The sequence below is a fragment of the Convolutriloba macropyga genome, chromosome 10 (assembly GCF_964194025.1).
Source record: "Convolutriloba macropyga chromosome 10, txConMacr16.3, whole genome shotgun sequence".
Lineage (NCBI taxonomy): Eukaryota > Metazoa > Xenacoelomorpha > Acoela > Convolutidae > Convolutriloba > Convolutriloba macropyga.
The window spans coordinates 28,646,153-28,708,682 of NC_134477.1; the positions used below are offsets into that span (position 1 = coordinate 28,646,153).

The 62,530-nt window shown below is 34.7% G+C and overlaps 1 protein-coding gene across 3 annotated transcripts; it reads left to right on the forward strand.

Annotated features, from left to right (window-relative positions):
• The first annotated feature begins 22,655 nt into the window (after nt 1-22,655).
• Nucleotides 22,656-60,747, forward strand: LOC142348409 (uncharacterized). 3 transcript variants are annotated; one of them, XM_075399763.1, is made up of 3 exons: nt 22,656-22,836; nt 47,640-48,005; nt 60,587-60,747. In XM_075399763.1, exons 1-2 carry the CDS (start codon nt 22,688-22,690, stop codon nt 47,992-47,994), a joined length of 504 nt encoding a protein of 167 aa, XP_075255878.1. In that variant the 5' UTR covers nt 22,656-22,687; the 3' UTR covers nt 47,995-48,005; nt 60,587-60,747. The 3 variants fall into 3 exon arrangements, with proteins under 3 accessions (XP_075255878.1, XP_075255879.1, XP_075255877.1); XM_075399764.1 differs by lacking the exon at nt 60,587-60,747 and adding an exon at nt 22,929-23,131 and having other exon boundaries at nt 47,640-48,039; XM_075399762.1 differs by lacking the exon at nt 60,587-60,747 and having other exon boundaries at nt 47,640-48,039.
• The last annotated feature ends 1,783 nt before the right edge of the window (nt 60,748-62,530 follow it).

Genomic DNA, 62,530 nt, shown 5'->3' on the forward strand with positions numbered 1-62,530 from the left:
CCCCTATTTTTTTGGCCCTTCTGCAAACGAGCGATTACGATCGTCATTTTGGTGCAGTTTTTTGGCGACTGTGGACTTTGTCATGGAACCATAATTTGTTCAACCTTCGTTCTTTTCTTACGCTTATGTCGCCTTCTAACAGGTCTAGATCAATTTTAATTTCCCATCATTGATCCCGTTAGGCAATTAGTATTGCATATACAATATTGAGGTGGACTGGGTGAAAAAACAGCATGTCTTTTTTGTGAAAAACACTGTTTTAATACATTTTTTTCACTCAGAAACAAGAATTTTTGATTTTTTTAAATTTCACAAGCGCAATTTCTTGCCCGAGAGACTTTATATGAGACAAGTTTACAACCTTAACCCAAATTCCATCTTTTTGGGAGCTTTTTAGAACATTCGAAAGATATGATGGTGATAATGGGTTTAGTCCGCTCACTATTCGAATATAGACTCAACATTTTTTTTTGTTGGGTGGGGTTTAGGGGGCCACTTTGAGCCTGAGGCACAAGCTTCGGGCTCAAAGTGGCCCCCTATTTTTTTGGCCCTTCTGCAAACGAGCGATAACGATCGTCATTTTGGTGCAGTTTTTTGGCGACTGTGGACTTTGTCATGGAACCAAAATTTGTTCAACCTTCGTTCTTTTCTTACGCTTATGTCGCCTTCTAACAGATCTAGATCAATTTTAATTTCCCATCATTGATCCCGTTAGGCAATTAGTATTGCATATACAATATTGAGGTGGACTGGGTGAAAAAACAGCATGTCTTTCTTGTGAAAAACACTGTTTTAATACATTTTTTTCACTCAGAAACAAGAATTTTTGATTTTTTTAAATTTCACAAGCGCAATTTCTTGCCCGAGAGACTTTATATGAGACAAGTTTACAACCTTAACCCAAATTCCATCTTTTTGGGAGCTTTTTAGAACATTCGAAAGATATGATGGTGATAATGGCTTTAGTCCGCTCACTATTCGAATATAGACTCAACATTTTTTTTTGTTGGGTGGGGTTTAGGGGGCCACTTTGAGCCTGAGGCACAAGCTTCGGGCTCAAAGTGTCCCCCTATTTTTTTTGGCCCTTCTGCAAACGAGCGATTACGATCGTCATTTTGGTGCAGTTTTTTGGCGACTGTGGACTTTGTCATGGAACCAAATTTTGTTCAACCTTCGTTCTTTTCTTACGCTTATGTCGCCTTCTAACAGGTCTAGATCAATTTTAATTTCCCATCATTGATCCCGTTAGGCAATTAGTAATGCATTTACACTATTGAGGTGGACTGGGTGAAAAAACAGCATGTCTTTTTTGTGAAAAGCACTGTTTTAATACATTTTTTTCACTCAGAAACAAGAATTTTTGATTTTTTTAAATTTCACAAGCGCAATTTCTTGCCCGAGAGACTTTATATGAGACAAGTTTACAACCTTAACCCAAATTCAATCTTTTTGGGAGCTTTTTAGAACATTCGAAAGATATGATGGTGATAATGGCTTTAGTCCGCTCACTATTCGAATATAGACTCAACATTTTTTTTTGTTGGGTGGGGTTTAGGGGGCCACTTTGAGCCTGAGGCACAAGCTTCGGGCTCAAAGTGGCCCCCTATTTTTTTTTGGCCCTTCTGCAAACGAGCGATTACGATCGTCATTTTGGTGCAGTTTTTTGGCGACTGTGGACTTTGTCATGGAACCAAAATTTGTTCAACCTTCGTTCTTTTCTTACGCCTATGTCGCCTTCTAACAGATCTAGATCAATTTTAATTTCCCATCATTGATCCCGTTAGGCAATTAGTATTGCATATACAATATTGAGGTGGACTGGGTGAAAAAACAGCATGTCTTTCTTGTGAAAAACACTGTTTTAATACATTTTTTTCACTCAGAAACAAGAATTTTTGATTTTTTTAAATTTCACAAGCGCAATTTCTTGCCCGAGAGACTTTATATGAGACAAGTTTACAACCTTAACCCAAATTCCATCTTTTTGTGAGCTTTTTAGAACATTCGAAAGATATGATGGTGATAATGGCTTTAGTCCGCTCACTATTCGAATATAGACTCAACATTTTTTTTGTTGGGTGGGGTTTAGGGGGCCACTTTGAGCCTGAGGCACAAGCTTCGGGCTCAAAGTGTCCCCCTATTTTTTTTTGGCCCTTCTGCAAACGAGCGATTACGATCGTCATTTTGGTGCAGTTTTTTGGCGACTGTGGACTTTGTCATGGAACCAAAATTTGTTCAACCTTCGTTCTTTTCTTAGGCTTATGTCGCCTTCTAACAGGTCTAGATCAATTTTAATTTCCCATCATTGATCCCGTTAGGCAATTAGTATTGCATATACAATATTGAGGTGGACTGGGTGAAAAAACAGCATGTCTTTTTTGTGAAAAACACTGTTTTAATACATTTTTTTCACTCAGAAACAAGAATTTTTGATTTTTTTAAATTTCACAAGCGCAATTTCTTGCCCGAGAGACTTTATATGAGACAAGTTTACAACCTTAACCCAAATTCCATCTTTTTGGGAGCTTTTTAGAACATTCGAAAGATATGATGGTGATAATGGCTTTAGTCCGCTCACTATTCGAATATAGACTCAACATTTTTTTTTTGTTGGGTGGGGTTTAGGGGGCCACTTTGAGCCTGAGGCACAAGCTTCGGGCTCAAAGTGGCCCCCTGTTTTTTTTGGCCCTTCTGCAAACGAGCGATTACGATCGTCATTTTGGTGCAGTTTTTTGGCGACTGTGGACTTTGTCATGGAACCAAATTTTGTTCAACCTTCGTTCTTTTCTTACGCTTATGTCGCCTTCTAACAGGTCTAGATCAATTTTAATTTCCCATCATTGATCCCGTTAGGCAATTAGTAATGCATTTACACTATTGAGGTGGACTGGGTGAAAAAACAGCATGTCTTTTTTGTGAAAAACACTGTTTTAATACAATTTTTTCACTCAGAAACAAGAATTTTTGATTTTTTTTAAATTTCACATGCGCAATTTCTTGCCCCAGAGACTTTATATGAGACAAGTTTACAACCTTAACCCAAATTCCATCTTTTTGGGAGCTTTTTAGAACATTCGAAAGATATGATGGTGATAATGGGTTTAGTCCGCTCACTATTCGAATATAGACTCAACATTTTTTTTTTGTTGGGTGGGGTTTAGGGGGCCACTTTGAGCCTGAGGCACAAGCTTCGCGCTCAAAGTGGCCCCCTATTTTTTTTGGCCCTTCTGCAAACGAGCGATTACGATCGTCATTTTGGTGCAGTTTTTTGGCGACTGTGGACTTTGTCATGGAACCAAAATTTGTTCAACCTTCGTTCTTTTCTTACGCTTATGTCGCCTTCTAACAGGTCTAGATCAATTTTAATTTCCCATCATTGATCCCGTTAGGCAATTAGTATTGCATATACAATATTGAGGTGGACTGGGTGAAAAAACAGCATGTCTTTTTTGTGAAAAACACTGTTTTAATACATTTTTCTCACTCAGAAACAAGAATTTTTGATTTTTTTAAATTTCACAAGCGCAATTTCTTGCCCGAGAGACTTTATATGAGACAAGTTTACAACCTTAACCCAAATTCAATCTTTTTGGGAGCTTTTTAGAACATTCGAAAGATATGATGGTGATAATGGCTTTAGTCCGCTCACTATTCGAATATAGACTCAACATTTTTTTTTGTTGGGTGGGGTTTAGGGGGCCACTTTGAGCCTGAGGCACAAGCTTCGGGCTCAAAGTGGCCCCCTATTTTTTTTGGCCCTTCTGCAAACGAGCGATTACGATCGTCATTTTGGTGCAGTTTTTTGGCGACTGTGGACTTTGTCATGGAACCAAAATTTGTTCAACCTTCGTTCTTTTCTTAGGCTTATGTCGCCTTCTAACAGGTCTAGATCAATTTTAATTTCCCATCATTGATCCCGTTAGGCAATTAGTAATGCATTTACACTATTGAGGTGGACTGGGTGAAAAAACAGCATGTCTTTTTTGTGAAAAACACTGTTTTAATACATTTTTTTCACTCAGAAACAAGAATTTTTGATTTTTTTTTAAATTTCACAAGCGCAATTTCTTGCCCGAGAGACTTTATATGAGACAAGTTTACAACCTTAACCCAAATTCCATCTTTTTGGGAGCTTTTTAGAACATTCGAAAGATATGATGGTGATAATGGGTTTAGTCCGCTCACTATTCGAATATAGACTCAACATTTTTTTTTGTTGGGTGGGGTTTAGGGGGCCACTTTGAGCCTGAGGCACAAGCTTCGGGCTCAAAGTGGCCCCCTATTTTTTTTTGGCCCTTCTGCAAACGAGCGACTACGATCGTCATTTTGGTGCAGTTTTTTGGCGACTGTGGACTTTGTCATGGAACCAAAATTTGTTCAACCTTCGTTCTTTTCTTACGCTTATGTCGCCTTCTAACAGGTCTAGATCAATTTTAATTTCCCATCATTGATCCCGTTAGGCAATTAGTATTGCATATACAATATTGAGGTGGACTGGGTGAAAAAACAGCATGTCTTTTTTGTGAAAAACACTGTTTTAATACATTTTTCTCACTCAGAAACAAGAATTTTTGATTTTTTTAAATTTCACAAGCGCAATTTCTTGCCCGAGAGACTTTATATGAGACAAGTTTACAACCTTAACCCAAATTCCATCTTTTTGGGAGCTTTTTAGAACATTCGAAAGATATGATGGTGATAATGGGTTTAGTCCGCTCACTATTCGAATATAGACTCAACATTTTTTTTTTGTTGGGTGGGGTTTAGGGGGCCACTTTGAGCCTGAGGCACAAGCTTCGCGCTCAAAGTGGCCCCCTATTTTTTTTGGCCCTTCTGCAAACGAGCGATTACGATCGTCATTTTGGTGCAGTTTTTTGGCGACTGTGGACTTTGTCATGGAACCAAAATTTGTTCAACCTTCGTTCTTTTCTTACGCTTATGTCGCCTTCTAACAGGTCTAGATCAATTTTAATTTCCCATCATTGATCCCGTTAGGCAATTAGTATTGCATATACAATATTGAGGTGGACTGGGTGAAAAAACAGCATGTCTTTTTTGTGAAAAACACTGTTTTAATACATTTTTCTCACTCAGAAACAAGAATTTTTGATTTTTTTAAATTTCACAAGCGCAATTTCTTGCCCGAGAGACTTTATATGAGACAAGTTTACAACCTTAACCCAAATTCCATCTTTTTGGGAGCTTTTTAGAACATTCGAAAGATATGATGGTGATAATGGCTTTAGTCCGCTCACTATTCGAATATAGACTCAACATTTTTTTTTGTTGGGTGGGGTTTAGGGGGCCACTTTGAGCCTGAGGCACAAGCTTCGGGCTCAAAGTGGCCCCCTATTTTTTTTGGCCCTTCTGCAAACGAGCGATTACGATCGTCATTTTGGTGCAGTTTTTTGGCGACTGTGGACTTTGTCATGGAACCAAAATTTGTTCAACCTTCGTTCTTTTCTTAGGCTTATGTCGCCTTCTAACAGGTCTAGATCAATTTTAATTTCCCATCATTGATCCCGTTAGGCAATTAGTAATGCATTTACACTATTGAGGTGGACTGGGTGAAAAAACAGCATGTCTTTTTTGTGAAAAACACTGTTTTAATACATTTTTTTCACTCAGAAACAAGAATTTTTGATTTTTTTTTAAATTTCACAAGCGCAATTTCTTGCCCGAGAGACTTTATATGAGACAAGTTTACAACCTTAACCCAAATTCCATCTTTTTGGGAGCTTTTTAGAACATTCGAAAGATATGATGGTGATAATGGGTTTAGTCCGCTCACTATTCGAATATAGACTCAACATTTTTTTTTGTTGGGTGGGGTTTAGGGGGCCACTTTGAGCCTGAGGCACAAGCTTCGGGCTCAAAGTGGCCCCCTATTTTTTTTTGGCCCTTCTGCAAACGAGCGACTACGATCGTCATTTTGGTGCAGTTTTTTGGCGACTGTGGACTTTGTCATGGAACCAAAATTTGTTCAACCTTCGTTCTTTTCTTACGCTTATGTCGCCTTCTAACAGGTCTAGATCAATTTTAATTTCCCATCATTGATCCCGTTAGGCAATTAGTATTGCATATACAATATTGAGGTGGACTGGGTGAAAAAACAGCATGTCTTTTTTGTGAAAAACACTGTTTTAATACATTTTTCTCACTCAGAAACAAGAATTTTTGATTTTTTTAAATTTCACAAGCGCAATTTCTTGCCCGAGAGACTTTATATGAGACAAGTTTACAACCTTAACCCAAATTCCATCTTTTTGGGAGCTTTTTAGAACATTCGAAAGATATGATGGTGATAATGGCTTTAGTCCGCTCACTATTCGAATATAGACTCAACATTTTTTTTTGTTGGGTGGGGTTTAGGGGGCCACTTTGAGCCTGAGGCACAAGCTTCGGGCTCAAAGTGGCCCCCTATTTTTTTTTGGCCCTTCTGCAAACGAGCGATTACGATCGTCATTTTGGTGCAGTTTTTTGGCGACTGTGGACTTTGTCATGGAACCAAAATTTGTTCAACCTTCGTTCTTTTCTTACGCTTATGTCGCCTTCTAACAGGTCTAGATCAATTTTAATTTCCCATCATTGATCCCGTTAGGCAATTAGTATTGCATATACAATATTGAGGTGGACTGGGTGAAAAAACAGCATGTCTTTTTTGTGAAAAACACTGTTTTAATACATTTTTTTCACTCAGAAACAAGAATTTTTGATTTTTTTAAATTTCACAAGCGCAATTTCTTGCCCGAGAGACTTTATATGAGACAAATTTACAACCTTATCCCAAATTCCATCTTTTTGGGAGCTTTTTAGAACATTCGAAAGATATGATGGTGATAATGGCTTTAGTCCGCTCACTATTCGAATATAGACTCAACATTTTTTTTTGTTGGGTGGGGTTTAGGGGGCCACTTTGAGCCTGAGGCACAAGCTTCGGGCTCAAAGTGGCCCCCTATTTTTTTTTGGCCCTTCTGCAAACGAGCGATTACGATCGTCATTTTGGTGCAGTTTTTTGGCGACTGTGGACTTTGTCATGGAACCAAAATTTGTTCAACCTTCGTTCCTTTCTTACGCTTATGTCGCCTTCTAACAGGTCTAGATCAATTTTAATTTCCCATCATTGATCCCGTTAGGCAATTAGTATTGCATATACAATATTGAGGTGGACTGGGTGAAAAAACAGCATGTCTTTTTTGTGAAAAACACTGTTTTAATACATTTTTTTCACTCAGAAACAAGAATTTTTGATTTTTTTAAATTTCACAAGCGCAATTTCTTGCCCGAGAGACTTTATATGAGACAAGTTTACAACCTTAACCCAAATTCCATCTTTTTGGGAGCTTCTGAGAACATTCGAAAGATATGATGGTGATAATGGCTTTAGTCCGCTCACTATTCGAATATAGACTCAACATTTTTTTTTGTTGGGTGGGGTTTAGGGGGCCACTTTGAGCCTGAGGCACAAGCTTCGGGCTCAAAGTGGCCCCCTATTTTTTTTGGCCCTTCTGCAAACGAGCGATTACGATCGTCATTTTGGTGCAGTTTTTTGGCGACTGTGGACTTTGTCATGGAACCAAAATTTGTTCAACCTTCGTTCTTTTCTTACGCTTATGTCGCCTTCTAACAGGTCTAGATCAATTTTAATTTCCCATCATTGATCCCGTTAGGCAATTAGTATTGCATATACAATATTGAGGTGGACTGGGTGAAAAAACAGCATGTCTTTTTTGTGAAAAACACTGTTTTAATACATTTTTTTCACTCAGAAACAAGAATTTTTGATTTTTTTAAATTTCACAAGCGCAATTTCTTGCCCGAGAGACTTTATATGAGACAAGTTTACAACCTTAACCCAAATTCCATCTTTTTGGGAGCTTTTTAGAACATTCGAAAGATATGATGGTGATAATGGCTTTAGTCCGCTCACTATTCGAATATAGACTCAACATTTTTTTTTTGTTGGGTGGGGTTTAGGGGGCCACTTTGAGCCTAAGGCACAAGCTTCGGGCTCAAAGTGGCCCCCTATTTTTTTTTGGCCCTTCTGCAAACGAGCGATTACGATCGTCATTTTGGTGCAGTTTTTTGGCGACTGTGGACTTTGTCATGGAACCAAAATTTGTTCAACCTTCGTTCTTTTCTTACGCTTATGTCGCCTTCTAACAGGTCTAGATCAATTTTAATTTCCCATCATTGATCCCGTTAGGCAATTAGTATTGCATATACAATATTGAGGTGGACTGGGTGAAAAAACAGCATGTCTTTTTTGTGAAAAACACTGTTTTAATACATTTTTTCACTCAGGAACAAGAATTTTTGATTTTTTTAAATTTCACAAGCGCAATTTCTTGCCCGAGAGACTTTATATGAGACAAGTGTACAACCTTAAACCAAATTCCATCTTTTTGGGAGCTTTTTAGAACATTCGAAAGATATGATGGTGATAATGGGTTTAGTCCGCTCACTATTCGAATATAGACTCAACATTTTTTTTTGTTGGGTGGGGTTTAGGGGGCCACTTTGAGCCTGAGGCACAAGCTTCGGGCTCAAAGTGGCCCCCTATTTTTTTTTGGCCCTTCTGCAAACGAGCGATTACGATCGTCATTTTGGTGCAGTTTTTTGGCGACTGTGGACTTTGTCATGGAACCAAAATTTGTTCAACCTTCGTTCTTTTCTTACGCTTATGTCGCCTTCTAACAGGTCTAGATCAATTTTAATTTCCCATCATTGATATCCCGTTAGGCAATAAGTATTGCATATACAATATTGAGGTGGACTGGGTGAAAAAACAGCATGTCTTTTTTGTGAAAAACACTGTTTTAATACATTTTTTTCACTCAGAAACAAGAATTTTTGATTTTTTTTAAATTTCACAAGCGCAATTTCTTGCCCGAGAGACTTTATATGAGACAAGTTTACAACCTTAACCCAAATTCAATCTTTTTGGGAGCTTTTTAGAACATTCGAAAGATATGATGGTGATAATGGCTTTAGTCCGCTCACTATTCGAATATAGACTCAACATTTTTTTTTGTTGGGTGGGGTTTAGGGGGCCACTTTGAGCCTGAGGCACAAGCTTCGGGCTCAAAGTGGCCCCCTATTTTTTTTGGCCCTTCTGCAAACGAGCGATTACGATCGTCATTTTGGTGCAGTTTTTTGGCGACTGTGGACTTTGTCATGGAACCAAAATTTGTTCAACCTTCGTTCTTTTCTTACGCTTATGTCGCCTTCTAACAGGTCTAGATCAATTTTAATTTCCCATCATTGATCCCGTTAGGCAATTAGTATTGCATATACAATATTGAGGTGGACTGGGTGAAAAAACAGCATGTCTTTTTTGTGAAAAACACTGTTTTAATACATTTTTTTCACTCAGAAACAAGAATTTTTGATTTTTTTAAATTTCACAAGCGCAATTTCTTGCCCGAGAGACTTTATATGAGACAAGTTTACAACCTTAACCCAAATTCAATCTTTTTGGGAGCTTTTTAGAACATTCGAAAGATATGATGGTGATAATGGCTTTAGTCCGCTCACTATTCGAATATAGACTCAACATTTTTTTTTGTTGGGTGGGGTTTAGGGGGCCACTTTGAGCCTGAGGCACAAGCTTCGGGCTCAAAGTGGCCCCCTATTTTTTTGGCCCTTCTGCAAACGAGCGATTACGATCGTCATTTTGGTGCAGTTTTTTGGCGACTGTGGACTTTGTCATGGAACCAAAATTTGTTCAACCTTCGTTCTTTTCTTACGCTTATGTCGCCTTCTAACAGGTCTAGATCAATTTTAATTTCCCATCATTGATCCCGTTAGGCAATTAGTATTGTATATACAATATTGAGGTGGACTGGGTGAAAAAACAGCATGTCTTTTTTGTGAAAAACACTGTTTTAATACATTTTTTTCACTCAGAAACAAGAATTTTTGATTTTTTTAAATTTCACAAGCGCAATTTCTTGCCCGAGAGACTTTATATGAGACAAGTTTACAACCTTAACCCAAATTCAATCTTTTTGGGAGCTTTTTAGAACATTCGAAAGATATGATGGTGATAATGGCTTTAGTCCGCTCACTATTCGAATATAGACTCAACATTTTTTTTTGTTGGGTGGGGTTTAGGGGGCCACTTTGAGCCTGAGGCACAAGCTTCGGGCTCAAAGTGGCCCCCTATTTTTTTTTGGCCCTTCTGCAAACGAGCGATTACGATCGTCATTTTGGTGCAGTTTTTTGGCGACTGTGGACTTTGTCATGGAACCAAAATTTGTTCAACCTTCGTTCTTTTCTTACGCTTATGTCGCCTTCTAACAGGTCTAGATCAATTTTAATTTCCCATCATTGATCCCGTTAGGCAATTAGTATTGCATATACAATATTGAGGTGGACTGGGTGAAGAAACAGCATGTCTTTTTTGTGAAAAACACTGTTTTAATACATTTTTTTCACTCAGAAACAAGAATTTTTGATTTTTTTAAATTTCACAAGCGCAATTTCTTGCCCGAGAGACTTTATATGAGACAAATTTACAACCTTATCCCAAATTCCATCTTTTTGGGAGCTTTTTAGAACATTCGAAAGATATGATGGTGATAATGGCTTTAGTCCGCTCACTATTCGAATATAGACTCAACATTTTTTTTGTTGGGTGGGGTTTAGGGGGCCACTTTGAGCCTGAGGCACAAGCTTCGGGCTCAAAGTGGCCCCCTATTTTTTTGGCCCTTCTGCAAACGAGCGATTACGATCGTCATTTTGGTGCAGTTTTTTGGCGACTGTGGACTTTGTCATGGAACCAAAATTTGTTCAACCTTCGTTCTTTTCTTACGCTTATGTCGCCTTCTAACAGGTCTAGATCAATTTTAATTTCCCATCATTGATCCCGTTAGGCAATTAGTATTGCATATACAATATTGAGGTGGACTGGGTGAAAAAACAGCATGTCTTTTTTGTGAAAAACACTGTTTTAATACATTTTTTTCACTCAGAAACAAAAAATTTTGATTTCTTTAAATTTCACAAGCGCAATTTCTTGCCCGAGAGACTTTATATGTGACAAGCTCACAATCTTAGTCCGAATTCCGTTTATTTGGGAGCTTGTTAGAGCACTGGAAAGATATGATCGTGATAATGTGTTTAGTCCGCTCACTATTCGAATATAGACTCAACATTTTTTAGTGGGTGGGGTTCAGGGGGCCACTTTGAGCCTGAGGCACAAGCTTCGGGCTCAAAGTGGCCCCCTATTTTTTTGGCCCTTTTGCAAAAGAGCAATTACGATCGTCATTTTGGTGCAGTTTTTCGGCGACTGTGGACTTTGTCATGGAACCAAAACTCGTTCAAAGTTGTTTTTTTTCTTACGCTTATGTCGCTTTCTAACAGGTCTAAATCAAATTTTATTGCCCATCATTGATCCAGTTAGGCAAAAGGTAATGCGTTTAAACTACTCAAGTAGACTGCGTGAAAACCAGCTCGTCTTTTTTTGAAAAACACACTTTTAGTACTTTCTTTTTACTCAGATACAAAAAATTTTGACTTCTTTAAATTTCACAAGCGCAATTTCTTGCCCGAGAGACTTTATATGTTACAAGTTCACAACCGTAGCCCTAACACAGTCAAATAGGCAGCATTGTAGAACACTCTAACGGCATATTGGTGATATCGCTTCAATTTTTTTGATTAACAATTCAAAAGGACTTTATTTGATTTCAGTTTACGTTTTCCTTTCCCAATTTCCATTTTTTGCCGAAAAACAAAACTTGATAATTTTTGCGATCAAAAACTCCTGCCGTGGTTCTTCTCAGGGCTTTGAGTTCCACTTTGACAACTTTTGAACCTACTGGTAAAAGAAAAGTGGTTCAAAAGTTTTCACAACAGTGACAATATATCAGCAATTTTGAGGAAAATATGAGTGACAACTCGTAATGAATGCAAAAAAAACCATTTAAATTTTTAAATTTGAAATTTTTTGATTATATATGCTGGTGTATATTTATTATGGATTGATTGCTTTTAAAATTTGGCTCTAAATTGTTGCAGAAATTGTTTTTTGTTAGTTTCTTTTAATTGTCTCAAGTACCTTTTTCGTGGAATTAGGTTTTTGTATGAAATTTTTCATTTTCAGGTTACTTTGGCGATGGCCAACTAGCCGCGGCGTGATTTCACAAAAACCAGGACCTAAAAATGCATCAATTGTAGTTTAGTATTGTTGGCAACTAAAAAAATAATGAATTGGCCAAATGTAAGTCAAATTCACTTGCCCAATTTCCAAAATTTAAAAAAAGTATTTGAAACGTCTGTTTGAAGGATATTCTTGAAATTCTGTTAAATTGCTCTTAAACTACGTAATTCATAGCATTAGGACAACTATTAAAATGAGCGTAAACGCAGTTGGATTGTGCCAAAGTATTTGGCTGAAAAAGTCAGACCTTTTTTGTTCCAGTCTCATAAAGAATTTCAACGCATTTATGTTAACCCAGAAATCTACATACCTTTCTAGGAAGATGCATTGCACAGATAATTTATTGAACTTAAAAATTGCCACCATTTTTAAACTTTTGGGACTCTTTTTGAATCAATTAAAACCCATTAGAAACCTGAAAGTGCAGAATTTGACTACAAAGCCAATTTTTCTGCCCAATTTCCATTTTTACGCACAAATTTTTTTGAAACCAAAAAATTTAAGTTTTGTAAAACTGAGGAGATCAAAAAATTGAAAAATGGTTACCAAAAACGTTCTCAGGCCTCAATAACTAAGCTGAAAGACAAACAAACGTTTGCTGAAGTTTCTATGCGACAATGAAATTTAGCTTGATTCCGGAAAATTTTCACATTCACCCAAACATTTTTCATTCTCCTCGTCCTTAATTGGACACCAAAACACCGAGATCTCCCCATTATTATATAAGTTTTTGGAAACTGTTTTTTTTTTACTCTGGGTTAAGCCAAAACAAAATGGCCAATGTTTTCTTCTTTCCTGACTTTTTTCAGCTTTTGTTACATTTTTTCGGACTTTAAGAAAAATGTTCAATTGCTCAATAAAGTAATGGCCCTATTGCCTCTCTCCCGGAACTTGATTTCGGGGATCCGAAAAACTAAAAAAAGTAACAAAATGTTAAAAAACAAAAAAGTTATGATTAATTGGCCAAAAATTATTTAAAAAGCATGCCCAATTTCCATAGAGCATTTTCAGAGACCGTTTTTTCTCCGTTTTTTTCAACTATCCTGACCTTAAATTTTGTGAGCTGCCTTGTATGACTATTTTGTAGCCGCATGCAAAAAATTAGGGTTGTAGGTTCATTTTTAGAATTTGACCTCATCTTGAACATCAGGAGGTCCAGACGCACTCGATGAGGTCAACATCATTTACTGAATCAAAATTTTGATGGGTGATATTTATGTCTGCGATTGTTTTCATACAGCCAGAAACGTCAAAGATTAGTCATACAGCGACGAATCAAAAAAAAATTAAAAAAAGTTAATTTTTCGAAGAGATTTTCATATTTCAATTTTACGTGCACCTTGGCCAAAAAAAGCGTCCAATTCCGCTCGGACAATAACTCAACAAATTTTGCCCTTAGAGCAACAAAAAAAATTGTTCCACAAACTAGAGGTTAAACCCTATCTGCTCGTGTAAAAAACAAGGGTTTTTTGCCATTAAAAAACAGAAAAAAATAAAGTTTTTTGCAAAAATTCTCATTTTTTTTGAATTAGAATATCTCTGTCAATTTTTATTTTTTTTGTGGCCATTTTGACTGTTCGGTAGAAAAACATTTTTTCTTACCTTCCATAATCTCACTTTTCATTTAAAATGAAAAATGAGCGGGAGCGGACAATTCCCGGAAACCGCGGACGCCCTACCCCAATTTCCATATGGCCGCAGTAGTAGTAGTAGTAGTAGTAGTGGTAGTAGTAGTAGTGGTAGTAGTAGTAGTAGTAGTAGTAGTAGTAGTAGTAGTAGTAGTAGTAGTAGTAGTAGTAGTAGTAGTAGTAGTAGTAAGAGTAGTAGTGCTCATTTATTTGCAAAAATTTGAAAAAAACTCTCAAATTACTGAAAAAAAAATCGAACTCCATTAAAAACGTTCGTTAATAAATTTTTGAAAAAGACGAGTTAGAAAATTCATGCTACCTCATCTCAGTGCTGTGGTAAATTACATTCGAATTGTTTTAGAAATAACTGCCAAGGGGGTCATTTATATACAAAAATTTTATAAAACTCTTAAACTGCTGATAAAAAAAATTGAATTCCATGAAAAACGTTTGTTAATAACGTTTTGAAATAGAACAGTTAGAAAGTGAATGATAGCTCATTTTAAAGCTCAAAGAATTTATTTTTTGAATTTTGGTAAAAAAACTGCCATTATGCTCATTTTTATACAAAAAATTGCTATATAATAATTATATATAATAATTGCATTTATATACAAAATTTTTATACGATATGGCAGAGATGCAATAATTCAATTTTAGGATAAAATATGTCACTTCAGGCAGAAAGTTCGAGGGATACCCACAAACACCTAACCCCCATCCTACTAATACTCTTCGTCTTACCAAACTAACACCCCCAACCCTAATCACAGATGATAAACGCCTGATAAACACAGATGATTGATTTTCTTGAAAGGTATTACAAATGGTTGTCGGTCTAGTGTAACAGGTACTTTGTTATAAAACATATACATTTTTCGTAAATGAGCCAAACGCCAAACAATATTTTAAGGGGTTGCCCAAATTGCATCTATATAGGACTGAGCGAGGGGGACGTGAGCATAAAAGACGCCACATTGTTTGTCGCAATTTGACAAACTTGTGTTTAAAATGTAAGCGGTTTCCAAATAAGCGGCAAATTTGGAATAAGCAACAAAATGCTAATCTGTATTTTATTTGCGTGATTTTGGATAATTGTAATCGAAAAATCCCATTTTTACTGAGAAACAATACCTTTAGTATTCTGAGGACCAAGAACTTTTTAAAATTAACTATATCAAGCGTTTTATCAGTTCAGAATGGTCGCAGTTTTAGTCTATAGCACAGTGGTTGATGTGCGCTCTTTTCTGTATTCCCGGATCAAAGTAACATTGTAAATCAGCAATGAATGATAGCGTTTGTCAGTCTAATTTTTACTATGGCCGAATTATGACTTGTCATTTTTATCACTGCCCAGACAAAAATCAGTCTCAAATGATCTCAAATGCTTTCCGGATATAAATTTTCAAATTTTATGGGTTGAGTTGAGCATACAAAAAACGGAATAAGTACTAAGTTTATCATATTGTCCCGAAAAAACTTGTAAAGATGTTTTTGGAAAGATTGATCCTGGGAATGGATCTTGCTATGGCTGAAAGAAAATCTGTCAAACTTTCTGGAGACTACAACTTAAACTATTTTGCAAAGTGCGACAAAAGTCTGCTGCAATCTGTAATTTCTCCATATTATCGTAAACCATCGAATATTGATACAGCTACAAGAGTGACTAACCCTTCTTCAAATTATATCGATCACATCATAACTGGCGATTACGAAACAGGCACAGTAGCGGATACAATTTTGAATGCTGATTATTTTGCAACAATCACAGTTCCTAAATCTAAAAACAACATTGCCTCTTTTACCATTCTTAAACAACTTAAACAACTTAAACTATTTTGCAAACCGCAACAAAAGTCTGCTGCAATCTCTAATTTCTCCATATGATCTTAAACCATCGAATATTGATACAGCTACAAGAGTGACTAACGCTTCTTCAACTTAAAGGGATTACATCATACCAGGCGATTACGAAACAGGCATAATAGCGGATACAATTTTGAAAGCTGACCATTTTGCAACAATCACAGTTCCTAAATCTAAAAACAACATTTCCTCTTTTACCTTTCGCATTTTATTCCTATATTGATCAGAGGAGATTAACAATGTTCTTTTTTATTGTTTTTCCCGGAAGGTATTACAAATATGGTTGTCGGTCTAGTGTAACAGGGACTTTGTTATAAAATATATAACTTTTCGTAAATGAGTCAAAAGCAAAACAATAATTTTAGGGGTTGCCTAATTTGCATCAATATAGGACTGGGGGAGGATGACGTAAACATTAAAGACACCACATATTTGTTGCAATTTGCCAAACTTGTGGTTAAAATGTAAGCGTTCTCCATAGAAGTGGCAAATTTGGAATAAGCAAAAAAATGCTGCTCTGTATCTTATTTACGTCATTTTAGCTAATTGTAATAGAAAAATCAAATTTTTATTGAGAAATAAGAACTTTATTATTTTGAGGACATAGATCTTTTCAAAATTAACTGTATCAGGAGTTTTTTACTTCAGAATGGTCTTAGTTTTAGTCTAAAGCAGTGTTTGACGTACGGTCTTTTTTGTATGCCTGGATCAAAGTAACATTGTAAATCAGCGCTGACTCATAGTAAATCAACGCTGGGTCAAAGTAACATTGTAAATCAGCGCTGACTCATAATCAGCGGTGACTCAAATGATCTCAAATGCTTTCCGGATACAAATTTTCAAAGGTTATGGGTTGAGTTGAGCATACAAAAAAGGAAATAAGTACTAAGTTTATCATATTGTCCCGAAAAGAACTTGTGAAGATTTTTTTTGGAAAAATTAATCCTGGGAATGGATCTTGCTATGGCTGAAAGAAAATCTGTCAAACTTTCTGGAGACTACAACCTAAACTTTTTGCAAACCGCAACAAAAGTCTGCTGCAATCTCTAATTTCTCCATATGATCGTAAACTATCGAATATTGATACAGCTACAAGAGTGACTAACGCTTCTTCAACTTATAGGGATTACATCATACCAGGCGATTACGAAACAGGCATAATAGCGGATACAATTTTGAAAGCTGACCATTTTGCAACAATCACAGTTCCTAAATCTAAAAACAACATTTCCTCTTTTACCTTTCGCATTTTATTCCTATATTGATCAGAGGAGATTAACAATGTTCTTTTTTATTGTTTTTCCCGGAAGGTATTACAAATATGGTTGTCGGTCTAGTGTAACAGGGACTTTGTTATAAAATATATAACTTTTCGTAAATGAGTCAAAAGCAAAACAATAATTTTAGGGGTTGCCTAATTTGCATCAATATAGCACTGGGGGAGGATGACGTAAACATTAAAGACACCACATTTTTGTTGCAATTTGCCAAACTTGTGGTTAAAATGTAAGCGTTCTCCATAGAAGTGGCAAATTTGGAATAAGCAACAAAATGCTGCTCTGTATCTTATTTACGTCATTTTAGCTAATTGTAATAGAAAAATCAAATTTTTATTGAGAAATAAGAACTTTATTATTTTGAGGACATAGATCTTTTCAAAATTAACTGTATCAGGAGTTTTTTACTTCAGAATGGTCTTAGTTTTAGTCTAAAGCAGTGTTTGACGTACGGTCTTTTTTGTATGCCTGGATCAAAGTAACATTGTAAATCAGCGCTGACTCATAGTAAATCAACGCTGGGTCAAAGTAACATTGTAAATCAGCGCTGACTCATAATCAGCGGTGACTCAAATGATCTCAAATGCTTTCCGGATACAAATTTTCAAAGGTTATGGGTTGAGTTGAGCATACAAAAAAGGAAATAAGTACTAAGTTTATCATATTGTCCCGAAAAGAACTTGTGAAGATTTTTTTTGGAAAAATTGATCCTGGGAATGGATCTTGCTATGGCTGAAAGAAAATCTGTCAAACTTTCTGGAGACTACAACCTAAACTTTTTGCAAAGCGCGACAAAAGTCTGCTGCAATCTGTAAATTCTCCATATGATCGTAAACTATCGAATATTGATACAGCTGACCCTTCTTCAAATTATATCGATCACATCATAACAGGCAATTACGAAACAGGCATACTAGCGGATACAATTTTGAAAGCCGATCATTTTGCAACAATCACAGTTCCTAAATCTAAAAACAACATTGCCTCTTTTACCATTCGCATTTTAATCCTATATGGATTAGAGGAGATTAACAATATTCTTTTTTATTAATTTTCCCGAAAGGTATTACAAATATGGTTGTCGGTCAATTGTAACAAGGACTTTGTTATAAAATATATAATTTTTCGTAAATGAGTCAAAGGCCAAACAATAATTTTAGGGTTGCCTAAATTGCACCAAAATAAGACTGGGGGAGGATTTCGTTAGCATAAATGACACCACTTTTTCTGTTGCATTTTGACAAACTTGTGGTTAAAATGTAAGTGGTTTCCATAGAAGTGGCAAATTTGGAATAAGCAACAAAATGCTGCTCTGTATCTTATTTACGACATTTTAGCTAATTGTAATAGAAAGATCAAATTTTTATTTCGAAATAAGGACTTTATTATTTTGAGGACAGATATCTTTTCAAAATGAACTGTATCAGGAGTTTTTTTACTTCAGAATGGTCGTAGTTTTAGTCTAAAGCAGTGTTTGACGTACGGTCTTTTTTGTATGCCTGGATCAAAGTAACATTGTAAATCAGCGCTGACTCATAGTAAATCAACGCTGGATCAAAGTAACATTGTAAATCAGCGCTGACTCATAATCAGCGCTGACTCAAATGATCTCAGATGCTTTCCGGATACAAATTTTCAAAGGTTTTGGGTTGAGTTGAGCATACAAAAAAGAAATAAGTACTAAGTTTATCATATTGTCCCGAAAAAAACTTGTGAAGATTTTTTTTTGGAAAAATTGATCCTGGGAATGGATCTTGCTATGGCTGAAAGAAAATCTGTCAAACTTTCTGGAGACTACAACTTAAAATATTTTGCAAAGAGCGACAAAAGTCTGCTGCAATCTGTAATTTCTCCATATAATCTTAAACCATCGAATATTGATACAGCTACAAGAGTGACTAACGCTTCTTCAACTTATATGGATTACATCATACCAGGCGATTACGAAACAGGCATAATAGCGGATACAATTTTGAAAGCTGATCGTTTTGCAACAATCACAGTTCCTAAATCTAAAAACAACATTCCCTCTTTTACCATTCGCATTTTATTCCTATATGGATCAGAGGAGATTAACAATGTTCTTTTTTATTGATTTTCCCGGAAGGTATTACAAATATGGTTGTCGGTCTAGTGTAACAGGGACTTTGTTATAAAATATATAACTTTTCGTAAATGAGTCAAAAGCAAAACAATAATTTTAGGGGTTGCCTAATTTGCATCAATATAGGACTGGGGGAGGATGACGTAAGCATTAAAGACACCACATTTTTTTGTTGCAATTTGACAAACTTGTGGTTAAAATGTAAGCGGTTTCCATAGAAGTGGCAAATTTGGAATAAGCAACAAAATGCTGCTCTGTATCTTATTTACGTCATTTTAGCTAATAGTAATAGAAAAATCCAATTTTTAATTGAGAAATAAGAATTTTAATATTTTGAGGACAGAGATCTTTTTCAAAATTAACTGTATCAGGAGTTTTTTACTTCAGAATGGTCGTAGTTTTAGTCTAAAGCACAATGTTTGATGTAGGGTCTTTTTTGTATGCCTGGATCAAAGTAACATTGTAAATCAGCGCTGACTCATAGTATTTCTCAGTAATTTTTACTATGGCCGTACTATGATCATGTCGTTTTTAACACTGCCCAGACGAAAAATCCGACTAAAATTTATCTCTTTCTGAAAAGAACTATGAGCAGTGTTACTACCAATTCTATGGTTTTCATTAGTATAATCTTTAACCCGCTATAAATATCAACCCGCTGATTGATCAAATTTGTCGAATTGTAATCACTTCTATACGCCCATCGATCCAGTCCAGCTCCTCCAAACCGGTCCCACTTCAGTCTCTTCCTCATATTCTGACATGGCGCTTGGACCCGCTTATAACCTCCAATAGCAAGAAGGGGGTTCAGAGGAGGTGCAAAATTTGGATTTAAATTCATTGACTGGGGCTGCAATTTAATTCCAGTTGTGGTCTGGTGGGGGTTAACAAAATATTTGAAATTAAGGGGGTCTGAGGAGGTGCTATAGAGTGTCGCTGAACTGACCGGAGGTGCAGTTTGTTTGACAGGTGGTAGTGATCTAGCAATCTAACAATTTTTATTTGATTTTATTGCAATTATTGCGTACCATATCGTACTCGTACCTGAAAGAAAAAAAAACAAAAGACACAATCGGTTGCCAAAAATTATCAGATTAGGGTTTTCAGCTGGTTTACTGATTAGTATACTGGTTTTACATTGTGTTTGGCGGGTAATTTGCTGGTTTACTATTTTACCCTGAAAAGTGGAAAACGGTCAACATTTTTGGCGCATCGCTCGAAATTTTCAAAAATTCTTCTGTTTCTGTTATGATCAGAGGAGAGAACCAAATTATCAAACAAATTTTTTGAAAAAACCTGCACTGTTTTTACGCTGTTCACAATGGAAAGAAACAAATCCTGAGGATACTATGTTCCAGTACTGATATGCTTTTCTTCTATTGGATTATCACGAATCGGTACTGATGTACTATGGCACTAGGGCCCGGGTAAATATTAAATCAATTTAAAAAACTAACGGAGTTCAAACCAATATATTCCTTCTTTTAAAGTACAGTTTTTATGACAGACCTTTCTCGCTCATTCGGTTTCGGTAAAATCATTACATTACAAGATTTGATTGTTTTCAACAGATTAATTAAGACGCAAAAATTAAGTCTTTTGATGAGAAATTTGAACATTTTGAATCTTTTAATTGTTTTGTGGTTTCTACGGATTTGTTCCTTTAACTCTCCATCCATTTCTAAATTTATGGTCAATCCTCCCAAATTTGGGTACCTGTTTTAAGTAAACATTAAAATTGAATAAGTGATAACGCTATGGAAACTAGCAATCTAAGCAACTGCAGGTTAACAATTTTTTCTCAAAATTTAAATAAAAGTGACTGTTAAACATATACTTACGTATTAGGCTTCAATTTCTAATATATCGGTCTCCATTATTTGACAATGTCATAGCTTCATGGACTCTCGTGTCATAGCCTTTCAGATCTGAAACATCAAACCCCCATAGTAGCTGGAATCTTTGTAATAGTACCCGGGTCGAGGTTTTTGGGTAAATTTTTGTAAGAAATGCGGTGAATGCGGTGAATTTTTGTAAGAAATGCGGTGATTGCGGTGAATGCGGTGAAAATAAATAATTCACCACATTTCATCGCATTTCTTACAAAAATTCACCGCAAAATTCACCGCATTTCTTACAAAATTTCACCGCATCAAGTTTTGTGGCAAAATAATGTAAGAAATGCGGTGAAAGCGGTGAATGCGGTGAAAAAAAAATAATTCACCACATTTCACCGCATTTCTTACAAAAATTCACCGCAACATTCACCGCATTTCTTACAAAAATTCACCGCATATGATTTCCAAAGTTTACTCAATCTGATCTAAATTCACATGAAAGTTTGAAGATGTACGTGACAGTCGGCGGAGTGGACTAAGCAGTGGATGGCATGCAATAGGTCATAGGTTCGAACCCGTGTGGGGATGATTCTTTTTTGTAAGAATACTGAGGACGCGGTGAAAATAAATAACTCACCGCGATTCATCACATTCACCGCAAAAAGATGTAAGAAATACGCGGTGAAAATTATTTCTTTCACCACATTTCACCGCATTTCTTACGAAAATTCACCGCCAAACCTCGACCCGGGTAGTTTTTAACTATAAAGACGAGTTCAATTTTTTCAGTGTTGACCCGTTGAAATAGTAGAACAAACCTAGAATGAACTTCAAACGCTACCGATCTTTGAAAACTGTTATCTCTTTAGATAAATTTTATGTCTTCAGAGAACTGTCATATCTTAGCAGAGTTTTTATATCTTTAGAGAAATTTTATATTTTCAGAGAACTGCCGTATCTTGAGAGAATTTTTATATCTTTAGAGAACTTTTATATCTTTAGAGAACTGTCAAATTATCAGAGAACTTTTATATCTTTAGAGAATTAGATCTCTATAGATCTTTAGATACAATTAATTGTCGTCAAACATCCGTTTTACTTTGTTTTTGGTTTTAGTCTGAGAAAAGGGTTCATTCAGAGTACGCACAGTATGTTTATTAGGATTAAGAGTATTGCTCAGAACAAACTCAAATTGGAGTTTTAAACTGTTCACAGTGCTTTCAGAGAGCCGTTTTTTACTATGATATTTTTTCTGAACAGTGTAAAAAGTTGCATGATGATAATCTGTTCACAGTAAAAACACAGAGTGAGAGATAAGTTGATTCAGCGCTGATTTACAAAATTACTATGATCCGGGTTTCTAATTCATTGCTTATTTTTTCTGTGCAATTTTTTTTAGTACTAAACAGGATCACAAATTATAGTTTTTTAAAAATTCGACATCTTTTCCATCAAAAATTTGAGACGTATCAGTGTACTATTTTGAGCCTGCATTTTTTATTTGTGAAATCATGTTCACTCAAACTGAGAAGCCAGACGCAATCGTCCACTGATCAGTCTGGGACCATGACCTGGGTAACGACTAAATTTTGTTAACCACGAATTGGTAACAATTGGGTCATTCGAAAGCCACCTATTTAAAAAAAACCTGTTACAAAATAGCCTTGTGTTTGTAGATACTGATATTAAAAGTAGGATAACCGTCGTTCCTTTTAATCTTGTTGTTTAGGGCATAGTGTTATGTAAGAACATCTTTGAGTCAGTCCGTTTTAGTCAAACTTGGCCTGCACAGCGAAGTTGTGTGCCCTATGGGCTTCACGAATTCAGCTGACTCTAATGTACTTAAGAGTTATGGCATGAGCGATAACCGATGTTTCCGTGCAATAACAGAGCCGTTCACAAATTTTTACGAGATTCTCTACCTTTGCCAGACTGCAATTGAGGAGCGGAATGACTGGTGAGATGATTTTAGTAATTATAAAACTGCAATTATAAAACAGCAACAAAAGAGCAACAACAAAATGAAATTGTCTCAATGGATTATTTCAGATACCAACATTATCTGTGGATGCATGTAAAATGCATGCAAGGGTGTTGAATTTCAAGTGAAAATTCATCATTATATGGAGTAGAATCCTAAAATTAACGATCAATTTTATCGATTTGTGGAGCAGAGTCCATCTCAGATCAGGAAACTGTTGTGATTATTTAGTAATGTGTATATTGAGCTACAGGAACATCAGGGGAGAATCGTAAGTGCTATATGAAATCTCAGTTTCAACGATATTACTCCGTGACGTTAAAATAAAAACAATATCATCACTTACCTCCAATTAATAAAAAGCAAAAAATTTGTAGCAACTAACACATGTTGCATCTAAGCTAAACAAGGCGGCTCGTTAATGTGCGTTCGCACATGATGTTCCGACCCGAGCTCATCTACATTTTTGACTTAATTGTCAAGCAAATGAAGAATTAACAAGAATACATGTTCGAGTTTAAAACAATCGTTACACAACCTGTCTACTAATTGAATTACATAATGTCATGCCCTATTGCAGCGTCAATTAGATCTGACATTAAAGAGACTAGGAGACAAAAAAAAACAACTAAAAAAATTAGCAAAACAAAAATTTCACGGCAAAAACTGAATATCTAAATTAAAAGCACATAGTAACAACGTCAAAATGCAGTCAGAAAAAAACCTTAACTACTCAAATTTACTTTCTCCTAACGGTACAGCGGATGGAAGGTTTTCTTAATAAGACTAGGTTACAAGTCAATAAAGAGAACGATCAATAAGGCGAAATTCAAAAATTAATCAACAATTTTTAAACCATTAAATTTTGAAAGTCTTAAAAATCATCAGCTGTTAACTAAATAATCCCTGATAAATTACTAAAAAGTTTTTACAAAACCAAAAGGCTTTGTCTTTGGGTAGACTAATCCTTAGAAACGAAATAAAGAAAGACTTTGAAAATTACAAACGGTTTGCGAAAACACAAACTATTGCTACCATTAAAATCATTAGCTACTATCTGAACATTATGTATTTTTAATTCGATTCTTATTTTGTACTAATTAAGCTGCAGGAAACATACTGAGAGATCAATTGAGTTTATTTGGGCCACATTTGTAAAAAAATGGGATCAGTTACTACGCGATTGATCTGAAAGAAGAGAAAAAGAAACGCAAAAAATGACCACTCAAAAAACGTTTATAAAAACGCTTATTGTCCAACAAACAAAGCATCGGTGACAAATAATACCAGTAAATATGTTATTTTTTGAAATACAAGAAATTGGATGTGACCTCTCATTGATGAAAATAAGTTTAAATTTGCCGAAAAGAACAGCGAAAACTGAAAAATTTGTAAAAAAAATTTGAAAATGTATATCATAAACTTTCAGACTAAATGCTATAAACTGACTAACTGATTCGGGTAATATCCTTAATTCAATCTTCAATTAAAAGATTAAGAGATGTGTCAGCAATTTATGGCTACCTAAAGAACAAGAACGGGCAAAACCAGCAATTTAAAGAAAAAAGAGCGAGAAATGTTTCGGAGGCATAAAAAAGAACATTTCTGCTGAAAACTTTTGATGTTCAATTAATTTTTAACAGCAATGGGATTCCTCCTTTTTATCAATATAATTTCAAAAAATCAAATATGAGCAATTACATTAGAACCACGACATTTTTGAGAACACTCGTAATATCAACGCCATTAATTTCATTGGCTTCCAACGGAATTCACTAAAAATGCTAAAGTTCATATTTTGTCAATAAGATCTTACAACAGGTTATTCACGATGAAAACAACAACAAAGACAGGCAACAACCAAAAGTTCAGTAGAAAAGTGCCAGAGGAAAGTTACCAGATTATTTTTGGCTGCAGTAAAAATTAAAAAAAAATATCCTGAAAGAACTAAGACTGACTGACAGTTCACGAAAAAAAAAACGTTTGGGATTGGTTAATGTTCAAAAAAATTTTCGAGAAATTATTTATAAATACTTAACAGCCATTAAAATTAAATGATTTCGACGGAAGCCAATAAATACGCTCATATAAGCTTCAAAAAAAGTATGAGGATGTTTGTCATGCATATGTGATCAATAAGACATCATAACAAGTCTTATGACTATGAAAAAAAACAACAATATCAGACAAAAACTAAAAAGTCAGTAGAATTGTGCGACGAGAAAAGGTCGACGCCAATTGAAACCATAAGCTTTTCCCTGAAACTTTATCTGCGATCCACTGAACGGCTTCTATAGTAGGAACTGTCAATATTAGGATAAAAAGGTAAGATTTCAAAAGTAACCATTTATACGGAAATATCCAAATTAATTTGCTTCAAACTTTTTGAAATCTTGTGTCATTGAAGTCGTATTATTAAAAGCTATAAGATAAGACCACCAATTAGATCAAATTTGGTTGCAGTAGGACTGAAAAGGGTGATGTCATCATAGAGACTGACTTATAGTTCACGATAATATGTTTATGATTGGTTAATGTTCAAAAAAAATTTCGAAAAGTTATCTTTAAAGTCTGAACAGCCATTAGCTGTCCATTCAAAGCACTAGATATGTTCACTTAATTGTAAACATATTGCACTGTTAGTCAATTAGTCAGTGCCATAAGACTTCAAAAAATGGTAAAGCCTCAACAAGAAAAGTGGTTAGTTATTAACGGAATATTGTTATGAAAAGTGACGTGTCTCTAATTGACTAAAAGAAAAGAAAAGTTTTATAAAAAGGAGCTCTCAAATAGTTTTCGAAATCTTTTTGATATTGAAGCTCCCTATGAGAGCAGAACTAGTCTCTTTTGTCGCCTTTAGTCTATCAGGAACACAAAATTGGTTCATTTTTTGGTAGGAAAATTAAGTTTGAAATTCTATTTTTATAGAAACATCCTAATTTGAAGAAAAATCACATTAAAAGTGAACATATATCCCGTTTTCACACAAACCTTCAGACCTCGATAACACCTAGAAAAAACCGAAAATCAGAAAAAATTTTTTTTTAATGTTGACGCTTTCTATTTCTACGCTGAGCCAGCTTTTTTTGATACCACTCACATTTCTCTGCGATGAATATATCGATCGGTCAAAATTGGCTGAACAAAAAAACCTATTTGAGTATATAGTTCCACCCCCCCCCCCCCCCCCCACAAATGGGGTCGGAAGAATAATGCATTTTTGTTTGGAGGTACACTCAACTGGAATTTTTCTAGAAAATTGTTGTCACGACTAAAATTTTAAACGCAAACAAATAACCACATTTCAGAGATTGTCAATTCAATTAACAAAAGCATGTTGAATTTAGCTTTCGTTTTACTATAGGAGTAACATATCAAGATTAGGAAAATAGTGGTCATTAACAATACAATGAAAAAATTTTGGTATTTGTTTAATAATACAAAAAAGGTTGTTTTTATTATAATATATGGTATCAGGATTTAGCCTAGGTTTTATTTTTTTTATTGATATAAAGTGCGTTTAATAAAAACTTATCCAGACAGATTTATTAATATTTGAGGTAAGAAAAAAGACTTTAAATTGTTGTTTTTCTCAATTAGTTTTCTTTCATTATAGATGATGTTGTGTTAAAATTTAGCTTAGATTTTTCCCTTTCCGATGCAATTTTAAAAAATAATTATCAAAGATTTTTTAATGTTATAAATTACCTAATATAATGATTTCTTCTCAAAAATAAAGTATGACTGAATTCGAAACATTGCTAAAATGAATCAATCTAGAAGAAGAAAACAGATGGAAGAGATGAGAAGATGAATTAATACAACAAAAGTCTTATGGTAACGTAGAGAGGAAGTATATGATCCATTAACAGAGAAAATTATATTCACTATGATAAGCTTGACAAAAAAACTGATATTCAAAAACAAACACTTCAAGCAATATAAAAATTAGAATTCCCGTTACCTTAACACTATCTGATTTTAATAACAATACACTTACAGATGACAAGGACATAATTAGATTTTTAGTCAAAAAAGAAAACCAAACAGAAAACAAATAGAAATAAAACAAGTTAATGCATCTTCAAACAAACTAAAAATGAATAATATAGATATATTTCTAGTACCTCATGTTATAAGAGTAACACATCATATTTGTAGTTTTAATATAGTTTTCACAATGTCTATTACAAATACGGATGTAACAGAAAGAGATATAACAGGTGAAGGAGGAAAAAGACTTCTAGATGATATCAATTTTAGATCAACATATACTAGAAGTAGTAGAGCAAAAGTTTTAAGAGGTTTAATGCAATGAACAATAACCAGAGATCCACTTAGTGACTATTGTATTGCATTTAAAGCTAGCGGTCAAATAAATTTTAACAATTTGGCAGACCAATTAGAATTACTTATTTCAGAAACAAAAGCAGGATATGCTAATTATTATTACTATTATCAACTAATGTCAGTATATTTTATAACTATTATCAACTAATGTCATTATTAAAAAAACAATTGAATCTTTTTAATTTCAATCATGATAGATGATATAATGGTTTTTTATTTTTTAATATAACAGTTTTTATTATTCTTTTCATAGTAAATCAATTTAGAAAAATAAAAATAATTATAAATTCATATATAGAGTCACAAATTTGTTTACATAGTATGCAAGGACTATACCTTCAATGAATAAAACATGTATATCTTTCACTAATGTTTTCAAAACGATTCTTCTAGATAGAATGCCAGAAAAAAAGTGGGTTGATAGAGGCAGTGAGTTTTTAATAGAACATTTAAATCTTTTTTTGAACAAAACAAAATAGAGATATACTCAACTGGATGATAATTGGATAAAAATAACAAATAATTCTGTTTTCTTTACAATAAAAAAAACATATAGTACCATAAAAATGACACCTGTTGACGCTTGAAATAAATCTGAGAAAGCCATTACATAAAAAAAAACGAAATTAAATTGGTGATTGTGTAAGAAATGCTGATAAAATTAATATCTTTTCAAAAAGTTATAATTCTAATAATTACAATGTATTAGGTTTTATGAACGCAACCACCAATATATAAAATGAAAGATGAGAACGACGAGATAATAAAAGGCAAATGGAGTTACTCAAGAACAACAGCAACAAACAACTTAACATTGATTAAAGAACATCCAGTTTTCTTAGAAGATAATAAAAATACTGATATGAGAAATAACTTTGTAATTGAAATGGACACCCAGCTACTAGAAACAAGGATGTTGTCAATAAAGAGTGTTGCGACAGCAATTTATCAACATCTAAGATTAAGACAAAGTTCTAAGATTAAAAGTAAGTGAGTAATGAAAAGTTAATTAAATTAATATTAAAACCTTAAAACTTAGTAAAACAGTAGTTAAGGGCGAATCAACTAGTGCATTTATTAAATCAGCAAATGAAATTACAAACAGAGTTGATTTTTGAAGAAAAAACATTGAAAAATATATTCAAATAAAACAAAATCTTGATAATAAAAAGTTGAATCAAAACACTACTAATAAAGAATTAGAATAAATGTTAACTAAGAATCAAAGAGGACTTAAAGAAGATATTATATAACTTAGAAGCATATTACCACAATACATAATAGCTATAATTTTAGAAAGCATGTTATTTGACCAAAAAGAAGAAGCAAGATTAGAGATGCAAAAGTGATTTAAACAAGAAGATATAATGAAAGACATTGAAGCATTTTTTACGAATGAAAATGACAACGATAAAACCAACATTATCAAATGAAACACTGAATAATTTAACATATCTACCTTAAGGGAACGTTTGATATAAAGCAAGCAATGATTTCAAAAAAATAGTTTCTTTTATCAACGATTTTAAAAATTACTATTAAACTGAAACAATTAATTGAAGTAGAAAGTTAAAAAAATTTTATAATTATTTAGCTGAGATAATCGAAATCACATCATCAACAATAGCAACAAAAGCAGCAACAACAACAGTAGCTTTTACTGGAATAGGGTTAATATATTGAGTACCAATAGCAACAGCAACGGTATGTGGTTATTTATCAAAACAGTAATACTGAGATAAGAAAGAAGATAATAATGTATTCACAAAAATTTATGCTAACAAAATAGTGGAGAGATATATTTAATAAATTTTGTATTATTAATAGATAACAAAGAGAATAATAATTCAGGTAAAGTCCCTGAAGACAATAAAAAGAACACTAAAAACAAGTTATTAGAAATAATTACAGATGATTCTGTTTAAATATATTTGTATCTTCAGCATTTATAGCATTAGTGTTAATATTAATAGATAGTTAATGTTAAAGTTAATGTTAATGCTATTGCTAAGATGAATGTTAATATATAGTTAAAATAATTATATCTGTTATAATCTTTTTGCACCTTTATATAAACCTTTATTCTTTTGTATTTTACCTTCCCCTATTGCAACAAATTTAATTGAATCACGTGTTATTGATAACATTCTACTAGGAGTTCTACTTGCAATTGACGTCTCAGTGATACTATCAATCTCTAATGACCTTACGGGAACTTTAGCAGCTTTTAAAGCTACACTAATTGCAGCTTCCACAATTCATGAAAAAACTCTTAAACCCTCTGCTTCGATTATGGAGTTAGATACTGTCGTTGATATATGTTGTTTGCTTTTTCTACAAGTATTTTTTAACAGTTTAATACGGTTAGTATCTTATGTTGAGTAAATTGTCCCATATTAGCTGTAGTCTTATCAGACAACCTCTTTGGTTTCTCATTTTTATATTTTTTGTGTTACAACAACAGCATAAAGGTAACCTGTATCTTTCGTAGATTTTGTATATTCTAAACTAATAATTACTTTAATTTCAACATTTGGTATTGCTCGTACCAGCTTTACCTTCATATCCAGATATTGTTTGTTTATTGATACGTACAGTATGGCAATCATCAAGTACTGATGCTTATCGACCTGTAATACCACCTAATTAGTATTATATACACCAACAGTATCTTCTTTGTAATACTTTAATTATATACTTGTGTATTTGAAACCACCGAAACAAGTTAATTCACGAGTGAAATATTTTTTAATCTAGATCAACCTCACAGTACTCTAATCACATACTTCTAAACTTTTAAAATGTATCTACTATGAACAATATGTCTTTTATACGATGTATCATTAGACAATTTTTAAATGTCCTATAATCCCATATCATTCCAATTACCATTATCTTATTGATTTATTAATCATTATTATCACATTGTTTTAACTTAGAATAGAATGCTTTTATATATGGCAGTGATAAATAATTCAACTAATCTATACAATCAGACAACTCATAATCGAACAATCACTTTCTTCATTTCAACCCATATATATATTTAAAGTTATACCCTTATTATCCTTTATTATTTACTTTCGCATCTAACCTAATTATCTGGAAGACTTTAAACATATTTAAAATTTTTCATAACCTAGATCTACTCTAATAAAAATCGCACCTGTATAAGGTATTATTTTCATTCTAATTTTCTAGCCAGTTTGCTTATAAAAGGTTGATTGTCATTTTTGGTTCATTACGGAAGTACAATTGTACTGTAGTAGACTAAAAATCTAACCAGCAATTATAATGAATGCATCCTCTAAAGTTTCTGTTAAACTGATCATGAGTGTTGCTGATTTATGATGTTTATCTTTTTCAGTAGTAGTATTTTTATTTATATTAACATCAATGACAACCATTTCCTTCTGCTTCTTTGTTACTTACAACTACCTCAATTGGTGTTCAAATCTTAAATATACCCCTAAAATTATTATTTTAATATTCAAATTTTTCAGAAAACCACACGGCAATATTTTTCATGACTATCTTCTATTATATTTTGATGTTCGCATTTCATTCCACAAGCTACAAGATTATGATGATTACCTTCTACTATATACTCAAAATCAGCAATCCTTGTAAACTGCACTCTATCCTTAAAATGATACTTATGTAATAGTGCCTCATGTTGGAATGTTCTTTTACCAATAACTTCATATAAATCTGGATATTTATTTAAGGCGTCTTCTCTTCTGAATGATACACAGAATTAAAAGAAGAATGACACTTGTGTTTGGATTTTCATAAAATAAACCCTACAACTTTACATAGTATAAAATGTTTTTTTTATATTTAACTTTAATACATAATTTTGAATTATTATGATTATTAATTTCGCATTAAAATTATTTTTTTATCTAGATTGAAGTTATTGATCATTAATTTGTATTATATCTTTATTCATTTCTGATATTTGACTTAAACAACTATAATCATAAGGTAATTGATCTTCTGGTAGTTTAATCTCATTAATAAATACCGGTTTATTATAATAACTTGTTCTTTAAGTGTTTTTCATTGCTGGATGTTTATAAGCTATCAGACATAATAATAAAGAATTATCATCCCAATACCTAATATTTTTTATCTCTCTTGTTTGAAATGATAATGCAATCCAACTACCACCAGATGCAAGAATCTTGTGTAAATAAGTTTTACGTTTCTTAAATTTCTGTGGACTCCAAATTTTTAAATCTAATTCTCTTTCTATCAAGGTCATTATTTAATTCATCTAGATCTTCAGGTTTATTATATACTCTAATTTTAACCAAAATGTAAATTCTTGTTCTTTTGCATCAGTAGGTTTAAAATATGTTACTTTTTTGTATTGAAAATTAAATGAGGATTTATCCTATGTAACTCTTCCGTTACTTGTAGAAATCTTTGGCCTACATAATCATTATTTGTTATTGCAACTTGTTGAAAATTCGTTCTATTTTCTTATCCAGACTTCATTACAGTTCTTCTTCAACCACCAATTGTTCTATCATTAAGAGCAATATTATCTCTATGATTTCATGGTTTATCTCTATTGCCATAAATTTTATTTCATATTTTTCAATGAGCAGATTTATGGGAGCTACCACTTTTTGGTTTGTCAAGAGCATGTTACACCTGACTCCATACAGTCGCCACTTCGTAGATTGTCTTTAGTAGTGGTACTAATGTTTAGATTTGATAAATGTCCTCCAGATGTTATATGATCTAATGCCTCTCTAATACATTCTACATTATTACATATTTCACTTTTGGAGTTTGCAGTGTCCTTTGCTCTGTTAAAAATACCTTTAAATTGTCCATAAATTTTATGAGCTGTAGGGTATTTAGGTTTCTCAATTATATCGTCCTCATCTTTTGTATACTAATCACAATGTATACGATATCTTATATACATTGATTCTGGTATACTTTCATCAAGTCTACTTTCAATATTATTAAAAGCCATTCTCATCTGATCTGCATTCAATTTATAGCTGGTTATTACTTTTTAAAAACTAAATCGTTATTGAAATACATTCAATAATTTTTAATATAACCTAATTTTTGCTGATTGTGTCTACCTCTTGTCTTCTTTAAATCAACTTGCGTACAACATTCATTTTTTTCTGTCTAATCTATGTAATCCCATTACGCCACCATTAAGATCTTCCATTTTTATTTTGAAAAAAATCAATACTAATTCTGTAAATAGAATGATATTAGATAATTTCAAATGTGAAAATTTTAAACATAAAACTTGTGTGAACATTTTGCAATGATTGTGAAATTCAACCCTATAATATTTTGTTTGTTATGATACCCTAGCATGGTAAGATAGCATGGTTCTACGTTACAACAGATCGAAACGACATGCTGTTTTGGTTTGATAGCGAGCTAATAAATTAAACTTCAGCAAGCTATCGTATTTAATCTAAAATAATTTTTTTGCGGTTAATAATTGTTTAATATTATTTCTATTAACTATTAGTTTCTTTAATAAATAATTACAATGAAAACAATTATAATTAACACCATGTGTTTTCGAAATACGTGTAGTTTTATATCCTGCTGATACTAATGTATAGCAATGCTCACAGTTATTTTTCCGGACTAATAATTGTTTGTATATTTTTTAAATTTTATGGAGAAGTATTATTAGTATCTTAATGAAACAATTATTAGCTTTTTTCCACTTCTGTATTTGTTTTACTATTATCGACACTAAGTGGATAAATATAGCTGTAATTTTCTTGAATAAAATTCGTATCTATGATAGTAGTATTATCTATGTTAGCAGTAATATCTAGGTTAGTAATGTATTCTATGTTAGAGTTATCTCAAATTTTTTCAACACATACACCACTAATAAATCAAACTTACATTTACAAACAGTTAAACTTTTAGGATGATTGCAACTATAATGAACGCTTTATAAAAATTAAATAATTTTTCTGTAACATTTAAAGCATCTCACTTTACATGTTTCAGATATGTAACCATAATATCAGTTATAATATTAGTATGATTTTGTGTTTGAAGAAATCCATTTACAGTTTCGAGTGTAGTTTTCTTTAATCCAACTCCTTTCATAGTTCTTTTCTAAAGACAATGATAAATTTAATCATTCTTATATTCAAGTGCTTTGAATGAAAAATACTTATTAAAATAGAAAACATAATAATTTTCTTCAATTACAGCTTTATCAGTACCATCTTTCATCCGTTATCCTAATTATTTTAGTATTTTATCTCATCACTTGATAGTTTTTCTTCTAATCTATATACTTTTATTTCCAGTTGACCTACATTAGAATCTAATACATCAATTCTATCTTTAACTGAAGCAGTGAATGCATCTTCCACTGTATTGCAATTTGTTACACCATTTTCATATCTTGAACGCATTTCATGGAAAAAATGGTTGCAATTAAAAGTATCATTGAATTTCTTAAAGAATTTTCTGTCATTATTAGTTGTGATATAGATGGTGTTAAAATGGCTCGAGACATTTTATCTATTTAAGCTGGTTTGTGACACATTGCAATCATCTGGATATTGTAATGTCAGCTTGTTGTATAACAATGTGCTAAATTTTTATTAAATTGTTCGCCCATGTCATCACAGTTTTTGAACTTTTGCATATTACTTGTAGTTAAATCTTCAAAATTAACAATATGATACCCCTCAATCATCGTTAACTTTATAAAGCACAGCATTTTTATCAAAATTTTTTATAAAATTTTTTTTAGCAAAACATGTTTTACCCCTTGTTCCAGACAATTCTTTTTCTTCATATCTCTTAAAAATTTTGATCTAATTCTGCATATTTATTTTGAGCAACCCAATATACAAAAACTCCAAATAGTATCAATATTACTATAACTATTGCTATTATATCTATTTTTCATTTGTAAAATTGATTTTATTATCTTGTGAAGTGTTTTCTATTAGCTTTGATATTTAGAATGAGCCATGAGTAATGTTGATATGGAAAGAATAGGTAGTGGAATAAGTTTATTACCAATTGCAATAGTAATGACAGATAAAATACCACTAACGATTTTTGAAGGCAGTTGTATTATTATTATTAATCTACATCCTACTAATGGCACTCATTGGGTTCTAGTTGTGAGAATAAATTATTGTAATGTTTTTTACTTTGAAATCTCTGTTGTAGAAACACCACAAAATTTTCTAAACAGTTGTGTTGATCTAAGATCTGATATAAGAATACAACATATAAAGGATCTTACTGTGGTGCTTGTTGTTTATATATGATCTAAGTGTCTGATGGCGGGTTTGAAGTAAAGAATGTATCAAATAGTTTGGTTGATCAGAGGAAGTGTATTGAGTCAAACAGAGAGTGTTATTTTTCATGTTGTAGATATACTGATTATGGTAATCACCAAATTGCCACTAAGTGGACAATATTGAAAGTATTTGTTAAAGATAAAGTATCTTTCACAGAAAACGTTAGATGTGTCTTATCTGGTCCTTGCGAATGAGTTAAGTCTCATCTAATATAAAATTTATTTGTATATGGAGTTTTTTTGATAAAATATCGATAGTTTTTCCTACTGGTGGTCAATATCATGATAATAAAATTTCAATGAAGATGCTGATGCTGAGTTTATAAAAGATATTAAAGACTTACCTTCACCTGTCCAGTCACCTTACAACAAAAGCAAACTAATTTCAATTGATGATGAAAGTGCAAAAGAACCAATTATCCACGAAAACTTCTGTAGGGCTAGACATAGTAATTGCCATTTGATTTATCTTTAGCAGTATCTCTTTGCATTATATAGACAAAGAGAATTGTAATCCCTTAAAATTTTTTGAACGAAGAAGTAATTTTGTAAACCGGGAGTTTACATATATTAGTTTCGGTTTTTTATTTAATCAATTTTGGAGAAAACTTTACTATAATTTTGTCATAGATATCTCAAAAACAAAAATTTTATTAGCAAGCTAAAGATTAATTGGAACGGAAAGATTGATTTGGGCGAGCAATTTAAATAACTATGTCAACCATTTTTTTACCGTCAGTATTAACAATAATAACGTTTCTAGTAGAAACCAATAGATGATACAAATTTTAAAGCAACAGTAACGCTAAAACCAAAACTAAAATGTACTGGTTTTGGACCAATATGACCATTTTGATATAATATATGTATGCTCTATAAATGCTTTTAAAAGTTCTGTGATTCATATGTGGTTTTGTATTATCTGGCATTAATAATAATTTCTGTCAAAACCTATAATCCCTTCATATGCTTCATTATATTTATTAAGACCATAAAATACATTCATTCTATCATCAGGATAAAAATCACTACTAATCCTACATTAACAATCAGAAATATTCATTATATCAAGTATATCTGCATCATGAGTTTATTCCTTATCTTTATTGTCCTCAAAACCTACTATTATATATCAAGGTACAACTCTGAATAACAAGTTAAAATAAGAAGATATTAGTACTAAGTACTTTGTTATAGAATAGTTTTCTTTCAAATAACTAAGGTCAATATTATTATTATCTCTTAATCATTTCTGTACAATCATTTTTATTATAATTACAAGGATCAATATTTTGTACACATCATGACCACCAGCATTAATTCAATATAACGCTCTATCAATATAATTTCTTTTTAATGTAAAATTGAATCCTAATCAGTATATAATCTTTTCTCAGTCAAGTACAAACCCAAATAATTCCCTCGTCGTAAACCTCATATACAGATGAGCACATTCAGCAGCAGCTTGATCGCTTTTAACTTCGCTATCTTTTTTAGCTTGATTTCTAACAAAACTTCTTTCATGTTCATCATCTGTACTTGTTAATAACTTATTCATCAATAGATTAGGATGTTAATAACCTGTATAATCAATAGGCCTACCTCAGCTAGTTTTAATTTTAAATGAAGAAAACAATGCCACCATACCATTATTAAACAATTCTAGCATCATTTCAAAACACATCACCAGTATTGTATGATACACTAAACTCAAGCTCAAGAAAAAAATGTGTATTTAAACGGTTTCCCATATTGAGAATCATATTAATATTAGTATTAACTTTGTTCGTTGTTGCTAGATAATAAGTTTCATATTTTTACAATCTTACATATGTGCATATCAGTTTTATAACCGTAAGTTTTTTCTACTTTAAAGTACATTTTATAAAAAAATACGTTAAAAAATGACTTACAATCTTTTACTATGGGAACTAAAAAAGATGCAAGATACCTCAGCTAAAGATATGGATCTACAAATGAAAAACACTTAACTTTAGAACGACAATACCTTTAGAAAGATTTCATTTTGAATCAACATATACTTTATACAACAAGGATAGGCTTACATAAAGTATCTGTTTATATTTTTTTCAATATATCTGAAAAGAATATTTTGACAAATTTTCAGTATATTGAAAAGAATATATTGAAAGAATAGTGAATTCATAAATTCTATATACTTTTTTCAATATATATATTTTTTTTTCAATATATTGAAAAGAAAATATTCAAAGAACAGTGAATTTATGAATGCTATAGGTGATACAACAACTAACTTTACAGTTATTAACATAGAAAAAGTACCACCGGCAATAATTACTAATGTTTCACCTGGATCATATGAAGCATCTTAAATAGCAGATTTTATAAAGACGAGGAACATATGTTAATCTTTTAATAGAAGCAGATAACAACATATTGAAACTTAAAATGCATGTGATACAAAGTGTTCTTAGTTTTGAATTAGAAAATTCAATAGTCTATCCTTTTGATAGAGATAGAGCCAGTAGTATTATTGATATAGTGAGTTTTAATACCATTATTAGTCACTGTAGTTGTATATCTGACGTTAAAAATAAAGTTATAACTCTGATATATTAAACACAGTCATAAGGTTATATGAGAGTTAATATTCCGACAAATATTTTATATCAAAATGCAACAAAAAACAAAACAGAATATATTAATTTTATTATTAGGGATGAACATGGTGGATCATTTGAGTTTTATGGTGATGTAATGTGTTTTACATTACATATTGTGTGATAAAGTACTTTAGGCATGGCTTTCTTCATTTTATATTTGAGAAAACCTGTAATATTAGATACTTCTTTTGATGAGACTATAACTTTGTAAAAACTGACTGTATAAATATTTTTTAAATGTTATATTTGTCAATAGAAAGAGAAAAAAGGCTAAATCTTAAGACTAAATTATATATAAAAAAGTTAACTTTTATTAAAGCCAAACCGCTAATCTGAGTCATTTTTTAAACCAATTTAAACGTTAAAATAATTCTGATAATAATTATTTTTTGAGTGTTATTGATGTCACTAAAAAGAAAAAACTTAGGCTAAGTTTTGATACTATATAACCTATGATCCAAAGTTAATGATTAAGAAAAACTACAATTTAATGTCATTTTTTCTCTCATCAAATGTTAATAAATCTTTTAGATAAAGTTTCATTGAGATAAAGTCATCTTTAGGCAGACGAAATCCTACGCAATATTCTGATACCACATCACTAAAAATAAAAATTTATCATTTCTTGGTTTATTAAAGAAAAACTATCATTTTATAGTATTATTAGTTACCACTCGATTAATAATCTTAATACGTTACTCATATTTTTAGTCGTAATAAGGATTTTTTAGAAAGATTCGAGTTGAATGTACCTCCAAACAAAATGCATTATTTAGCTTTGATGCAACATGTGACAATTGCAACAAATTGTTTGCGCTATATCAATTGGAGGTTAGTGGATTATAATGTTTTTGGTTTAACGTTATGGAGAGATGTCGTTGAAACTTAGATTTTATATTGCACTTGCTTAACTCCCCTCCGATGTTCCTGTTGCTCAATATACACATTACTTTATTGGCCCTGTCAATTTTGCCTACTTGAGATTATTTTTTGGGCTGGCGGAGTTAGAAATTAGAGTCGAAGGGGTGCAGAGCCGAAAGAGAAAAAAATGAGATTCAGAGCTGAATGCCTAGTTTTGGCCAAAAAATCGAAAGCAACAAGTATCGTGTCAAGGACAGGTTGACTTTTGATCGATTTCAACGAAAAAGCCGGCAAAACGAAAACACAATTATTGTCAAAGCCTGACGGAAGTAGTCGACTTCTCAAAAACCTTTTATAGCAACAAACAAGCGAAACAAAACGAATCAAATTTAATTTTACTTTAATAATACACAATCAAAATAGTCCTAAGCATCCCCCCAATCCCAACACAATTCATTAACATTTTGGCGCCTAACAAAACAGCTTCGAAACCACACCTAAAGCTAAGTATTGTTTTCAAAAAAACGTACATTCTCCAATGAGCTAAGCCGATGTGCACCATGATTTTTTTTCAATGTTTCAGAATATCGAAATAACAGAAATTCGACTTGTTCAAAAACAATCATACTATGGTGGGGTAACTACACAAAAAGACACAAAAAGACAAAGATAAAGATTGCAACATTCCGAATTTTATCGATATTTAATTTCGCTTATTGCTTTTCGGTTCTTCTGGGGTTTTACCCACCCCGAGGACCCCCTTCTGGTTGGTCGTTTCCCCAACCCCCCACTTGCTTTTCGGTTCTTCTGGGGTTTTACCCACCCCGAGGAGAGGACCTCCTTCTGGTTGGTCGTTTCAACACACCCCCCCACCCACTTGCTTTTCGGTTCTTCTGGGGTTTTACCCACCCCGAGGACCCCCTTCTGGTTGGTCGCTTCCCCAACCCCCACTTGCTTTTCGGTTCTTCTGGGGTTTTACCACCCCGAGGACCCCCTTCTGGTTGGTCGTTTCCCCAACCTCCCACTTGCTTTTCGGTTCTTCTGGGTTTTTACCCACCCCGAGGACCCCCTTCTGGTTGGTCGCTTCACCAACCTCCCACTTGATTTTCGGTTCTTCTGGGGTTTTACCCACCCCGAGCACCCCCTTCTGGTTGGTCGCTTCCCCAGCTCCCACTTGCTTTTCGGTTCCTCTGGGGTTTTACCCACCCCGAGGACCCCCTTCTGGTTGATCGTTTCAACAACCTAACGCCGTCTTTCCAGATCTTCTAGGATTTAACCTGACCCGAGGTTCCTTTCTGGTAGGCCCTATTGATAGTATCTGTCGTTCGGTAGGTAGAGGTAGGTTCAGGTATTTGGTAGGTATCGGATTTTGGTAGGAATTGGCTTTGGTAGGTATAGGTAGGTTCCGTCTTTTGGTAGGTATTGGTAGGTTCCGGTAATTGGTAGGTAATGGTTTTGTAGGTATTGGTAGGTTCCAGTATTTAGTAGGTATTGGTTTTGGTATTTATTGGTAGGTTTTGGCCTTTGGTAGGTATTGTTAGTTTCCGGTTTTTGGTAAGTAATGGTTTTGTAGGTAGTGGTAGGTTCGGGCTTTTCGTAGGTATTGTTATTTTGTAGATATTGGTTGGCTCTAACACTTGTTAGGCATTGATTTTCATAGGTATTGTTAGCTTCTTGCGGTAACAAAAAACTACTGTAACCACCAAAACATTTCTGACTCTACTCGGTTTGTCTACATAACTCTGACTTCTCACTAATGGTTGAGACGCGGTCAACCTCAAACAATACAGTGCCCAAAATGAGTACTAATTCATCCGACTCCCCAGATGAAACAATGTTAACTCAACAAAACATTGGTACCTCAACAGCAATCAAGTCAAATGAAAAGAAGCGATTGGAAACGTCAAAACTAAGGATTGAAAATGACATAAAGCTTCATATTGACTACATGCTTTCTGAAATTGCTTCGGACGATTTGGAAAGTTTAAACGAAATGAAAGAAGACATAAGAGCAATGCAACAGAAACTTGAGCCCATAATATTTGAACTGCTAAATTTCGTTGAACCTGATGAACAAGATCAGATGTTCAGAGACTTCAGTCGGCTAAAAATAGATTTAGAAAGGACTTTCACGTTGTTAAGAAAACAAGTTAAAGAGGTAAACACAAGAAACCAGCAAGAAATGACTGCTTCAGAGCCAGACTCCAAGAAAACCATCGTCCTTGATGACAATATAATGCCACATCAACAACAACAGCCTCGCCTCAATTTTGTTTTCGACGACTCCGTTAATGAACAAACTCATTCATTTAATTCCGCTTCAGCGCCTGCTGGAAGCTCTTTTGCCGTTAGTTCAAGTTGTACTGCACCCGGTGGTTCAACTTACAATGGCCACACAACGTCTTCTTTTTTGAGATCGTCAACTGCTCCCTGCAGCACATCTCAACCATCTTTCGTGAGTGTTCCAGTCGGATATCCGTCAACAAACGTCACATCTCTCTGTCAAAACTACCCTAATCCATCCAATCCATCAACTTCCAATAGTTTCTCACAACCTACTGTTTCACAAATGCCACAATTTTCTGGAAAATCAGTATCGATGTCCACGTGTTTCCAGAAATCTGTACCAAAATTAAATGCAGATCATTTCAATGGTGATCCTTTGAGTTGGATGAAATGGTTCAGCACATTTCAAGCTACTATTGACCGAGCTCCAATGACATCACCCGAAAAAATTATTCATTTACAGTCGCTTTTAAGCGGCGAAGCCAAGGCCCTTGTGGACACTTATGGTTGCAACGGTGACCTATACGTTTCAGCAATAAATCGCCTCCAAGAGCATTTTGGTAACCCAAAACGAATATTAAACGCATTTCTCGAAAAGCTCTCAAGTTTCAAAGCCCCAAACTTAGCTCATCCAGAAAGCTACACACAGTTCTCTTCTTTCCTTTTAACAATGGTGGACACCTTCTCCCAAATAGGTTTCATTCCCGATCAACATTCAACAACTAACTTGAACGTTGCACTCGAAAAGCTTCCCAACTCTGTACGGCTCGAGTGGAACAAATTTGTTTTGGAGAAAAACTATCAGCAACCGTCTCTGCAAACACTATCTGAATGGCTTCTCAACTTCTCTAAAGCAGCTAATGATTTGAACTCTATAAATCACGTTACGCAAAACAACTTCAAAACACCTGGGAAGCCAACTTTTTTTAGCGGATATAATAACGCTACCAATAACAAGAAAAATAGTTACCAGAGGCAATTTCGAAACAACGTAAGTGAATACTTGCAGTCTGAAAACAAACAGACAGCAATCAAGCCATGCCCCAGCAATGAAAAATGTCAATTCTTGTATAAATGCACGCAATTCCAGTCTCTTCCACCGAGCATTCGAAGAGACCACATAGGAAACTTTAAGTTGTGTTTTAACTGTTTTGGAAGTCACCACGTCGACAAGTGCCACTCAAAAAACGTCTGCCGTAATAATAATTGTGGAAAAAAGCACACAATCTGCTTCATGATAGTTTTGATATAAATCCTGGCTCTAAGAAAACTAACGTTAAAGCAGTCCATTTACAAGGAACAGGTCAAGTCGCCGTAGTTCCTGTGCAACTGAAAAATGGTGAGAAAACCTTAAATACATATGCTTATTTAGACAATGGTAGCTGTCAGAGCTTATTGCTTAAGTCAGCAGCCTCAGAGCTAAACATTGACAAGAAATTCGTTGGAAATATGCCAATCAGTGGATACCACGTGACAAAAGAAATTGACTGCGCTCCTGTAAAAGTGTACATTAAGCCACTGCAGTCTGATCAGCAATCCTTCCTTCTAACTGACGTAATTGCTGTCCCGAATCTGAATATGTCCCCTGTCGATACAGAAAAATTGAACTAACTCTGTGCATCGTTCGAACACCTCAGTCATATCAGTTTTCCTGAGATTGGGAATAACTTTGTCTCAATAATCCTTGGAATAGATAATCTTGATCTCATTCACTGCAAACAAATAGTGAAAGGACCCAAGAATGCTCCTTGGGGAGTAGAGACCCAGCTAGGCTGGACATGTGCAGGAAAGACAGATTTGGCACTAGACGAAACATACCCCGTACAATTCACTCAATTGAATAGCCACCCTAATATGGATGAACAAATGTTCAAAATGGTATCAGATTGGATGAAAATCAAAAATTTAGGCATAGCGTCACCCAAAAAGGCAATGTCCAAAAATGATAAAAGAGCCCTTGAAATATTGGAGAACACAACACAACCCATTGACGGACACTATCAAGTTGGTCTCTTCTGGAAGGAAAATGGAAAACTTCCAAGCAACAGATGGCTCGCTGAGAAGCAACTTTACCAATTGAACGACAAACTATCAAAAAACCAACAGCTCAAACAAATCTACGAAGAAACGCTTCAGAAGGATCTACTAAACAGATATGTCGCTAAAGGTGATTCCGATACCCAGGACTTGGATTCGATTGCTTCTTTCCTACCTCACCATCCAGTAACCAACGAGAACAAGCCCCGTAAAGTACGGCGCGTAGCCGCTGCGTCAATTTTTTTTCAAGGTCAGTTCTTGAATTCGAACTCACTGAAAGGACCAGATCTGCTTAGTAACCTTACCGGCGTTATTCTGCGATTCAGAGATGACAACATTGCATTATCCGCAGACATTGAACAGATGTTCATGCATGTCAAAGTAACTCCTGAAGATCGAAAATTGCTGCGTTTTCTCTGGATTAATGATGGTCGCGTTGATACATACGAGTACACAAGCCATATTTTTGGCGTAACGGACTCGCGTTGCATTGCATCATATGCACTGAGAAAATCAGCTCGTGACAGTTGTGAACATTTTCCAGATGTCATAAAATACATTGAATGCAACGTCTACATGGACGACTTCTATGTTGCTACTGACTCAGTAGAAAAGGCACAAAAGAATACTACGTGAAATGAGAGCAACCTTATCAAGAGGAGGTTTCAACCTCACCAAATGGAATTCTAACAGTTCTGATTTCCTTGAAACTCTAGAGCCTGGCATAAGATTGGACCCATCAAATGTTCAACCTAAAAATCAGAAGGTACTTGGGTTACCATGGAACCCAATAACTGATTTCTATATGATTGAAACTAAACTCTTCCGAAAAATCAATTTCAATGAGGATATAACTCAGAGAAAACTACTGAGATTTGTAGCGTCTCTATTTGATCCACTTGGCTTTATTGCTCCTTTAACTATTCGAATGCGGAAAGTTTTACAGGCTGCTTGGAATCATGGACCGAAATGGGATAAGCCACTTCTTGTTCAAAATTTTCCAGATTTTGTCAGTTTAAGGGATTAAATCCCCAACTTTAAGGACCTACAAATACACAGAAACTACTTTCTAAACAAGCCTATCCGGTCAGTTCAACTCCATACGTTTACTGATGCTTCCGAGTTTGCTTTGTCAGCCGTCTGTTATAACAGGGTTGAGTACTCCGATCAGTCAATTGCCGTTAGATTCGTTATAGGAAAAGCTCGTGTAGCCCCGCTGAAAAAGATGACCATTCCAAATTTAGAATTGCAAGCAGCTGTGTACGGTGCCCAACCTGCACAATTTGTTAAGGAAGAACAAGATAAAGTTTTTGCCGAAAGCATATTTTGGTCTGACAGCACAACTAATCTCAACTGGTTGCGCACATCTGAAATGCGACACAGAATTTTCATTGCTAATCGCTTGGCCAAAAATTTCGATGTCTCATCTGCTTTTGAATGGAGGTACATTCCATCGGCAGCGAACCCAGCAGATGACGGAACTCGAGGTTATAGTGTTTACCAAATGACATAGGAATCTCGCTGGATTTCAGGGCCGTCGTTTTTGAGTAAATATAGATCAGACTGGCACAAACAAGAGATTCTGCAATCGCAATATGTGAAGATAGTATTTTTCCCTTCTTCAGTACCTGTAACAGAAACTGCTGTCGATTTGAAGAGATTCAACTGTTGGAATAAATTAATACGAGTAAACGCCTTTTGTTTCTTCTTTGCCGATAAGTGCAAGAAGCGTAGTAAAAACATTCAAGATTTCAAGACAGAATTCTTTGCTTTGAAGAAAGGTGATGATATATCCAGCTCTAGCAGACTCAACCTCCTATCCCCGTTCATAGACAAAAACAACCAACTTCGAGCAAGAGACCGTTTGTCAAAAACAAACCTTTTGATGACTTCTCGTTACCCCTTGATACTCGACGGCAAAAACACTGCCAGTAGATTGTTGATACAGCATACGCACGAACTTAACTGCCAATGTGGTCCCGAACAAACTAGGAATATTCTAATGGAGTATTACTGGATACTTCGATGTCGAGCGGTAGTAAAACAAACCATTAGACACTGTGTTCCTTGTCGACGAATGATCCAAGACGTTGGCATTCCTAAAATGTCAGATTTGCCTCAGGAATGGTTGCCTAAAGACAATCAATTCGTCTTCGAAACAACGGGACTTGATTTTATTGGACCGTTTCCTGTTAAGAACAATGGCAAGCTGTCTAGTCGTTACGTACTACTATTTACATGTCTAGTTGTCAGAGCAGTCCATCTCGAGTTTTCAAATGACCTTAGCACCGACTCAACAATTAATTGCATAAGGCGTTTGGTCAACCGGAGAGGAAAACCCAACATTTTCATTTCAGACTCCGGAAAATCATTTGTTGGTTCGAACAACAGCCTCCAGTCCAGCATCGCCGACCTAAAAGCGTCAAACTCATTTGCGGCAAAATTGCACCTTATGAATGTCGAAATTGTACGGAAATTCAACCCTCCAGCGGCCCCGCATTTTGGCGGAATCTGGGAGCGATTAGTGCAGGTTTTCAAATAGTCTCTCTATAAGGTCATTGGGTCACGAACCCTCACCAATGAAATATTATGCACAGTTACGTGTGAGATAGAAGCAAATATGAACTCTAGGCCCCCAAACAAACGTTCCAAGTGATATAACTGATCCTTTATCTCTTACGCCAAACCACTTTCTTCTAGGTAGGTCTTCAGTCAATTTTCCTCCTGGCGTTTTTATTGGAGACGAAAAGAACATTTCAAAAGCTTGGCGTACATCGCAACAAATAGCTGCTCACTTCTGGAATCAATTTCTGCGAGAGTACCTTCCAGGCCAACAAATTCGTTCCAAATGGAACAAAAGTTCAAAGAATCTGAAAGTGGATGACTTAGTATGGATCCTTGAGGACTTCACCCCCAGAGGCCTTTGGCCTGTTGCCCGAGTAACGCAAGTTTTTCCTGGAGAGGATGGGATCATTCGATCAGTCAAACTGAAAAGCCGGAGCGGTGAGCGTATTAGGCCCGTCGTAAAGTTAAGCAAATTGTTTCCTGATTAAATTTCGAATCCATAAGTTCTACTATGAAAAATGCAGTTAACGGATTGTGTTGATTGGATCCCAAATTTACCAATACATCGACACCATAACTTATTATTCCCTTTGCACGAATTCAAATAATTTCATGGTGAAACCGTCATTGTAGCAATTGCTTGCAATTTTTTGGTCTCATACGCTTTCATAAGTGTTACCTTGTTTTATTCCCCATTACTTTGGACTACTGGTTATTCCGTTATTAATTTAGGTGAATTGCTTTTACGAACCACCCGATTAGGTTTGTACCCTTGTATTTCTATTACCCTTATTTTGAATTTATTTCATTATTCAGCTGGATGGATGATTCATCACTTACTCCAACAGTATTATTCATTTTTGCAATCCTGCAAATGGGGCCGGCGATGTCAAGGACAGGTTGACTTTTGATCGATTTCAACGAAAAAGCTGGCAAAACGAAAACACAATTATTGTCAAAGCCTGACGGAAGTAGTCGACTTCTCAAAAACCTTTTATAGCAACAAACAAGCGAAACAAAACGAATCAAATTTAATTTACTTTAACAATACACAATCAAAATAGTCCTAAGCATCCCCCCAATCCCAACACAACTCATTAACATATCGAATTAAATCAGTTTTCGGCTCTAATGGTGCCCTCCTTGGCTGCCGGACTATGTGGAATATTTTCCGTTTGTGACCCAGTACGAAATACACCCTCAGTTACAAAGCACGTGTCATTATACAGTAAATCATAATGCACAAACATGACACATGCTTCTTATGGCGCAAATAAAATGCCCCCCCCCCCCCTAACCGGGGCACCAACGGAAGGTATCCCTTTTGTGACATAAAAATACGCAAGAGTCCACAAACCCGAAATGTAATGACAAGCGCATCATTGTAGCTAGAGTGCACACTTGAACCATTCTTCTTGATTTCATAGGTGACGTCTCAACAAAACCCAAAAGATGAAAATTGCAACGAATCTGATTGGTCGAGAAATTTAAACACTGTAAATTCAATTAACCTAAATTTCAGCCTATTTCAAGATTACATATTTTACCGCATCTGGCCACGCCCCGCAGCCATGGCCATGCCTCAACGCCCCATTGGACTTAATTTGAATCTATCTCAAACAATAGGGAGATCCGTTTGCCCCAAACATGCACCTTTTTCCTCTTTTGCTTGAACGCAATTTCTGGGCAAGTTTACGCTAACACTCAAATTCTTTTTTAGGAGAATTTGTTAACCCAGCCAATCAGAAAGCAGTATCAATTTTTTCCTAATCTGATTAGCCAACAAAAAATTTTCTATATTTTGATACGTCTGCCATTTTCACTTTTGCCGATGTCCTGACAGTTGTTAGTCTCATCTGTTAAAATGATAAGCAAGTAACCGAAAAAGTGTGATCCCTCACTTATTTCCATCACTCAAAGAGGGACCCGGGGTTACTTGTGAAATTGAAAAAAGTGTTGCCATTATTTGATAACTTTTTGATTAAAGCATTTGGAAGTCTTCAGATTATTTAATTTTGATGGGAACGCAAACTTCACCAGACAACATTCTATGGACATTTTCCGCATCAATTTGGTAGTAAAACTCACACAAAATGTAAGAGCACTCAACTTTTGCCGAACTTTTGAGTACAAATTACTGGTAATCAAGTCAAGTCCACATTTATGCTATAAAATCCAAAGACAAAATAGATAAATAGATCATTTTTAAGGGTCTTTACTAGCTAATACGGCTTAAAATGGAAAGAAGCAATAAAACAGAAAAAAAGTTAAATGGCTAGTTATTTTGACGCGAAAATGCTTAAAAACATTGAGCTCAGCTCTCAGGTTGAAAATTAGAAAATTAGAAAATTATATTTAGAACATCAGGAATTGAATTGACTATCAGAAATACTCAGAATTGAATTGATGTGTGTTCATTTTTAAACCGAAGAGGACCTGCTCTAAAAGCGAGCAGAATGATCACAACTGAAACCATGTATGACCAGACAGACCGACCGTCAACGGTGGGGGATTCAAAATTGAATAGTCTGGAAACATCTAAAAAGTGTTGAAGGTCTGAACATGAACCAAGTAATTTCTGCCGAAATTTGAAAGCTGTGAACTTGCTGCCTGGAACAGTCATGGCATACCTCACTTCGGTTTCAGACCTCTACCTGGGTGTCGAAGTCTGTGATGAAGATAAGTTGATTTTGCTTTAGGAGAACACGGGTGAAAGTGTTCCAACCACAATCTAAAAATGAAACTGCTGCAATAAGAGATTGGGTGCAATATCCAATCAAAGGTTTCAGACACTACAATCGAATATGGCTGGGTTTTGTCAAACCTCGCAGTTGTGACGGGTCTGGAACATTCGATAACTGGGTTGGTCAGTGGACTAAGCACTGTGAGCATACACTCATGGACCAGAGTATATTTAAAAGTGGGGAGCCCAATAACTTCAACAACACTGGCGAATGGTGCACGATGAACATTAAGGGTGACGGAGCGTACGATGTCCCCTGTGTCCATAAACCTGCATACGCAGTGTGTGAAATTAACGTTGGTGAAATGTAAGCACATGAAACGTATGTAAAATTTTAAATAAATTTGTGTTGTTCTGGTAACTCGAAGTGAAGATAAGAGAAATTCGAACATAAATAAAGTTTTTTTCTCATCTTGAGTCTCATAGATAGACAAGACACTGCCTGCTATAAGAGTATCTTTATGTTCAACTGCATACCGGAGTGTCTTACATTTCAGTTGTGATGATGTCTATAACAATTGCATACAGATCTGAATCATAGGAACTGTCAGAAACCATTTCTTACTTCAGAGTAAAACTATTGCACTCTGATTTACCTCTATAACATTGATATTGCTAAGTGTTGCTGCTGCGCAGAATAGCCCCGACAGAACACCATAAAGGAATTTTAGTAATCAAATTACGTCATATATGACACTTAGTAATCAGAATAAGTCATACATGGTTTAACGGTATCTTAGCAACCGGGGTTGAAGTTTCTTGGACTTCATACAATGACCATATATGATTTCACATTGTTCATACTTGACTTCTTGGTGCCATCCTTGTATGAAAACCCTCAAAGCATAAATGATCCTTGTATGATTACAAAGAAATCATATATGATCCTAGTATCATTGCCAAGAATCATCCCGTACCGAACTCCAAGTCTATATCAGTACTGGGCAAGTCTAAATCCAAGTCTTATTTCGTTGTCCAGTGCTAGGAAAGTCTCAAAAACAGTCTTACAAGTCTTACAAGTCTTGGCCAAGATATTGTTAAGTGTTGATTAAGGTAAGTTGATTAAGTGTTGGTTAAGGTATCACTTGCAACTTGATTCCGAAGTCAAAACCAAATTTTCAGAAACATTCGAGTGAAAACTCCGAATTCAAAAAAAATTAGCAACGTGCCACGATTTTCGCACTACCTTTTTGACACTTTCCCGGGGTGCTAAAAAATGATGCCGGGGCATACCAAAATGTTTATTAGGTGTTCATTAGCACCCCGGGAGGGTTTTTCAGGTGTTCTGGGCCGATTTCAGCCATTTTTCAGCAGTTTCAGCCCCTAAAATAGCCAAAATCACCAAATTTATGTGCTTTTCAGATAAGCCAAATCTCGAACTTGAACCGAGGCAAAATTGTCAAAAGGGTTGCCACTATGAGGGTTCCCACGATAGCCCGAGGTCCCGTGGTGCGGTACCCAGTGGAACCTATTCTGGTGCAACGTAGAAATCAGCCGAATAAGCGCGGAGAGGTGTCCCTCAGTATAGAATTACCCAAGAGCCAATGTTGGCCTCTGTAAGTGCTAGTAAAATTTTTAAATAATGAATAAGTGATTGAAACCCTTTAAAGACCTTAAGTAAACGTTTACAAAACATGAGTTTAGACAGTAAGCACCGCATTTGTAGAAAAATGAGACAAAGAGCAAAGGCAGCAGATAGCAAATATAGAAAAAATTTGGCGACTATCCGTCGAGATGAAAAGGAATTAAAACTGAATTTAATTGTTTTTTTTTAACCATGAGGGGGCAAGAGCACACCCTAGGACTCAATCCCACGACTACGGCGTCAGCCCCGAGGAAGAGTTTTTATTGATTGCAGACGAGTCAACCAAAGACGAGGAAATCGTTTCCAAGGGATCCGGACGTCATGCGAGCCAGAAGGCCTGACTGGGGCCTGTTTGTTTTGATTCCAGACGTCACCGAAAGATGGTCGCCCGAGGTTCCAGGCGTCAACTCAAAAGTCTCCTCCCCTGTTAGACGTATCCAAGTAACTTGAATTATTTTCGACAAAGAATCTCAGAAACACAAAAACTGCTCCCAAACTGGTTTTGTTGATGATATATGACTGCAAGAGCCGTGAGAAACTACATTTCAGCCACAAAAAAAACCGAAATTGCAGGAGAAAAAGGGTATAGCGTTTTTTTTTGCATCGGGGAAATTCGAAAACACTTCTCTGAATTTGTCGCACAAAATTTGCATGAAAGTAAGATTACTAGTTGAACGGCACACTTCAGTTTGACCTTTAATCAACTTTTTTTCTCGAACTTTTCATGTACAATTTTGGTAAAAAAAACGAAATTCGCAAAAGTGTTTTGTGAGCGACTAATATCGAAAACGTTTTTCTAATGTTTCAAGGAAAATTTTTTAAAAAATCTACAAAACCTATTGATTGGACCCCTCAATTTATCAAGAAACAAACCTCAAACTTATTTATCGATTTCGCTTTTTAGTAAAGTGGCAACACAAAATTGCAAAAATACTTCTTTGACTGAAATAAAAATAAAAAAAGGTTTTCTTGCGTTTTGTTTACAACTTTCAATGGATACCAAGAAAAATATTGAATCAATACCCTCACTATGTAAGAAAATAGTCTTGGTATACAATTGATCGAATTTTCAAATTTGTACAGAATCAACTTAAAATTTGCAAAATTGCTTCTTTGACTTAAAAAAAGGTACAACTTTTGTACAACTTCTCTTGTACATTGGTCATGATTGACGAGGAGCTCAAAATGCGGAAGAATCAGTGAGAAATCATATGTGCGAAAAAATGGAAGCAATTATGAGGTCATGTTCAACAAATAAACGGTACACACGCGCGATCGCTTAGCTTTTCCTTTTTTAAATAAATGTTGGCAAGGTTTAACTCCACCGAAACATATTTAGTAATCTGATTTTCGCTCTAAAATACGTCGTTTTTTTGGACAAAGAAGCTAGGGTGATTAGCCTACATAAACAGATGAGATTTTAATTAAACAAAAAAGTCGTCACTACAAAAATTTTTAACACTTTGCAAATTTATTTACTATAAGACAGAACAGTTTCCATTCGACAACAGCCTTTTTCATCAAGATGAAAGAAGAAAACAGTCAGAAATTGCAATATGTGCTGAACAAGTTCAGAATCACAGAGGACAACATGAAAAATTACCTTGATCTCTTGCAGGCATCCGTTGAGCCGAGAAAAAGCTTCCGCACCATCCCTTTGTTGATCGAGAAAATCAAGAAGACGATAAAGAGCTGATGCCAAACTTTGACAGCATAGAGATGGAAAAAATAAACTCTAGTAGCTTGTATTCAGTCATGGAACGTCACTCAAACTTGAATTGTCTTCTAGAAAAAAATTGAATTAGAAGTCAACGGTCTCGACGATGATGACCAATTGATCCAGTCATTGACCCGAGTACGCGATGACATCAGTTGGTCTCATAGTCATCAGGAAGGCAACTCGATTCCCACCAATCGACACCGGTTTCCCAAAAATTAGTAAAAGACATGACAATTAAGAACTCTGACAGCAATGGCTCAGACCGGTGAAGCCATCAATTTTTATTCCGCAAGAAGAGAGGATTTATTCCGCAAGAAGAGAGGAAGCCAATTGTCTCTCAAAATTCAATCAGAGCAATCAACAGATTGCTCAGAATGCTAGAGAAGAGACTGAAGATTCAGTAAAAGACACTACTACAATTAAAGTTATAAATCAATCAAAGTTGTTGTTATCAGACCCAACACCAGCATCAACACAAATATCCAGAGCAATCTTTCAAGACATGTTTGACTTGAGTAATCTTAACCCCAAGAGAAAAACGTTCATCTCCGAGAACAGCAGACAATTTTTAACCAATTTGCTTCAATCCAACAACCCTTCCTTCCCTTGATACAAACTGCGCCCTTATTTCCTGTTGATTCGAATGATAATCAGCCAGAAATAATTCACTCATCAATTGCAAATTGACAAAGTTCTCTAATTCAAAACTTATTGCAACAACTCAATACGCAATTGAATAAACCAGCGGGCGCCAAAATTAGACTGACGTTGTTCCCTTAAATACCGAAATAGAAGGTCGAGTTTGCAATGTCTGGCATTTGTTTTTCAAAAAAACACTATAAAATACCGGCTCAGCTGACAAAAGCAAATCAAACCAAACTTAAATGCACGCAAACTAAAAAAAGCAATTGACAATAAAGAGTTTTCAACTGTTCAAAAAATTTCAAACACCCTTTTTACATTCTTTCTTGTCAATCAAAACCCGAAATAGCGATAAATTGGTCTCGGAAATGTCATTTCCTTTTGTAGTGCAACCAAACAATTCTCAACAAAATCGAAAACCTCAAAATTCATCTCGAATTCAATTGAGCAATTCAATTCAGACACAGGAAGCACAAGATAGAAAAAATTTCAACTCCAATACAACATTGAACAATACCCGTAATAATCTTATTAGTTGTACACCATCGCATCCGCTTCACTTTCTGCTCACAAACATCCATCTTTCCGCCCAATTTTCAACACGTTATCCAACAAAAAATTCGGAAAACTCGAATCAGTTTCAAAACTGGTTTTTTCTTGAAGCCAACAGTTCCAACTACGAACTGAAACACAGTAAGAAAGAATTCCGCTCGCAAAAAATAAAATCAAGCATTCAATTAAACTTCCATCAATAAGAATTCGAAGTTTTACTGGAAACCCACGGATTTACCATGAGTGGATAAATAAATTCTTCAACCTTTTCCACAACAATACCAATCTTACAGATAAACACCGCATAATATACCTGCAAAACTCCGCCGTACGGAAGCCAAGGAAAAAATTTAGGCTTACTCACGTGACCCAGCCTACTAGAAGATTGATTTGAAAAAGCCTATAAATCACTTTGGGGATCCTCGCACTGTTGTGAATGCTTTTATTAATCAATTGGACCCTGGCGTCCAAGTAAAGACTACAACCACCAACAATTTTTTTTACATTTAGCTGATTTTCTCAAACGGTTAGAGCAAAATTTCGATTTTTTAAATTCATTTCAAAGCTGACTCAAAATGATGAAAAAAGAAAAGTTCCACATTATATTCTTATAAAATGGACAGAGTATACGATCACGTCAATTGTTAATCTACCAACACTCTCTAAATTTCAAAAATTGCTTGAAGTACAGGCCCATGTGTACGACAGAATTAAAAAGGAAAAGTTCATAAGCCATTTATTGTTCAAAAAACCTTGGGACAAATCAGTAAAAACAGCAGAATTAGCAATATCCGTGATAAACTGCAAATAGAAACACTAATGTGTTAAATCAACTTTCTAACAACTCAAAAAACAATTGAAAACAAAGTTAACTGCACTCAAATCGCCCTGCAAACCAGTATGGTCAACCGCCCTTTCCTCCGAAAAAAGAAGCTCAACCAACAAACAAGTCTTGAGAGAAATGCAAAGGAAATCTTATACTCGCTACATTCCCTCTGTATCACAAACGTTTTCTGGACCAAAAGTGTGAAATTGAGAGGAAGAACAATCAGCGATCAAACAGTTTAAGCGACAAACTCATTAAGCAGTCCTGTCCCTCCCCAAAACGATGCCAAGCATGTAAAGGTTTTCACCACAACAACTTTGCAGGATCTTTCCAAACAAGAGAAGCGGCCCCCTGCTGCCTCCTCAACAAGCAATTCCGATCAGTCTACACAAAATCTAAGAAGCCAGCAAACCCAGCTGATTGACAACAAATGAAAACAAAAGTAATAGAACCATCAGCAAAAAACAGCCAGCAAACAAGATATGATCAGTCATTTTCTGCTAAGTATTAATCACAACTACAAAAAATTTAATGTGTCTATTTGAATTCTTCGAATCGGAACCGAAATTTCATTATCAATTGAAACACAAGTCGTCCTCATGAGTATACCACTCAGGAGGACGGCTACTCATACTACAATTATCAGTTGTAAAAGGAAGTAGAGTGTTTGATGCATAAGCGCTGATCAATCCCGGAAGCCAGTTCACCTTCTTGCTGGATAAGGTTACCGGATTTCTTAAGCTTCCCAGCGAAGCAACAGAATCAACAGTTCTGCAGTACCACAACATGGAACATGAAATGGCACTTTCAAAAGCACGTGAAGCAGTGACACTAACAGCTTTTGATAAAATCATTCAACAATTCAGTGTTGCAAGAGCCCATAGCAGGCCTTGTCTCAACGTAACACCCGCTAACATACTTGAAATTAACTAAAAATGTGACATCTTCAATGGAGTTAGTCACATTTTTTCCCTGACATTTCCAAGAGTGCAATAGACGCCCTCCCTGGTGTCAATACGTTTGCCTTTACAATACACGCCTCTATAATCCGAGGTAGCAACAATGGTCCATTCGGCGTCAAAACTAAGCTTGGACTCTCGTTGGAGAGGGCAAGCTTTCCATTAAACCAATGAACGAAAACAAGCCTCAGCCACAATCATTCTTTTTCCTTGTCCACCGGAAAGACATTGAAGAAGAATCATTGGAAGAATTGGTTCAATCATTCTGGAAACAGAAGTTGAATGTACTTTTTCCAAACAAAAATCAGACAGCTGTATGGAACAAAGTAGCCGTAAAATACTTGAAAACTCAATCGGTCACAACTGTTAAAGATATCAAATTAGGCTTCCTTGGAAACCTGTAAAGAAACTCCATATCAACTACTTCTCAGCAGTCAGTTTATCAAAATCTCTACGAAGCGACTACAAAAAGATCCGAGTCTCAATCAAAAGTAAAACCAGACCCATCACAGAAATTTGGATAACAATTTTGTCAAGCCAGTTGAAACGCAGGCACCACCTCCATCATACTTACCACATAATCCAGTCTATTTTCCCAACCAGCCTCTTTTCGCATGGTAAACTTCGAAATCTAGATTGGCTTGACAAGAGAAATTTGATGCTACATTCTATCAAAACCTTAATGAATGGATCACTTTTGTCAAAAATTATGTTTAGTAACTATTATTAGTAATCAACCCCACTGATGAAGTGAAACACAAAACTCGAAATATCTCAAAACACAGCAATCAATATTAAGACTTAACTACGTTGCATCAGATTCTTTGCGATTGGTTTGCGATTCAACATGTTATTGATGAAGATTTTTCGACAAAAGTTCTACATGGTTAAAAAACTTCCCGTGCAATCAAAGTTAAACTGCAAAAGTGACTTTATGGAACACTGTTCAAATTCTGTTGACATCCTTATCTACAACCAATCAGAGATGTAATTTTGACATGCGAAACTACGTGACTAGAAGCATCTAAAAAGGAGCTTGAAAGAGTACCCAAACTCAGTTTAAATTTGCAGTTCTGATTATACTGAACTGATAAACAAGGCGTATTGAAGCACAATCTCTTGAAAGATAATTATTTGAACGGCCAAACTGTCTCTGTAATCCCAGGCAGCAAAAATGTCCATTCGACGTCAAAACTAATCTTGAATTCTCGTTGGGGATTACGAGTTTTCTCTTAAACCAATGAAAGAAAACAAGCCTCAGCCACAATCATTCTTTTACCGTGTGTGCCGGAAAGACAATGAAAAAAAATCAATGGACGAATTGGTTCAACCATTCTGGAAACAGAAGTTGAATGTATTTCTCCCAAACAAAAGGCAGACAGCTCAATGGACAAAATTAGCGGTAAAACACTTGAAAACTCAATCAGTCACAACTGTTAAAGATATCAAAATTGGGCTTCCTTGGAAGCCTGTAAAGAAACTCCATACGAACTACTTCTCAGCAGTCAGTCATTTAAAATGTCTACAAAGGGACTAAAAAAGATCCAATTCACAATCAAAAGTACAACCAGACACACCACACAAGTTTGGCTAACAATTATGTCAAGCCAGTCGAAATACAGGCTCCACCTTCACAGTCAATATAGTACTTACCTCATCATCCAGTCCCTAATCCAAACAAACCTGGAAACGTGGGAGGAGTTACCAATTCGTCATCAAAGTTTCGTGGTGAATCACTGAATTCAAATCTCTTAAGTGCTCCTGATTTTTGAATAACCTAACTGGAGTTTTGTAGAGATTCAAAGAATTTCTGGTTGCAGTCCTGACAAACATCGAAGAGTTTTTTTTGCAAGTTGCCATCAGAAAAGAAGACCAGTCTGCTCTTCGTTTCTATTCGATAATAAGCAACCCCATCCGACATTTCCAGCTGACTAGATTAACCTTTGGTGCAACATGTTAACCACTTTGCGCGATTTATATTTCGGATAAACGTGCGGAAGACAACAAAACTCAGTTCCCAGCAGCCTTGAACGCTATTAATCACCATTTTTATGTTGATGACTACATCCAGTCTCTGCCAACAATATGAAGAGCCGAAATCCATTTCACAGTTAATACACTGCCTCAAAAATGGGAGCTTCAGCTGACAGTGCTCGTTTCAAACACACCAGAGGTTCGCGATGAGATCTTGGCCGATGACGAAGACGAAAAAAATGAGATCTTGAGAATACTCGGTCAAAAATGGAACATAAAAAGATAATTTTGTCATGTTTTGCTCTACGGCAATTTACTAAAGATGAAGCAGCGTACACACTGAGGAAATTATTCGATTTGATATATTCAATCATTGATCCCCACGGCTTGTTGTCTCCTCTGACAATTAGGATCCAAATCATTCTGCACCAAATTTTGAAATGGAAAAATATAGGATGAACTGATGCCAATGGAAGTACACAATATCCTCCAAAAAATCATAAACAGCTTTTGCCATACCACAAAATGGAATACCAAGAATTGTTTGTAATTCAAGCAAAAACCAAGCCAGCCAATTTCACATTTTTGTGGATGCCCCAATGGCAACTAAGGCAGTCTTTGCTTACCTTCGTACCACTATTAGACAAAGCAGTGAACAACAAACCTCTTTTCCCATGCTAAACTGCAAAGTCTAGATTGGCATGACAAGCGAAATTTAATGCTACATTCTATCAAAACATTATTGAATTGATCACTTTCGTCAAGATTTATGTTTAGTAACTATTATTAGTATGCAACCCAATACATGAAGTGATACTCAAAATTCGAATTATCTCAACACCCAGCAATCAATATTACGACTTAACTACATTGCATCAGATTCATAGCGATTGGTTTGCGATTCAACATGTTTTTGATGCAGATTTTTCGACAAAAGTTCTACATGGTTAAAAAACTTCCCGTGGAATCAAAGTTAAATTGAGAAAGTGACGTTATGGATCACTGTTCACCTTCTGTTGACATCCTTCTCTACAACTAATCAGAAATGCAATTTTGACATGCAAAACTACGTGATTAGCAGCATCTTAAAAGGGGCTTGAAAAAATACCAAAAATCAGTTTAAGTTTGCAGTTCTGATTATATTGAACAGATATACAGTGCGTATTGAAGCACATTCTCTTGAACGGTGAATTATTTGTTACCTTGTCTTGTTTCCGCAGATCATCTTACTGATTGTACAGTTTAAACTAACTGTGACTTGTTGAAAAGAGAATTAATTTAATTTATTTTAATTCTGAGGAATAAATTTTCGGAGTTACGTAAACTTTGTGCAAAGCACAAAGTCAGTTTCTCTTAATGGTTCTAACGATGCCTGCCTAGGTTCATTATTGGTGTTATTGAGGTCAATTGACGAGTAGAAATGAGCTAATAAAACGAATAATTGGAAAAACTTTTATGATTTTTCTTTGCGTTTGCGCTTTCTGGTTATATAAATAATCTGGCTAAGTAATATTGCATTGAATAGAGGAGTCTATTATCATGGACTGTACTTCGAGATAAATTGAAATTTCGATTTATTTTAACAAACAAATATTTGTTTGTTTCAATTTGAATTATTTTGTATTCTGAGAGAAACAAATAGTTATTCAGCAAAGCTGAGCGATTAGTTATTGAGACTAATTGAGCAACAACTAATGCAGCGGTAATGTACAGTATAGAGGATAATAAAGTTCAAAAGTAAAAGGCAAAAAACAAAATATCCGGACAGATTTGAAGCCTTTGAAACAAACTGGGCGGTGTAAAGTTTTCCTTGTCTTTGATAGGAGAGCAGCCGTTACAGCACAAAAAGAGCTTCTTGACGAACAACCAATAATTTTTTTATAATTAAGATATAATTTTATAACTAAGCTTTATTTTAAGCTACTGGAGAAGTTAGGTGCAATGATTAGAGCGGTATGAACAGTTTAAAAGATATGACTTCTCGCACCGAGATGTGTTTCAACTTGTAATTGCTGGGGTATATTTCCTAATAGGGATAACAAACACATTTAATTCTGCTAAATTTTCGCCGAGACGTTTAAAGACACTTCTCGGTTAGAGGATTCCTATCTTTATAATCAAGTCTTTGTCATGATGCCCGAGTCTGATGGCAAATCTTGGCTAAGAGTTGTATTCGACTTTTACGTCCCATCCAAGACATTTTCAGGCTGCTAAGTGTGAACAGTAATGTGATCAAAACAATAGAAATCTTAACGGTTTCATCCCAAATCAGATTGACGTCATTTTTTGCTACTGGGCGCAGGATTTATGCACAGATCTTATTGCGGCACAGGGATCAAAAAACGCTTGCACAGCAATTGTTGATTTATCAATTGCGCTCGATTGAAAACTAATTTCATGTTTTCATTCTGAACATCAGTTGAGATTTGCGGTAACTATTGTATCAGGTTCTGAAATGTAGGTGGGCCTCAGACAAACCATTTGCGTGAACCCATTTTTTCTCAACACATTTCTTCTTGAAGTAGCAAATTTTTCAGTCGGTGGATAAATAGTGGGCTTTTCAAGCCAAAAATCAAAAGTTCATAATAGCTTTTTCTGATCGTCTTTCATTGGAAAGTTTTAGTTTAGATACCTAATGAATCTTGCCTATATTATTCTGATAGGGGTTTCAGTTTCTGGTAAAATATTTAACTTCTTAATTTATCTACGTATTAAGGGGGAAAGTGGTTGAAGTGCCAGACATAATTGACCTCTAGTAAGATCATCCCAAACAAAATGACCTCTGATCAGATCGTTCTAGAGTTATCACTCTCTTAAACACACCATTATAATCTCTCACAAAACCATCGAAGACCTATATCAGATGCGTTTTTATCATACTGCAGATATTATGTAGTTAAAGCTCATTTGCTGAACTACATGTGTTTTGCCAATTTTATATTTAGTTATCATCATCAGTTAATACGGAAAATTGTCCCTTTTGTAACTTGAAATGTCAGGTTTTTTCTGAACATACCCGGGCGATAAATTTTCCAAAAATTATGTAAGAAATGCGCTGAAATGCGCTGAAATGCGCATTTTTTTTTCAAAATTCCCCCCCCCCCCACTGAATGTGGAATTTTTATCTTGTAAGATCTGACAAATATCTGACAAAACCATCTTGCCAATAGTAGCCTGTAAGGGGATGCATCTTCTTATCAGATCTGATAAGACGTTTCTCAGACCTTATACGATAAAAATTCCTCTTGTATGTTCTTACACGATAAAAATTTTGTCCTATCAGATCTTACACGATAATATTTCCTCCTGTAAGTTCTTACACGATAAAAATTCTGTCTTATCAGATCTTACACGATAAAAATTCCGTCTTATCAGATCTTACACGATAAACATTCGAAAAGCTATAACTCATATTTTTGATAAGATTTAGTCAGATCTTATGCGCTAAAAATTCTTGAAGTACGGCATGCCCTTCATATTGAAGACACTTCAGAGTTGTTTTCAAGCAGCAGCCGAAAAACTACAGCATGCAACACTAAAGTGTCAGAGCATCAAAGAGAAAAGTATCTTATACTGTCGTTTAGCACTTCTAAAATATTGTAAAAAAGTTTTTTCGAGTGGCAGGTGCATTCTCTGAAGCGTTGATTATCAAACTAGGCTGAAAAATTTTCTTCAAAGACCAAAACTATCTTGGACAGCTAAGTTTAGACATACTACCCAGATAAGACTCACAATAGAACTGCCGCCAAATACCCAGTTAAGACTCACAATAAAATTGCCGCCAAAACAACCATCAAACATTTTTTGTTTCTTAATTGGTTAGCTGACACATTATTTTTTTACTTTCATAGGAACTTGGTTACGTTAAACGGTTAGATTGAAATCATTAAAACACGTTATATCAGATCTTACACGATAAAAATTCCGTCTTATCAGATCTTGCACGATAAAAATTTCGTCGTATCAGATCTTACTCGATAAAAATTCTGATAAGCGGATTTTTTATCTTATAAGACGTCTTATCAGATCTTACACGATAAAAATTCTGATCTGGCGAATTTTTATCTTTTAAGTTGTCTTATCAGATCTTACACGATAAAAAATTCTTGTCAGCAGAATTTTTATCCTGTAAGATGCTGACTAAAGATTTTTTTTATCGTGTAAGATCTTACAAGATCTTACACGATTAACATTTTTAGTCAACATCTTATCATATCTTACGCGATAAAAATTCCGGAATCACTGAGGCGCAAAAAACCTTGCATGATAATAAGCTGAAACTGAAATGCGCTGAAACTGATAATTCAGCGCAATTCTTACAAAGTTTCGGCGCATTTCAGCACATTTCATAAAATCAGTCTATTCTGATTATAATCAATATCCTATAGGAAACCATGGACAGAGAAATAAAAATTAATATTAGGAGCAAATTGGTGAAAAGCCGAAGCTACTTGAAAGCACGTGCAAACTTCAATCGTTTTTTTTTTCATTTTTTTCTCATTTAAAACAACGTTGGCAATTAATATTGAAATTTGAAATTTAAAAAAGAAAGGGCAAGAACAAAATTTTGTTTGGACTTAATTAATTCCCCTCCCTTAATCTATTTCTGAAAAATGTTTGAAAAATGACGGTTGAATTATTTCAGTGAAACTTGGTTTCAATGGAGAAGTCACATGTCCTTATGGTTTTGCAAATTCCAACGATTCGGAAATATTGAATAGTACTTTCAAGGAAACGCGCTGTTTCAAATTGTTGCCGGAGCCATTCGATAACTTTTACGAGATTCTTTACTATTGCCAGACAGTGATCAGTGAAACAAACGAATGGTGAGAGAACCAATTTCAGGCAATCCTACACAGACACACAAGTACATTTACACAACCCACACACTCAATGGCACACACAAACATACATACATAAAAACGCACACGCAGAAACACTAACAACCCGGGCCGAGGTGTCAACGCTAAAAAACGCAAAATTATGTAAGATTGGCGTTGAATGCGTTGAATTTATGTAAGATCTACGCTTGAGCGTAGATCTTACATAAATTCAACGCATTCAACGCCAATCTTACATAAGTTTGCGTTGAATTTTGGCGTAGATCTTACATATTTAGCGTTGAATTTTAGCGTAGATCTTACATATTTAGCGTTGAATTTAGCGTAGATCTTACATAAGTTCAACGCATTCAACGCCAATCTTACATAATTTTGCGTTGAATTTTGGCGTAGATCTTACATATTTAGCGTTGAATTTAGCGTAGATCTTACATAAATTCAACGCATTCAACGCCAATCTTACATAAATTTGCGTTGAAATTTGGCGTAGATCTTACATATTTGGCGTTGAATTTTAGCGTAGATCTTACATATTTAGCGTTGAATTTAGCGTAGATCTCCCATAAATTCAACGCTTTCAACACCAATCTTACATATTTTGCGTAGAATTTTGGCTTAGATCTTACAAATTTAAGGTTGAATTTTTTGAATTCCAAATCAGACCACTTTATGATTTCAAAAGTTTTTCAAATTTTTTTTTTCAAAAAGTCAATTTTTTCACTGTTTCGACCCCGATACTTCACAGGTGAGAAAAGCGAAGTCAGCAAAAAACCACTTTTAGTGCTCTTTTATAGTTCAAAATCCATTTGAGACCATTTTACGACTTCAGATCTTTTACAGGTTTTTTTTTCGAAAAATCATTTTCACTGTTTGGACCCCTATGCTGCAAAGGTGAGAAACGTGAAATCAGAGAAAAATCATTTTTTAGTGCTCTTTTATAGTGCAAAATCCAATTGACAGTTCCAAAAAATTAATTTTTCTAAAAGATAATTTTTTAACTGTTTCGACCCCTATACTGCACAATTGAGAAAAATGAAGTCAGCAAAAAATAACCATTTGCTCTCCTACGGTGCAAAAACCATTTCACACCATTTTGGGAATTCAAATTTTTTTTAAAACTTAAAAAAAATTAAATTTTTCCCAGTACTTCTCACATAATAAATGCGTTGAATACGTTGAAATTATGTAAGATCTCGGCTAAATTCAACGAAAAATATGTAAGATCTAGGCTAAATTCAACGAAATATATGCAAGTTCTACGCTAAATTGAATGCAAAATATGTAAGGTCTACGCTAAAATCAACGCAAAATATGTAAGATCTACGCTAAATTCAACGCAAAATATGTAGATTCTACGCTAAATTCAACGCAAAATATGTAAGATCTACGCTTTATAAGGATTGCGTCTCTTAAGGAAACCAATGTACGGTGGCGCAAAGGTAGAAGAGGCGACAAGTAAACAGGAGGTCAGTGGTTCGAGTCCCATACCCAGAGTTCTACGAGTTGATTTTTTGTAAGATCAACGCTAAATTCAACGCAAAAATTTGTAAGATCTACGCTAAATTCAACGCTAATTATGTAAGATCTACGATAAATTCAACGCTAAATATGTAAGATCAGCGGCAACTAGCGTTGACAAGTTAGAAAATTCACCGCCATTTCTTACATAATTTTGCGCTGAATGCGTTGAATTTTTGTCTTTAAATTCAACGCATTCAACGCAAAATTATGTACGAAAATTGCGGTGA

Excerpts from the sequence above, each read along its gene's own strand:
- LOC142348409 (XM_075399763.1), top strand. The coding sequence starts at position 22,688 with ATGGGCTTCACGAATTCAGCTGACTCTAATGTACTTAAGAGTTATGGC. Across the intron at positions 22,837-47,639 it reads ATTGAGGAGCGGAATGACTG|GAGAACACGGGTGAAAGTGT; the intron begins GTGAGATGATTT and ends ATTTTGCTTTAG.